Here is a 60,948-nt window from a genome sequence, read left to right as displayed (position 1 = left end):
TTCGTTTCATACTAAGATGTTCAAAGGCACCCATTCATTGGTTTAAGGGTCACATTGCAGAGAAAGTGGGGCTAACGAATCTTAAACACCCTCTTCTGTGTAGTGTATCATTATCAGCACCTTTACTGCCCTCATTTCAACAAGACAGGGTGTAAATGAGCCTGTGTGCTCCTTCACTTGTAAAAGTCTTCTTTATTTATAGTTGGCCCCTAATCCACGCGCCAGTGACGATAGTTTTGATTAAAAATTAAAAAAAAGACCCTTTTTTTTAGGTTAGAAGTACAAGTGCATTTGCCCGATGTATCCATTTACCATAGTGCATAAAACTACCATATCGATGTGAGAAATAGGCCTATACGTTTTGGTAACTGATGAGTTCCTGTTGATATTAATCTGGTGCATGATCCCTCACAACGTGCCTGCTCCCTCAGCAGTTTAAAGCTCCGGCAGCACCATGCCTATGGCTTTCAGTTCGCTTCCTGGGGTCGGCTGCAAGAGATCGGATGTAGAGCACGGTTGATATTGCTGCAGGCGGCTTGTTGAATATTTCTGCAGCAACATTTGGCTCCCCCCCCCCTCCCCTTCAGAAGACCACGCCCCTCCCTGTAGATTCACAGGGGCCCCGATCCCTCCCCCTAACCGAGCCGGCAGCCTATAACCTCCCCGGGTTTCCGCCCATTCCTCCACAGTTGATTCTTTAGGACTGTATTGTCATGCAAATAGAGGACGCGTAAAATATTCCCGCAGAGCGCAGCGCAGGACAGAGACTCACACGGATCGCGCGGAGGACGCAGACCGGGGCCACACGGTGGATTTGTATCGTTTTCGTCGCTACGGACCCGTCCATCTGTCACAGGTAAGTCTCAGATCTGTAGCGGACCATATTTCAATTGGCAAAAATCAAGCTGTGTATCCGTGCGTAAACGTTTACGCACGGAAGTCTCCTCTCTTGACTGCTGGATGTGGAGGAATGTGGGGTTCTCCTCGCAGCCTGTTGGTGAGGTATCGGGATTTATGCGGACATTTCTTGTCTTTTTGTCTCTCCAGACCACATGAGCAGAGGTATATAGCCGGGACGTGTAGCCAGGAAACAGGTCGGACCGTTCAAGGAAAAGCTGCGGAGGCTGTTCTGTGGAGATAGTGGTCATACTTCCAATCACCTGAGAGAATTCGGAGGTGTCTCTCTTCTCCATCCCCTGCTACAGGTTACCTGCTGCTGCTTCAGAAGGGGAACTACATCAGACCTCTGGATTGCTTTCCAGATCCCTTTTATTTTTTAGGGGGATTTAAGGATCTCGCAAATATTAACTTTTTTTGCACACCAAGTGTGTTATTTCATCTCTTGTCCTTTTTTGGATATATACAGTGCTCCCTTTTCCCGTTTAGAACTTTAAAGTGCCTTAATAACTGATTGTAATCCAGAGTAACTGTGGCATTGTCACCAGACCAGAGACGCAACAGGGAGAAGAAGATCATTATCAGCTTTAGATCCCGGGCAGGATTACTGGTCCCCCCTCTCCCCACATCCCTCCAGCGAGCTGCAACCATGAGCCAGGCGGACGTGTCGACTTGTTCCCAACCGCAGAGGGTTTTTCAGGAGGCGGTGAAGAAGGGAAACACCAAGGAGCTGCACTCTTTGCTGCAAAACATGACAAACTGCGAGTTCAACGTCAACTCTTTCGGGCCTGAAGGACAGACGGCCCTGCACCAGTCCGTCATTGACGGAAACCTGGAGCTGGTAAAACTGCTGGTGAAGTTTGGCGCAGATATCCGACTGGCCAACAGGGAAGGGTGGAGCGCTTTACACATCGCCGCCTTCGGGGGCCACCAAGACATTGTGCTATACCTCATCACCAAGGCCAAGTACTCCTCTGGCGCCCGGTGATTTGTCTCATGCTGTCAGGTAAAAATCAGAAAACAAGTGGGAAGTAGAACTGCAACATACGGAAAGCCAGGCTCTTGTGAAAGCAAAACAAACCGCAATTGTCTAAATAGTTGTGCCAAATTACTTAAAAAAAAAAAAAAATCAAAATAGGCCTGCACAGCATTCTTCCCTCAATGTAAACCAAACAGGGCTCTCTGTGCGCTCCGGAGACAAGCACCACATACTTCATACAAAGCGCTGCAACATGATTCTTTCACAAAAAAAAAAAAAAGCAACGCCATTTCGGTGAGTTTGTTGGTACTAAAGCTTTCCTCTTGAATGTGTCTCTTAGATCCACTCTAAAAGAAGCCAGTGTCTCTGTATCACATGTGTGTGTGTTTTGACTCCAGAGTGCAGATGGCCAAGTTTTTTTTTTTGTTTTTTTTTAAATTCTCCCATCCCCAGAATACAGTTGAATGGTGTCTTTGTGGGGGGCTCGCGGATTTGACCTGTTGCTCCTCATTGTTCACTTGTAAAACTCCTTTTAAGTTATTTTATATGGAAAATTACGGCACTTGATGCTTGTGTGGCTGCATGCTGGAATATCTGAAAGGGAAGACACATGGATTAGAGCAGAATGGTTGCCCTCTGTTGGCTACTAGAGGTCTGATTTCTTTAATACATTTTATTATAATTTTTTACTCAAAGAGCGGCATAATGGCTATCCAACACGCTTTCAGATGTGTAATCGTTATGTAACAACAATTCTGACTCCCATTATTGTTGTGAAGTACTGTACACAATAGCTTTACTTTGTTTCTGTTTTGTTTTTAAAAAGGGACAGTAGCTGATGCGCTCTGTATCGATCTTGCCATGCTGGCGTCCATTTTTTTTTCAGACCAGTGCGATCACTCTTGTGAGGTGGTCAATGTGTTATATTAAAAGAAAACCGCTGCTTCCGCTTTGTATCAAACAATTTTGGAATTCACTTTATAATCTCCTTTCAGTATTTTATGAACATCCTAGTCATCACTGTGAAAGCGGGCTGGGTTTTTTTTTTATTTATGAAGGTACATTGAGAAGATGCGTTTTTTTTTTTTTTTTTTTATATGTCGTGGTTCTTCTTAAAACACACACAAAAAAGAAAACTTTAAGTGTAAGAGGGTGACTCAAGCTGCTTCAGACTCGTAGTATAAACTGTCCCGTGCGGAGGTATCTGCCACCTCCCCCAGAATCCCCCTCTGTTACAGCCTTTTGACCCCTCAAGAGGACTCCCCCCCCCCCTCCCCTCTCCCTCCTCTTCCCATTTAAAGGACTCTGTTAGGTTGCCTATTGACAGCTACCTCGACTATAAAGTATTCTTAAGATGTTCAGCTCTCTCACCACTCTGCCACGTTGTTTTGAGTTTAAAGACACTCATTTGTTTGTGATCAATCACATGTGTTTTTTAAGGGGGGACGGACATAAAATACAGAAGATGCAATGAACCCACTCGTGCATCCTCAGTCGGGACAGTTTATTCTACTCTACAACCAAACCAATCCTGACAAGCAAAGCATCGTTTTTTTCTGCAAGGGACTATTTTTTCTGTGACTCTTTTACTCCTTTTCTTTCCCCCCCCCCTTTCTCTCTGCCATTGATGCATATTTTCCCTATAAACCTAATCCTTTATTCCTCTTTCTCTTTCCTCATCACCTTTTTTTTTCTGTTTTCTATCATTTTTCAGTCATACAAAAAAAATGGAATTGTATCGCATGACTTAAAAACGCAGGGAGTTTTATTGCACAAAAAAATGCGGAGCCTTGTGTGCCCCCAGTGTTTGAGCGGGGTAACTGCAGGAGCCAGGGCTTTGGAATAGTTACTACTACTGAGCAGGATCCTATACTGTTGGACGATGAAGACTTAAAAGAAAAACAACAACACATGACTGTTGCAGGATGTCACATAAGGGGAAAATTTTGGTTTCTGCTGCATTTATAAAGTCATGGCACCCTAACATTTTGTATCAATGCTGCTTGTTTTTTTTTTCCTTTTGTAATGTAAATGTCAGTGATTTTTCTTTTTTTGTTTTATTTTATTTCTCAAAATACAAATCCTACTGCTCAAATGACCAATAGTTGTGTAGAAAAGCTTCACAGCAGCACTGGTTGACCTCATGAGAAGCTGATGAGTGTTTTTTTTTTTCAGTGAGTGTAAGTGTGTGTGTGTGTGTGTGGTGCTTCTCTTGAGTCCCCCCCCCCCCCCAGTGTGTTGTTGTGTTCACCATTCATTCAACCAGACAAGACAAACATTATAAACCTGGAAAATCACAAACATCTGAAGCGATAGATCCACCACATCAAGGCATAGATTGGTATCAGGCAACACATGAAATATGCATCGCTTGTCTTAAACTTGATGTGTGTTTTTTTTTTTTTTTCCTTTTTTTTTGTTCGAATATTGCACTGATGACTGTTGTTGAAAAGTTGGCTTTTATGTGTCAACATTTTTTATTTTTTTCTGAATGAAAAAAAAAAAACAAACACAACAAAATACTATTGTATAAATATATGCTCCAGGTGATGATGTCCTAATGTGTGTGTTACTTTGTGGAAAAACATTGTGTTTTTTTTAACAAAGATGCGTGTATCTCTGTGATTGGGTGTATGTATATATACATATGGATATATATATCAACGCTGATGATGATGATGATATCTTGGGGCACTTTCTTTTCTGAAGTGCTGTCTTCCTGTTTTATTTTAAAGGGGAATAATACATTTGATGGTAAGATCATTGTAACATGATTAAAAAATTGCACGGTTGTGCGGTTGTTTGGCTTACCAGGGTCATAACATTTATGACGTGAGAAGCCAGCCGCCGGATTGGTGTACACGAGTGAGATGATTTTTTTGAAATAAGAAAAAAAGTGCTGACTATTTTGGACCAAGTTGTGTTTCTGGTCTTGCTTCATTTCAAGCAAGGAGGAAACAGCTGATTTTTAATGAGTGATGCAGGTGTTCCATCATGGTTTGTTTTTATTTGTTTGTATCCTTTTATTTTGAACATTTGTAACACTGTGATAATGACGTCATGTCATGTGGAGATGAGTGCTGTATTATTTTTGTACGTTTGTGTACAAGCCAGTAAAGAAATCATTAAACTTAAATCCTCTGTGTATGCATACATTTTTTCCCCCTCATCTCCTGAGCAGAAAGCTGCCCCTTCTCCTGCGTTTTTTTTAAATAGAAAACTTTGGGAAACACACCCCTCCATGCCCTCCCCTCGCTCCCGCTCTCTCTCTCTCTCTCTCTCTCTCTCTCTCTCTCTCTCTCTCTCTCTCTCTCTCTCTTTTCCCTCCCCTGTCTTCCAAGCCGGGCCCAACCCAGATCCCCATTCTGTCCTTTTGTCATTCATCTGGCCTCATCCTTTCACTGCCGGGATAAAGGAGCCCGGTGCATTGTGGGTAGGCTCAGTTTAAAGAAGGGTCCCCTCCCCTGTGTGTGTTCTGTGAGGGCCGGTTTTATGTTACCCCCCACACATACTCAAAAAACACACGTCTCTCCCTTTTGCTCTCTTTCTAATGAGTAGAGAGTGAGCTTTGAGCTCCCTGCTAACAACCTGCTTTTGCCCTTCACTTCAATATATCAATCACTTATTATCAATCATCTTTTTTTCTGCAGATATCATTTTACTAACTCCTTCAATAAGATGTGTAGCCCTGCTTGTAGGAAGAAAAAAAAAACAAGTGAGCTGATTCTTTGGAAAGGACTTCGAGATGTTTTTTATTGTGAAATATCCTGCAGTAATGATGCATGAAATTGTCTGGAAAAAAAGTTTGCTTTAACAGTTAACTGCTTACACATAATTTGGATCAGTTGGAAATGAAAAACTGAAACACATGGGTTCATTAGTAGCCAAAACTGTTGAGAAAGACTGTGAGGTTGTGCTTTTTCTTTCCTGCGTTCAGTTTAGCCTTTTTTTCTTCTCTGTTTGAACTTGTAGCCTTGTTAAAACAAGCACAAGACACTGTGGGCCACATTTTCTCCAGGTTGCATTGTGACCCTGACTCTCTGCACCTGATTGTTTTGGAAAAAAAAAAGAAGAAGAAGAAAAAGAAGCCTTTCGTTAAATCATGTCCTCCTGTATCGTGGAAATTCTAACTTGCGGATGATATTGCATTGCTGTGGGAGGGTCGTGGGAAAAGCGCCACAACAATACATCTTTCTACATGTCTGACCCGTTGGTGTCGTAACATTCACAGGGTTGCAGCTTGCTGGAAATGTTTGAGCAAGAAGAGGGTTACAAATGTGATTGGAGTGTGGTTTGAGTGCGGTTTGTGTGATCCTGAATTTAGCGCAACATAAGGAGTAGAATCTAAAATTTGACCATGACATTTCTCAGAATAGCTGTTAAACTCATCTTCCAGGCTGCAACTTCATCTGAACTTTGACCGCAGCTTAAATGCAAGTTCATAGATCTGATGCATTTCTGCATCAAAATCAACACCCAGAAAGTTAGCTCCTTTTAAACACCATCCCCTCTGTGTTTTGATACCGAACAGGCTATCTGGCTTGCTACTCGCCCGTCCTTTCCTCTCTCCCTCCCAGTCTCTCACTTCTGCAGGATGTTTTTGTTGAGCTGGGTTCCCTATTGTTCACACACTGAGTTGGCTGGCCTCCCAGGGTTGCTGCTGGCTGCAAGGCCCCCTAATAGGTTCTTCATGTGCCTTGGCTTCCCTTAGTTCGTCTTGGTCTGGCCCGAGCAGCTTATAGTGAGCCAGACAACACAAGGCATTTTGGAAAGATTTTATTTTTGATTTGCAGAAAAAAAAATCTGAAGAATTATTTTGGGAATTGCATCAAGTGCAGAATACTTGAAGCAGCAAAGCATCAAAATCAATCTAGGCGAAAGTAGACAGATCACACTGGATACAGTAACGGGTAACAGCCTTGTGTTTGTGTATTTTAATGTGTTTGACGGATAAATCGAGTAAGATATTGTTGATTGCTTAATGTTACAGTACGACAATTGTCTGTGACTACCTTCCATCTCCATTCAAAAGGCCATTGTTCAGCAGCTCATAAAATATTCATATCCATGCAAACACCCCTCATTTGAAGGCTTACACTCAATCTGTAAGACACAAGATTAACTGAACATTTTGTGATGTGTCTTAAAATGTTCTTTAATTGGGTTTTGCAATACTTAATTCCTCATTTTATAACGCTCCTGTTATACTGGTCTACAGAGATGGGCGCTCCGATGGTGACATCTTGCATATGACTTCCTCAAAGGGCCTTTTGTATTTTCTGTGTGCAGGAGTAATGATGTAACACCAACGGCTTGTTTGAATCACTTATTTTAGGTATGAGAACACATTATGATTGACTTTTAGGGTTGTTGCAAGAAACCTGATGATTGATAGCAGCCGCAGAAAGAGGAACTTCGAGAAACATTTAACCGTTTTTATTTGTCAACACCTAGTTTGCCCGTGAGGTACACATGAATCTTATTAGCTGTTCAGCAATGTGACTTAGTTCCCATCAGAGCTCCACCCAGGTTCCGCGTGACTTTAGGTACAATCAACGTGAGGAATTGAAAAAATCTCCGCTGTGGGTGTGCATTGCTTTAAATATGTTTACAGTAATTGCGGAGCTATGGCACAGCAGCCATGAGCAAATGTAATTCCCACAACATACAAACCTGTCGGTCTGTCGTCTCATGCATAGATATGATCTTCGACTATTCATGTGAAAGCATATTTTTAGCTTCTATTCTGTTTTTACACAATTTTGCTTTGAGTTCCGCCCTGTGTGCCAAAAGAGAGTGAAGTTATTTTACAGATTTTACAGACCTGTGATTGGATTATTAAAAGAAACACGAACTATATGGTTGAACAACATTCAAACCTCTTTAAAATGTATGATTGTGTGCATTAGATAGTTTCAACAAGTTCTAAAGACATGACCTTAGAGACTTAACAGGACATTTCCCAGCCCCAGCTTACTTGGAGGAAATTGAGCATTCATGTGGAGATTTCTTCATTGATAAATAGATTTCCTTGGGAATTTCAAACCAAAGTTTGTACTCTGTTTTGATGTCAGCCAAAAAGAAAAATTGTACTTGAACCTGAAGCTAATACATGCTCAACTTTTCATGCTAGCTAGTTGGTAAAATGTTGGTAAAAAAGACAGAAAGTAAAAAGGACTCTAGGTTAGTCAGTGTAATGTCTACAAAAATATCCAAGATGGCAGACACAGTCCAATGCTCTGCTGACAGTATTTTGCCTTCAAATCATTGTTACATGCAATTGAATGTTATCGGCATATAAATGAAAGAGAAGGGAAGAACTTCTGGCAAAATAGTAAAAAAAAAAAGTTTCATGACGTGTGTGAAGATCAAGCTGCATGTGCATAGGTCGCATGAAATAAACATCATCACCCGTACACTCGGTCATGGAAAACGTTCCTGAATATTTCTTTCTGTAACAAGTCAACTTTTAGGGAGTACTTACTGAAGGGCTGGCTGGGAGAACTCAGGATGAAGTTGGGATGAAACATTCTGACGTTTGTTTTCATTCACGCAGGTCATTCTGAACATTTTTAAGGAGTTTTGTGCATGTGTTGAAAGTGTTTGTGTCAGGGTATTTGCCCTGTACATGAGTGCTGTTTTTTTTTCAAAAGAGCAAAGTTTGAACAATGAAAAAATGCTCTGTGGAGTTTAGGGTAACTTAGTTCTTTACTTAAATCCAGTCTTGTCTACAGGTGACCTCTGATCACCTCTGATTAACTCAGTGTTTCTTCTTTCTGTCTAATGTGTTCAATTTAACTGACGTATGTTTGCAGGTATGTTCGATCCTGTTCAGTTGTTATCTGAGACAAAACTCCTCTTCCTGGTGTCGAAAGTGACATCACTCTGCACTCCATCTTTTTACTGATCAGCATTTTTTTGTTCATACATCCTAGGTAAAATCTTTTCTTTCAGCCTAGCAATGTGTAATCTCCTTTTTGAATACATTCTTTTCCCCCCAGAACAGAGAATCATTTTAAGCAACATCATAGCTCGAAAGCAGCAAAATCAGAGCAGAGTCATTGATGCTGGTGGATGACAGTGAGCTTTTAATCCTGCTGATACAACATTTTCTCCCCGGAAAACAAAAACATGTCTGTCGCTAAGCACGACCAAGTGAACACCCCCTCCCCAGAGTCTGTCTGTGAGTAAGAAGGGGAGTAAAAGAACTAAAGTGAGGGAGAGAGAGAGAGAGAGAGAGAGAGAGAGAGACAGGTGGTCGGGCCGGTCTTTTCCTTGCCCTCCGCTCCTTTTTGAACTTTTCTTTCATTCTTCCAGTTCATTCTGTGCTTCTCTCCATAGCGCCGGTGACAAGGCGCTCCATTCACTGCCTCATTCTTCCACCCCTCCCCTCCTCTCTTCAACCCGACCCCATCCCCTCCCTCCTCGGCTCCTTTGTCTAGCTTGCGGGGGCCTGCTTTAGCTGCTATTCACCAGCCAGACGGACCGCCATTGACTGGACCCCCCTCCATCCAACCCCCCTGACATCCCTCCCCTCCGACAAACACCCTCACACACACATATGCACACAGCAACCTGGCCAGTCCCCACCCTACGCCCTGTATCAGGCAGCTGCTATGCTAATAGGGAGGAAGGGATGGATGGAGGGAGGTAGGGAGGGGTGAGGAGGAGAGACAGAGCAGCCAGCCTATAGTGAAGGGGCAGAAAGGGAGGGAGAGTGACCCCGCTCCTCCATCTCCATAGCCATGCCAGAGCAGCGGCAGACCTCCTGTTACACAAAGGGAGTCCCCCAGCATCCCCCCTCCCCCTTCTCCCCCCCCCCCCTCTGCCTGCTCCTTCCACCCCTCTTTTCCCCTCTTTCTCATTCAAATCCATTTTATACCCCAGTGGTAAAGGGAGCTGTAAGTGCAGTATGTAAAGTAACCTTACTCCTGCCTTGCGGGCGTAACCATTCAGTACACAGAGAACAGCCTGTGTGTGTGTGTGTGTGTGTGTGTGTGTGTGTGTGTGTGTGTGCATGTGTGTGCGTGTGTCTGTGTGTCCATTCCCCTGCTTTGTTTAGGACTGCAGCCCATACCTCCACTCACACGTTCAACTGACACCTGTCCTTGAGTCGGGTTGCATCTTCTCCTGCCCTCAGTCAAATGGTGACCGACACGTTAGAAATCAAAATTCTTCAGACACAATAAAACATATCACATCCCAATTACTGTTTGATGTTCAGTACTTTATATTGGAAACATTTCAGTTGGCCATTGATACGTTGCACTAAGCTTAGAGGAATGCAGTCAAAGATAACCAATGACTGGTTCTTGCATTTCACTAAGGTGAGTTTATAATATTTTGCCTACCACCTTAAGGACATTTTTTAATTTCACACAAAGCTCATGAAACAGAACCTACGTCAAACTTTTCAGTTAAATTTGAAGATATCAGCACTTCTGTGTGTATAAGTAAGTGATATATATATCCAGGCCCCTTTTGCGTTTAGCAGAGATTATACGATACAAATTCTTTGCAAATTACTTTTTTTAAGCTTTTTTTTTCTTCTACAGATATCTGAACAGGGATATAGACCAAACCTGAGGATTTGTATTGCACTGCACAGATGCGTGTTTATCTTGGTCTGTCGAGCACATTAATATTATAAGTGATACATTTTACGTTTAAGGACCAAATCAATCCAGTGACTGACAAAATGTGGCCTAACCTTGCAATGGCAGTCCCTATATGGATTTTTTTAGATAAGAGAACAAAATTAATAGAAAAGAATAATAACAATTAACTTAGATGACTGTAAAGGCACAATAAAAGTCTATGAGGCCTTCAAAATGACCACTATCTGTAGCCCGATCATGCATGGATTCTGAATGAATGGTTGTTTCTACAGAAAAAAATAGGCTTGAATTTCTGGGAATTCATTTTGTTTACATAAGTGATATTCAATTTCTCACAAGGTTTTAGTGTAACAGGTTATCTTCACATCATTGTTTATTCAAAGGGACTCAATTTGATCCAAAAGCAGGTTTAATATGCCACTTCGGAAGTACTGATATGTTTGGGTCGGCATCTTTTTTCTGGTAGAGTGTACATCTCTGATCGTGTGTTTTGGGGGAGAGGAAAGGAGGGGAGGGGTTTGTTGGCAGGAAATTATTTCTCTCTCTCTCTCTCTCTCTCTCTCTCTGTCCCTCCTGTTCTGTTATTTACCCCTGTGCAGTGTGACCCTGTGCCCTATCAGGGAGGCATGTCCCATTTGACATCTGCCTGTTTGCAGGGGGGAAGGAGGGAAGGGGGTTACAAAGGGTGGGGTGCCCATATGGAGCTTCAACACCCCCACCGCCACACCACCCAACCCAGCCGTCCCCCATCCCTTACACACACACACACACGCACACACACACACACACACACACACACACACACACACACACACACACACACACACACACACTAAGGAACAAAGGATGCAGGCAGAAGGAGATGTGGAGTCAGAATTGTGTTTGCGTGTGTGTGTGTGTGTGTGTGTGTGTGTGTGTGTGTGTGTGTGTGTGTGTGTGTGTGTGTGTGTGCGTGCTCGCTTACATGCATAGGTGCGTGTGTGTAAGAGAGAGATGGCTTACCATTCCAGCACACTGAGCTGTAGCTAGGAGGTGAGATGGGTGGATGACTTGATGGCTGTACATGAGATAGATAGATAGATAGATAGATAGTACAGGCACAAAAAGGTTAAACTATTGTATTTTAACAATGAACATAAACTTGTGTACCTGCTGGTTGAAGTACATCTGTGCAAAAACTGCACCATTATACCATCACACACCATTATGTGAGCTGCTGTAACCGGAAAAGAGCGTCAAGCAGCACAAAACCATCATGAACAATACAGTGTGACCATCTGTGTATCATCTGAACTACTTATCTGTGCATTATGTACATACACAAAGACCATAAATCTGTACAGTATAAAACAGATGTTTTTTTTTCTTTTATGCTAACTTAAATTTTTGTTTTATTTAAGTTTAGTTACGAAAGCCATTTTGAATTATAGTAAGACAGACAGAGCGATAGATAGACTTCAAAACATTGCCAACTTGCTAGCTAGAGTGCTGTCAAACTAGTCATTTCTAATGTTAATAAGTCTGGTAGTAATGCCTAAAATATCTTTAAACACAAAGAGTCAAACACGGTTGATCTATAGCTAGCTCGCACAATAGCCTACTAGGCTGGCTAGCATTGATAGATAGATGGACTGACGGAATTCAACAGCTAGCTCACTCTAGTTAGTCATATTCCAAGTTAACACACTAGATATTTGTCAATAGAATAACTTTATACATAGACACAAAGGTAAAACAAGGTAATACAAGGTACACTGATAGCTAGCCTTAACGACATAGCTTGCATATGGTGCTTTCGCACTTGCACTAAACTCCTAAAAAACCTCCAGAAGTTTTCAGGGTGATCTTCAGATGTCAACACAAACAGTTGAACTTTCACCCAGACTTATCCCCGCCAATCCTCGTGTTAAATTACCGAAAAATGTTGGGGTGAGCTATTACATCAGCTGATGTGCGGAAATATTCAGGAAAATTCCAAATTCAGCAGTGACTAACGTTGCATCTCCATCTACGCAATGAAACTGCTTCATTATTTTTTATGTCCACCGGTATGTTCTGCTCAACCATCTCAGGAAGATTTGAGTGGCAGTCCATCTTATATTTTGTGCATAATGTGGAAAAGGCTATTTTGTAGATAGATAAAGAGATAGACAAATAGAGTTGACACCACTCCATACCTCAATCATCCTGTCCCTATATGCAGCATGATAGGGTGTAACAATTACCCAGTATGGATTATCCTCCTACACAATGATTCAGTGTGCAGGACACACAATGAGCAGGCTGGCCGCAGGGCTGGATCTAGGCTAACGAGCTCGGTGAAGTTTAAATGGCCTTGTGTAATGCTGACAAAATTTGTGGCTGATACTGCACTCTGTATCAGACAGCACTTTCTCTGTCAAGACCCGCCGCCTTTGTGTGACAGGCTGTGTACGATAATACCTCTTGTTGAAGGGCTTACAATGAATTAGGTTGTTAGTACATATTGTGACACAGCTGTTGCAGCTATTTTTTCTATTACAGAAATGAGAATAGGGTTCAGTTGGATTAGGAAATTAAGCTCCATATGTATTAGTGAATTGTTTCTCTCTTGCTTTGAAAGAATGCAGGAGGGTTAATGAGTGCGCATCCCATCCTGTATTTAGGTCATGTGCAGGTGAGCAGCAACAAATTGACACTGGAAATATCTGAAAATGTCAAATGTAAACATTGCGATGAACACCAAATAGAACCTCTCAAATATAGTTAACGCAACTATGGTTATTGCTGTTTCAGAATTCCAAGTTAAAAAAACATCAACGTAAAAAGCATTATATAGCACAATTGTGCTTTGTAAACGATGGCTTCAATCCAGCCACAATGTGAAATAAAATCATAAGCTGCAGATACTAAATATAGCCTTTAAGTATTCTGAGCAAAAACAAATTATAGCAAATGTCAGTTCTGTAATTAAAGACATACGTTCAACTTCTTGAATGACATAAAGGACAATGTGATGACTGAAGAGTCAGGAAAAAACATTTTCAAAATTCTCACAAATGTCACTGAATAGAGGTTACTCTGAACTTGGGTTTTTGTGTCTTTTGATCGTAAATTTATCAGCATTTTCAGCATTCCATGTCAGTATATGGACTGACAGGCCCATTTTGTGCCATCATCAGTTTGTTTTCAACAGTAGAGGAAATATTCTTCACAAAACTTATTTTAACCGATATCTACACAGCTCTAAACTTAAAATAATGATATACTTTCAGGTTCATTGGTAGTTATAAAAATGTTGAATAGTATCACCTGCACATTTGAACTGACCCCTGACAAATTATACGACTTTCAAGAGTCATTCTGACTTTGTTATTTTTGTGATAAGAGCATTCGGACTATTCATATATTTTAATAAATATTAGTACATTTGAATGTATATCAATATGTGTGTGTGCATGTGTATATACATGTGTGTCAGGGAGTAATTATGGAGAATAAAGGCCTGGTTGTACAGAGTGAAACTGTGGGTTTTGAAGTGAGATGGAAGATGCTTTTCTGTTTGGCTGAGCAGACTCAATGGTCCCATTCAACCAGCCCCCTTACTGCCCATTGTCCTCCCACCACCAGCCCTCCACAATCACACACACACACACACACACACATGCACACACACACACACGGCTGTAGGAACTCAGTTGTAGGCGACTGAAGTGAAGGTCTGCAGGAGAAAAAGATGTAGAGCTGAATCTTTTTTGTTGAGGTGAGGAAGAGAGGGAAAGTAAACAACGAGAGAAAACAAAGTTGTGAGTTAGGCATACCTTCAATTTAATGTTAGGATCTAAGTTGTGTTAGGCTATCTGATGTCTTTTAGGAGTGTTGTCATTGCAAACCCCCTAATTCCCACATTGTTGTATACGCTTCAGTGGGAAAAAAAGGTTTTCAAAGTCCTGTTCTTAAATAGACAGTATACAAAAACCTTACTCACCTGTCCTGCTGCAGAACCTAGAGCTGCTTTCTGTACCTATGATTGATCAAGCCACGTTCCTCTGTGTTGGTAGATCAATAAATGACGCTGTGTTGCAAACACTGTGATGCACATTAGGTGGAGAAATCAGCCATGATCTAATGGTGTGAGGCCATTTTTTTAAGCCATTGAGTTTCCTATTCTCATAATTCAAAACTAAACATCAGAATCCTGTCTTCAGAAAGAATGTCAAAAAGTCTGAAAATGTAGTGATAATCCTGCCTTTTAAGGAAGAGCTCATTCAGCATCGACAACTTTTTCAGTCCAGTTTTCTCACATTTTTCTCAGGGCAAGACAACACATGCCATCATTTAATGCCCTAAGTTAGAGCCCTCGTCCAGCAGTTAACCAGCTCCACACCACATTAGAACCCCTTGCACAATAGTCTGTACAAGAACACACGGTGGTCACACAATAGTCTGGCCAGGGCTATGAGGAACTCACACTCGCCAGGGGCTAATGATCGTCGGCCATTGGTTTGGAGCACATTAGGGCAATGATCCGGGTACGTCTTTAATGCCACCTGGGGAAAGGAATGTGCTTTCTCCTATTGTGTCTGTCTGTCTGCCAGTGTCACTGAATGGTCATATAATCTGAGTGTGTGTGTGTGTGTGTGTGTCAAAGAAAGGCCAATCGATGGAGAATGGTTCCAGAGAGTCACACACTGTGCAGAGACAGAAGAGGGTTAAATATTCCTGAGGTCAGTTGGTCAAGGGTCATTTGGTCTGGATTAAAATGCACAAAAATGCAGAGACACAGAAAACGTACATTAAAACAGTGGCTGAAAAAAAAAAAAACCCACCAGGGAAGAAGATAAATGATAATGCCGAGCTCAGCACCTTGAGAGGCTACGTGATCTGCATACATACACACCACACACAAAGAGAAGAAAGGGGCTTCATTCATAGCTGCTTCTATTACTTGGCTGAATTTATTGCCTCCTCTTATAAAACATCCTTCATTAAAAACAATGGAACTTCTCCATGGGTGGAAAACACCTAATTACAAGCGCTGTCGTTAATTTAATTGAGCACCTCTTTCATGCACTTCTGTTATTTTATAAAAGGGGTAGTGCATTGACATTTACAAGAGTGAAGTTTGAATTTAACAGATAATCACTTACGAGAACGACAAACTTTGTAATGGATGTAAAAGTTCTCAATAACAAGGAAAATAAATTTGCCTCGTTATTAGGTACCTCAGTCAGAAAATACGGTATTTAATGTGGACCTATTTAAGGTTTTAGCAGGCTGCTTACCTTCATCATTTTACACAGATAAATAATAGGCCTTTTATGTTTTTGTTTTTTTAACTTTCAACAGGCTTTAAACCACAAACTTGTCTAAAAATATTAAACTGCTGTAAGCTAGCATTAACTTGCCAGCACTGAAGATTTGAACAAACTGTTAAATATGTAGCTTAGCAAGCTTACTAGCTTTAGTCGTGGAACAAAGAGAGGAAGATTCTGATATTTTCCACATTTTGATTTAATGGAGAAATTGTTTTAGGGAAAGGTAGCATGGCCTAAGTATCCCCCCTCCCCTCCTCTTTACCTCTGCTGATTAGTGTTGTTTGTCATTTGTAAACTAGTTAGCTTAGTTATAAATGCAGTTAGCTGTGCAAGCCCAGGAGCTTTTTAATGCCACAAGGTTGGTTATCAAGCCCAGACAAGTCTTGAAATTGTTTTTGTTTCTGAATCGTGTCATCATGTCTTTTCTAATAGATACATTTTGACTATTGTTGCTTATACATTTAGAATAATTTTTTTTAGCTAAATCAAAACAGTGCTTGTACCAATTGCATGAGCTTCCAAGGGTTATGACACAATGTATTTATATCCAGTTTATATGAATCGTGAATGTCTTTTTAATATTTTTTTATTAGACAGCTGAACATCACTACTGTGGATACAAATGAAAATGGTTACTATAAGCAAATGTCTTTACTTTTACCTGACACGTTATCAGGACAGCTTGAGCAATAGTTCAATAAGGTTTTTTTTTTTTCCTCATGAACTTAATGCACTTTTATTTTTTGGAGGAAACATCTGTTGAATCACAGACTCAAAAAAAAAAAAAACCTGAGATGACACAGCTGGGGGTTAGGGGAGGGGGTTCACAGGGTCTGTAAACGTTGGGGGCGGCCAGTTGTCGGCCATGAAATCAGAGTTGAACTTGAAGAAGGAAAGAAAGTGTGGTGTGTGTGTGTGTGTGTGTGTGTGTGTGGGTGGGGGTTGTCCTCTGTTGGCAGGACAATAGACAGTGGCAGAAGCAGCAGCTGACCAGAGATCCCTTCTTCTCTTGCTTCTTTTGTCATCCTGCATAATGACGTCTCCAACACGTACACACTCACACATACTCTGTCATCACCCTCCTTTCACCATCACTACTCATCCCTCCTCCTCCTCTGCCTAATTTGGCTTTAAGGGACTTGTGCATTTTTTGTTGCGTGCAAGTGTCCTTGTAAGTGTTTGTGCAAGTATGTGGATTTGTGTGAAAAGTTTTCCAGCCTTTGTGTGTAAATAATATAGCATCTTTGATATTCTCTGATCTTATTAAATATCTCTACATATGATATGATAAGATAAGATAAGATAAGATAAGATAAGATAATCCTTTATTTATCCCACAACGGGGAAATTTACTGACGACTGTGATAAAGATCAACTCTTAGGAATGTCTCACATTTTTGCATTTTTTTTTGCATGATAAGCATGTCATCAATGAGTATTTGAAATAAAACCAAGGATTGGAAGGAAGAAATGTCCCTGGGCTTATAATTTTGATGTCTCAAACTCTTTAAGGTCAAGTATCCTAGCTGGATGGTGGACCACCTTGAGGCCAAACGTATTTCTGACAGTGGGGGAAGGGGACAATTTTTCCTCAATGATCAAGCAGTTGATGGCAGTGTCACTCAAAAGATTTCCTAAAAACAATCAAAGATATTTGATTTTTTTTCTGCATGACCCCTTGATGTTATTGCACCCCCCTCTCTCGCTTCAGGTGAACTTACTCACAATATTGCCTCTCTCTTACTCACTCCTCTTTGGGAGAGCAAACCAAAGTGTGAAACAGTATAGCGGGATCTTCTGGTATTTTTTTGTGTGAGTGTGTTTTGAGCTTGTTTGGTAGCTCTCCTCCTGCCTCCACCAGGTGATTTGGCCTGATACGGAAGGTCACCTCTGTGATGTCACTTCCCTTTCCTCTCCGGATATTCCCAGCATTCTACTGCCAGCAGCCGGGAACTCTGGGAACTAAGAGCAGGAAGCCTGGCTCCTTCACAGCAGAGAGAGAGAGAGAGAGAGAGGGGTGGTGGTGGTTATGAGTGAATGTAGTGATTTATATGAGTGACTAATTTGTGAAAATAACAGACATAAGCAGTGGGCTCAGAGTTAGACATAAAGTAGAAGAGCCAAGGTTGAAAATGTATCTGAGGTGAGGATGTATCTGAAATTGTGTAAAGTAAGTATCAATCATTAATAAATTGATCCATATCACCCCCTTCTGGCTATGACCTGTCATTGAAACTGTGGGTGTGTAGGCGATGAAGCCTCATTTAATTCCTGTGTTTTGATGAAGGTGGCTCGGTTTGTATCCTGCGAATGTGAGCAATGATAATACATTTTTACAAAATCATTAGATCTTTGACTATTTATTCTTCTAGCCATAAAAAGCCAGTCTTTTTCAATGCATTGTCTTGTCACCTTTCCCTCAATCATTTCATAAGGGCGGTAAGAATACAGAATGACCTTAAGCATGACACCAATTAAAATGAGGTCATATTTAATGGCTACGATGCGAGGGAAAACAAACAACAATAACCTCAGAAACAGCATATCAAACTAGTTTGCTAATTTATTTGGGCCCATTGTTACCAGAAAGAGATCAAATACCACACTGCCTGACCACTGTGAACACGTGTATCCCAGAGCACCTCTGAATGTGACGTGAGTGATTGGATCTAAATTTATCTTCAATCTGCCCGGGGTAAATTTTGACCTTAAGTTAAGACAACCACATGTGATCAGATCACATTAGCAACATGTCTCATAAAAATATTTCTTAGTTTTTTTCCCCTTGTCTCACTGTTTCTTATACACCCATCCCCTTCAGCTCTCACACAGCATTCTCCTGGTAATGTGGTATGATGCATGCTCAACTGACCACAGCCAAGTTAAACAAAAATGAGTAAAAAGATCAAAGTTCTGCTTCAACCTTAGATTAAGGCGGTAGACACTGGACTGTAGAGTTCAGCAACATCAACAAATACATGTGTTCATACTGTTAAACAGTAATCAAGCACGTTCTATTATTTCCTGCCCTATTATGTCTTCTGTAGATGTAAGTTTATTATTCAACCAACCACTTCTGTATTCCTTAACATTTTTGTTATAATGAAATATAGTCATTTATTGGCTGCGGCTTAGTTTTCCTACAAAACAAATACTCAAATACTGTCTGAAGTCCAGGCACAAAAAACAAACAGAACTGGATAAAAAAAAGGTAGACTAAGGTAAATAACCTGAATGTGCTGAGATGAGGATTTTAAAAGACAGCGAGGGAAGGCGGTGACTATATTCCCATTATTTCTTCTTCAGAGAGCTGCACAGATCGACTGATAGGATGACAAAAGCAGTGGTTCTGTTTTCGGTGCTGCTCCTGGGTTGGACCTGGAGCCTCCAGGGGGTCCATACGCAGGAGGATGATAGCATGGAACAGGTGAGTTTCTGAACTAAAGGATCTTCTCTCCGTCTTTATTTGCCTTTTTGGTTCTTTATATAACAAATATTGCTACCCTCCCAGGCTGTATCAAATTTCAAATTTGAATGAAATATATTAGGAAAATTTTGATCTTCGTTATACTCAATGCTACAGATAAAACAAAGTTTCTATTTTTGATCTACCTGTTGTGCTAGAATAAAAACATTACAGAATGTGTTATGTTGACAATGTAATTGGCAAAGTGTGAATTTCAAATGAATTTGACAAAACCATTTGAAATATGAGTTTTTAAGTGTCATTGTCGAATGACTGAGTCTCTGGCCCTGACGCAGCAGGTGAATGCTGTTGATGCTCCTGCAGTTACAACTGCCTTTAACAAAACGGGTAAGTGATAAATATACATCATGTGATTAACTTCATGCCATAGTAAGTTTATATTAGGTTGTGGAGTGATGTTAAACACTGAGGCATCACGTTGTCATCTGCTCTCTCTGTGGTATTTCTTCTCTTTCCTGTAGAGGTTTGAGCACAGACTTCAGGAGCAGCATGTATAAGATATTTAGAGTATTCTACATATCCACCTCAAAGACCTTGAATTGTTTACCATAAGACTTGAACCATTACACATTTAATGGTTATGTTCTCTCTCTCTCTCTCTCTCTCTCTCTCTCTCTCTCTCTCTCTCTCTCGTGCTGTAGAGGTTTGTGTGCTAGCTCCAGAAACAGGTTTATGCAGGGCGTTTGTAGAACGTTACTTCTACAACTCCACCTCAATGAACTGTAAAATCTTCATCTATGGAGGTTGTCAGGGCAACCAGAACAACTTTGTGACTGAGAGAGACTGCCTGCAGAGTTGTCACACTGAAGGTGAGGCGTACAAAGAAAACCAAAATGTTTCACACATCTTTTCACTGTATAGTTGTAATGTTTTGACTATACTTTTATTACACTACTGTTGTAAAGTATCTGTTGTGTGACTTTAAACAAAACCCTTTTTACTCATTGACAGAAGAAGAAGATTAAGAAGAAGAAAGGACCCCGACACCATTGTGTTTAACAGAGTGTGATGAAGAAACAGTGCTGAATATCTGAACTTTAAGGAATGCTATTTGTATCTAATGAATTTCCCCCTTCTCCTTACTAATACTACTTGACATCAGGACCACTAAAAAGTAATGTTGTGATTTTTGTGCCAGCACTTGCAAATTATACATAAATTTATAAAAACAGATCACAAATTAAACAACTCATGAACATCTTTATTTTATTCTCATATATTATTAGAAGATTTATGTGGTGTCCTGGGCCCTGTAGCTCAAAAGTAATCTGACCAAAAAAAAAAACGTGATTGGGTTGTTCAAAGTTTTTGAGGTAGTTGGGTGAAACTTTGATCCAAAAATCTGGATGAACCTGTTCTCAGCAGACAGGAGTATTTACGCTGGATAACAGGAACCAAAATGAAATAAATTTTGTCATTTATTTCAAATTTTTTTTTTTTTATAATGGTTTTGATAAGTTAGACGTTATTTTAATTGCAATAGACGAGCTACACTTCATGGGACTTTTGTCCCCATATGACACCTTTAAGCAAATACAATAACTGTTAGCATAAAAAATAAAAAAAGTAACTAAAAGCAACTGTCAGCATCTGTCTTTTTGGGTTGATTTTAGCGCCCCCTGTGGACGAAGCATGTAGTTTGTAATCCCACTTAGAGCACTGGTTTTATAGATCTAATAATAGTAATGATAATTCTTTATTTGTAGAGCACTTTGACAGGGACACATAGTGCTTTACAGAAGCAATTAAAAAAAGACGATCACAATTACAGATACATAAACAGCAAAAATCCAGTCATACATTTAAACCAAAAGACAAATGATAGTAAAAACAATCCAATGTAACTCTGATAAAATGATCTGTCAGCTAAAAAAGGCAAGTCTGAAAAAATGTGTTTTAATGCTGGCTTTAAAAGTGGAAAAAAGTCTGTATCTGGATCACTTTGAAAAACTGTGACAAATGTTAAGACAGAACTTTTCCTACGTTTATAAGTAATTTTAGCCTATCTAGAAAAAAACAATCTGATGAAGGGCAGAGGTCAAAGTTAAGTCTTAACATACATGTACACATTAACATACATGCTGTGTATAAAGGAGTTCAGTAAATTATTATGTGATCTATTCTGTATTATTGAGAAGTCAAATCTTTTGTATGTACCTGTAGTGGTCCATAGTCCCTCAAGAAACAGTCAATATTAACAGTGGGTTGTTACCATAAAAAACCCTTTCTTGTATAGCTCATAAAACTAGAATTTGTCCTCAATACATTTTTGATGTTCTGAGAGTTTTGAAATCGAAATGATTTCCTCAAATTTAAAGTGTAACAGAGAGTCGTACACTTCTGGACCTGTTTCTGGAGCTTCTTAACAGACACCAACAATGATAAATATCGGAAGTAGAAAATAAAATGTATTATGACTTGGCTCCTGCACATGTCACATGTAGTGTTTTGGGTAAACTTATTGTTTGATCGACATAAGAATCATAATTTCTTATCGTTCATTCTGAACACAGTTTTAAAGTTTCAAAAATGAAAACCTGTTTCACCAACTAACACCCTCGGGGACAAATCACTTTTTTCTGATTTCAGGTCAAAGCACAATGTTCCACTTTGCTTTGGTCTTTCTCAGTAAAAATGAGAAATTATGATCATCCATAGCGTATCACCTCTGGGTAACCCCAGGGCTCAATTCTTGGACCCCTTTTCTTTTCACTCTTGATGCTTCCACTTTCATTTGTTGCAGCATTTAATAAATACATTTAATAATAATATGTACACCTGTTATTGTCTGAAGAATATAAATGCCTTAAAAAATAGAATATAGTAAAAACACACAAAAAAATGATTTACTAGTAGGCGTTATTATGTACATGTTGATGATCTATTATGTCTAATATAACCTTGTCCGGAGTACGTAGGTGGGCAGCAAAGGTTAAATGAACATTCGGTGAGAGTGAATGACCTATGACTCAGTGTATGTGTTGTGGTGCCCCCTCACATATTTACTACAGCCAAGTAAATCAGAAAAAGAGCAAAGTGCTACATTTTGATGAAGCAGGTAAACATGGAACTTGAGAGATATGCAACACAACAAAAAGTAGATATAATATGATGGTGCGAAAGAATAAAGGAGGTCATTCTGTTGTCTTGTACTTACTATGTCTTGGACATTTGTATTTTAATTATTGGAAAATACACAACACAGAAAGTCTTCACCGTTAACCGCTGCTACTCATCCATTCTGCAAATATATGAGATGCATGTTAGATGTTTGCTGGCTTTTGCTCATTCTTACGACAAAACAAATACTCAGATTTTTTTCATTTCTAAAGTCCAATGTTCCTTAAATGGTCAGACACAATCAGAACAAGGTTACATTTTCTAACTTGTTTCTTTTTTTTGGCTGTGGTGGTTAGAACATACTATGTGGGCAGCTCGGTAAACACAAGACAAAGGTAGATAACCTGACTGAGCTGAGATGAGGAGTAGCCTATATAAGAAATGATGAGGTACTGAGTGATAACCATATTCCTATTATTTCTTCTTCAGAGAGCTGCACAGATCGACTGATAGGATGACAAAAGCAGTGGTTCTGATTTCGGTGCTGCTCCTGGGTTGTACCTGGAGCCTCCAGGGGGTCCATACGCAGGAGGATGATGGCATGGACCAGGTGAGTTTCTAAACTAAAGGATCTTCTCTCCATCTTTATTTGCCTTTTTAGTTCTTTATATAACCAATGTTAGTGCCTTTCCAGGCTGTATCAAATTTCAAATTTGTGTGAAAAGTAATAGGAATATAATGATCTTCCTTATATATATATATATATATATATATATATATATATATATAGGTCATATTTAATTCTACAGCTACAATCAATTTTCTATTCTTACTTTTTGGAATTTGATCTACCTGTTATGCTGGAATAATAACATTAAAGAATTTGTAATGTTGACAATGAAATAGGCAAAGTGTTAACATTTATAACAATTTCAAATGAATTTGACAAAACCATTTGAAATACGAGTTTTTAAGTGTCATTGTACGTCTGACTGAGTCTGTCTCTGGCCCTGACACAGAAGGTGAATGGTGCTGATGCTCCTGTTGTTGATGCTCCTGTTGTTGATGCTCCTGTTGTTGATGCTCCTGCTGTTGATGCTCCTGTTGTTGAAGTTCTTGCTGTTGAAGCTCCTGCTGTTAATGCAACTGACTTTAACAAAACGGGTAAGTGATAAATATTCACCATGTGATTAACTTCATGCCATAGTAAGTTTATACTAAGTTGTGCAGTGATGTTAAACACTGAGGCATCACGTTGTCATCTTCTCTCTCTGTGGTATTTCTTCTCTTTCCTGTAGAGGTTTGAGCACAGACTTCAGGAGCAGCAAGTACAAGATATTTAGAGTATTCTACATATCCACCTCAAAGACCTTGAATTGTTTACCATAAGACTTGAACCATTACACATTTAATGGTTATGTTCTCTCTCTCTCTCTCTCTCTCTCTCTCTCTCTCTCTCTCTCTCTCCCTTCGTGCTGTAGAGGTTTGTGTGCTAGCTCCAGAAACAGGTTTATGCAGGGCGTTTGTACAACGTTACTTCTACAACTCCACCTCAATGAACTGTAAAATCTTCATCTATGGAGGTTGTCAGGGCAACCAGAACAACTTTGTGACTGAGAGAGACTGCCTGCAGAGTTGTCACACTGAAGGTGAGGCGTACAAAGAAAACCAAAATGTTTCACACATCTTTTCACTGTATAGTTGTAATGTTTTGACTATACTTTTATTACACTACTGTTGTAAAGTATCTGTTGTGTGACTTTAAACAAAACCCCTTTTACTCATTGACAGAAGAAGAAGAGGTAGAAGAAGAAGGGACCCCGACACCATTGTGTTTAACAGAGTGTGATGAAGAAACAGTGCTGAATATCTGAACTTTAAGGAATGCTATTTGTATCTAATGAATTTCCACCTTCTCCTTACTAATACTACTTGACACCAGGACCACCAAAAAGTAATGTTGTGATTTTTGTGCCAGCACTTGCAAATTATACATAAATTTATAAAAACAGATCACAAATTAAACAACTCATGAACATCTTTGTTTTCTTCTCATATATTATTAGAAGATTTATGTGGTGTCCTGGGCCCTGTAGCTCAAAAGTAATCTGACCAAAAAAAAAAACGTGATTGGGTTGTTCAAAGTTTTTGAGGTAGTTGGGTGAAACTTTGATCCAAAAATCTGGATGAACCTGTTCTCAGCAGACAGGAGTATTTACGCTGGATAACAGGAACCAAAATGAAATAAATTTTGTCATTTATTTCAAAAATTATTTTTTTATAATGGTTTTGATAAGTTAGACATTATTTTAATTGCAATAGACGAGCTACACTTCATGGGACTTTTGTCCCCATATGACACCTTTAAGCAAATACAATAACTGTTAGTATAAAAAATAAAAAAAGTAACTAAAAGCAACTGTCAGCATCTGTCTTTTTGGGTTGATTTTAGCACCCCCTGTGGACGAAGCATGTAGTTTGTAATCCCACTTAGAGCACTGGTTTTATAGATCTAATAATAGTAATGATAATTCTTTATTTGTAGAGCACTTTGACAGGGACACATAGTGCTTTACAGAAGAAATTAAAAAGAGACGATCACAATTACAGATACATAAACAGCAAAAATCCAGTCATACATTTAAACCAAAAGACAAATGAAAGTAAAAACAATCCAATGTAACTCTGATAAAATGATCTGTCAGCTAAAAAAGGCAAGTCTGAAAAAATGTGTTTTAATGCTGGCTTTAAAAGTGGAAAAAAGTCTGTATCTGGATCACTTTAATACTATGCACCTGCTCTTTGAAAATCTGTGACAAATGTTAAGACAGAGCTTTCCCTACGTTTATAAGTAATTTTAGCCTATCTAGAAAAAAACAATCTGATGAAGGGCAGAGGTCAAAGACAGAGTTAAGTCTTAACATACATGTACACATTAACATACATGCTGTGTATAAAGGAGTTCAGTAAATTATTATGTGATCTATTCTGTATTATTGAGAAGTCAAATCTTTTGTATGTACCTGTAGTGGTCCATAGTCACTCAAGAAACAGTCAATATTAACAGTGGGTTGTTACCATAAAAAACCCTTTCTTGTATAGCTCATAAAACTAGAATTTGTCCTCAATACATTTTTGATGTTCTGAGAGGTTTGAAATCGAAATGATTTCCTCAAATTTAAAGTGTAACAGAGAGTCGTACACTTCTGGACCTGTTTCTGGAGCTTCTTAACAGACACCAACAATGATAAATATCGGAAGTAGAAAATAAAATGTATTATGACTTGGCTCCTGCACATGTCACATGTAGTGTTTTGGGTAAACTTATTGTTTGATCGACATAAGAATCATAATTTCTTATCGTTCATTCTGAACACAGTTTTAAAGTTTCAAAAATGAAAACCTGTTTCACCAACTGACACCCTTGGGGACAAATCACTTTTTTCTGATTTCAGGTCAAAGCACAATGTTCCACTTTGCTTTGGTCTTTCTCAGTAAAAATTAGAAATTATGATCATCCATAGCGTATCACCTCTGGGTAACCCCAGGGCTCAATTCTTGGACCCCTTTTCTTTTCACTCTTGATGCTTCCACTTTCATTTGTTGCAGCATTTAATAAATACATTTAATAATAATATGTACACCTGTTATTGTCTGAAGAATATAAATACCTTAAAAAATAGAATATAGTACAAACACACAAAAAAATGATTTACTAGTAGGCGTTATTATGTACATGTTGATGATCTATTATGTCTAATATAACCTTGTCCGGAGTACGTAGGTGGGCAGCAAAGGTTAAATGAACATTCGGTGAGAGTGAATGACCTATGACTCAGTGTATGTGTTGTGGTGCCCCCTCACATATTTACTACAGCCAAGTAAATCAGAAAAAGAGCAAAGTGCTAAATTTTGATGAAGCAGGTAAACATGGAACTTGAGAGATAAGCAACACAACAAAAAATAAAAATAAATATGTACACCTGTTATTGTCTGAAGAATATAAATACCTTAAAAAATAGAATATAGTAAAAACACACAAAAAAATGATTTACTAGTAGGCGTTATTATGTACATGTTGATGATCTCTTATGTCTAATATAACCTTGTCCGGAGTACGTAGGTGGGCAGCAAAGGTTAAATGAACATTCGGTGAGAGTGAATGACCTATGACTCAGTGTATGTGTTGTGGTGCCCCCTCACATATTTACTACAGCCAAGTAAATCAGAAAAAGAGCAAAGTGCTAAATTTTGATGAAGCAGGTAAACATGGAACTTGAGAGATATGCAACACAACAAAAAGTAGATATAATATGATGGTGCGAAAGAATAAAGGAGGTCATTCTGTTGTCTTGTACTTACTATGTCTTGGACATTTGTATTTTAATTATTGGAAAATACACAACACAGAAAGTCTTCACCATTAACCGCTGCTACTCATCCATTCTGCAAATATATGAGATGCATGTTAGATGTTTGCTGGCTTTTGCTCATTCTTACGACAAAACAAATACTCAGATTTTTTTCATTTCTAAAGTCCAATGTTCCTTAAATGGTCAGACACAATCAGAACAAGGTTACATTTTCTAACTTGTTTCTTTGTTTTGGCTGTGGTGGTTAGAACATACTATGTGGGCAGCTCGGTAAACACAAGACAAAGGTAGATAACCTGACTGAGCTGAGATGAGGAGTAGCCTATATAAGAAACGATGAGGTACTGAGTGATAACCATATTCCTATTATTTCTTCTTCAGAGAGCTGCACAAATCGACTGATAGGATGACAAAAGCAGTGGTTCTGATTTCGGTGCTGCTCCTGGGTTGTACCTGGAGCCTCCAGGGGGTCCATACGCAGGAGGATGATGGCATGGACCAGGTGAGTTTCTAAACTAAAGGATCTTCTCTCCATCTTTATTTGCCTTTTTAGTTCTTTATATAACCAATGTTAGTGCCTTTCCAGGCTGTATCAAATTTCAAATTTGTGTGAAAAGTAATAGGAATATAATGATCTTCCTTATATATATATATATATATATATATAGGCCATATTTAATTCTACAGATACAATCAATTTTCTATTCTTACTTTTTGGAATTTGATCTACCTGTTATGCTGGAATAATAACATTAAAGAATTTGTAATGTGGACAATGAAATAGGCAAAGTGTTAACATTTATAACAATTTCAAATGAATTTCACAAAACCATTTGAAATACGAGTTTTTAAGTGTCATTGTACGTCTGACTGAGTCTGTCTCTGGCCCTGACACAGAAGGTGAATGGTGCTGATGCTCCTGCTGTTGATGCTCCTGCTGTTGATGCTCCTGCTGCTGATGCTCCTGCTGTTGATGCTCCTGTTGTTGAAGTTCTTGTTGTTGATGCTCCTGCTGTTGATGCTCCTGCTGTTGATGCTCCTGCTGTTGATGCTCCTGCTGTCGAAGCTCCTGCTGTTAATGCAACTGCCTTTAACAAAACGGGTAAGTGATAAATATTCACCATGTGATTAACTTCATGCCATAGTAAGTTTATACTAAGTTGTGCAGTGATGTTAAACACTGAGGCATTATGTTGTCATCTGCTCTCTCTGTGGTATTTCTTCTCTTTCCTGTAGAGGTTTGAGCACAGACTTCAGGAGCAGCATGTACAAGATATTTAGAGTATTCTACATATCCACCTCAAAGACCTTGAATTGTTTACCATAAGACTTGAACCATTACACATTTAATGGTTATGTTCTCTCTCTCTCTCTCTCTCGTGCTGTAGAGGTTTGTGTGCTTGCTCCAGAAACAGGTTCATGCAAGATGAATGAAGAGCATTACTTCTACAACTCCACCTCAATGAACTGTGAAATGTTCATCTATGGAGGCTGTGACGGCAACCAGAACAACTTTGAAAATGTGGCAGAGTGTATGCAGAGATGTCACACTGAAGGTGAGGAGTGAAATCCCAGCCACAACTTAATTACTCCTCAGTTCACATAAACAAGTTTTCACTGTCCTAATCCTTTTTATACAACCCTTTGACAGAAGAAGAGACAACAACAACATCAAAACCAACAACGTGTGAGAATTGTTGAGGTCCTGTTTGGAAGCACACCAACACGATAGCTTCTTCAAGAAGGAGAACCTGAGTGAGATGAGGAGCGACACTGCTGATAATCTACACCTTTAAAGAAATACATTTACAGGCATTACAAATGGAAAACAATAAATACATTATTGATTTTTGTTTAAGCACTTAAAGAACATGATATGACAAAGATGACCAATAAATCAACTCTTTACTTGACTTTGAATATTGTTGTTCATTGTTGGATGATCAGAAAGAGATGTGGGGACTTAACATTTATTAAACCTTGACCAAAAACAGTGGCGTACTTAATCCATATAAAAAGATAACATTTCTTCACTTAGTTGTATTCGTTTAGAGGGATTGATGGGGTAACATATGAATCTAAATGCAGTCTACAAAAAACAATGATTTCTGATCATTTGTTTCAGCGGTGTTACGGGTGGACTGATTCACCAGTGAACTTCAGTCAATGAATCAATCCATTTTTATCAACATAGCACCAAATCATAACAAATGTGATCTTAGGGACACTTAACCGAAGGAGCTTCCCAACACAAGTCCACCTTGAGCAAGCAACAAACAACTACAACATGTGTCTCAGTTTGTAGAGGCGGGGTTTGATCCCCAGCTCCTGCAGCCACATTCAGTCTGATGTGTTCTTGGGCAAGACACTTAACCCCAAGTTGCTCCCGCTGCTTCGTCAGAAGCGTATGAATGTATATTAATGGGATTATGTACTTCTGATGGACACTTTACATAGCAGCCTCTGCCATCAGTGAGTGAATGGGTGAGAATGGGTAGGTGTGACCTGCGGTGTAAAAGCTCTTTGAGTAGTCAGACTGCCTACTGTTTGTATTTGAAAAGTGCCATGAAGCTGCTACATCAGCAAAAGTCCATTAAATATATTTAAACATTTAAGAGCGACGCTAATCATATGAAAAGAAAACAGAGAAACAGAGAAATGTGGTGTTTTATTGATGATCGGTGGTCATACAAGTGCCTTGACAAAGGACTTTTATGTTGACATGAACAATTCACCAGATTTGGAGGCTCAAAATGTCTACGAGGAGGCCTCCATAGCGTCTCCACTTTTTGTGCAACCCTAATGTCTAAACCAAATCTCCATCTTGAGTTATGAAGTGATGTGACCGCATCTCAATCAGTTTGCCTGCAGGAGCTCTGCTTCTGCAAAGGAGGAAAGAAGAAAACATTAATGCCTTGATATGTGTGGGTTGGAATTTTTATTATTTTTATTTTTTAGATGTACCGATAAATACAATTGTCAAGGGAGTTGTTAAGAAAATTCTTTGAAAGGTGCCTGATGCAGTGGCTTTGCCATTGGCTGGGTCATGAATGCATGTTTGTGTAATTTGTTGACATCTCCTCTATAATCTCACCATCAGCAGCATTCACCACCCCGCAGTACTCCTCACACTCGGCCTTACTGTAGAACTTGTTGCCGTTGGCCTGACAAAAGTCCTGCTTGTAAGGAAGACACAGACCTATAGAGGAGTCAAAGACCCAGATTGGTGGCTGGCCTGTGCAGGCATGGGGCGCCAAGGGCAGACGGCACACAGCTGGGGAGAACACAGAGGACAACAGAGGACTTTGCATGTTAACTCAAAACTTTTCCTTATCTTTTCACAGCAAAGCCACAGCTTCATCTGTCTGTTAGAAAACCCCAAAACAAAGCACACCTGTCATAATTCTCTTCACAGAGCCTCATTTAATACAGCAGCTAGGGTACCAGTATGTACGAGTGAAGTCGCTGAGGGATCACATCCCTTTAGTTGCAGCAACTTTTACTGGCTCAACAATTAAGTTTCTAAAACTAGTGATGGGCAGATGAAGCCTCATGAAGCTTTGTGGCTTCAAACGCTGCAAACACAGTGACATCTGCTGGCTTGTTAGAGTAATAGCAGCCCTCTTAAAATTCTTTGAAGCTCTACTTCACATAGTGATGTTAAACACTGAGGCATCACGTTGTCATCTGCTCTCTCTGTGGTATTTCTTCTCTTTCCTGTAGAGGTTTGAGCACAGACTTCAGGAGCAGCATGTACAAGATATTTAGAGTATTCTACATATCCACCTCAAAGACCTTGAATTGTTTACCATAAGACTTGAACCATTACACATTTAATGGTTATGTTCTCTCTCTCTCTCTCTCTCTCTCTCTCTCTCTCTCTCTCTCTCGTGCTGTAGAGGTTTGTGTGCTAGCTCCAGCAACAGGTTTATGCAGGGCGTTTGTACAACGTTACTACTACAACTCCACCTCAATGAACTGTAAAATCTTCATCTATGGAGGTTGTCAGGGCAACCAGAACAACTTTGTGACTGAGAGAGACTGCCTGCAGAGTTGTCACACTGAAGGTGAGGCGTACAAAAAATCCAAAATGTTTCACACATCTTTTCACTGTATAGTTGTAATGTTTTGACTATACTTTTATTACACTACTGTTGTAAAGTATCTGTTGTGTGACTTTAAACAAAACCCCTTTTACTCATTGACAGAAGAAGAAGAGGTAGAAGAAGAAGGGACCCCGACACCATTGTGTTTAACAGAGTGTGATGAAGAAACAGTGCTGAATATCTGAACTTTAAGGAATGCTATTTGTATCTAATGAATTTCCACCTTCTCCTTACTAATACTACTTGACACCAGGACCACCAAAAAGTAATGTTGTGATTTTTGTGCCAGCACTTGCAAATTATACATAAATTTATAAAAACAGATCACAAATTAAACAACTCATGAACATCTTTATTTTCTTCTCATATATTATTAGAAGATTTATGTGGTGCCCTGGGCCCTGTAGCTCAAAAGTAATCTGACCAAAAAAAAAAAACGTGATTGGGTTGTTCAAAGTTTTTGAGGTAGTTGGGTGAAACTTTGATCCAAAAATCTGGATGAACCTGTTCTCAGCAGACAGGAGTATTTAAGCTGGATAACAGGAACCAAAATGAAATAAATTTTGTCATTTATTTCAAAAATTATTTTTTTATAATGGTTTTGATAAGTTAGACATTATTTTAATTGCAATAGATGAGCTACACTTCATGGGACTTTTGTCCCCATATGACACATTTAAGCAAATACAATAACTGTTAGCATAAAAAATAAAAAAAGTAACTAAAAGCAACTGTCAGCATCTGTCTTTTTGGGTTGATTTTAGCGCCCCCTGTGGACGAAGCATGTAGTTTGTAATCCCACTTAGAGCACTGGTTTTATAGATCTAATAATAGTAATGATAATTCTTTATTTGTAGAGCACTTTGACAGGGACACATAGTGCTTTACAGAAGCAATTAAAAAAAGACGATCACAATTACAGATACATAAACAGCAAAAATCCAGTCATACATTTAAACCAAAAGACAAATGAAAGTAAAAACAATCCAATGTAACTCTGATAAAATGATCTGTTAGCTAAAAAAGGCAAGTCTGAAAAAATGTGTTTTAATGCTGGCTTTAAAAGCGAAAACATAGTCAGTTGAGGGGAAGCCTGTTTCAGAGCAGAGGTGCCATAACTGAAAAAGCCTGATCACCTTTTGACCTCAACCTTGACTCAGGTACGGTGAGCAGGCCTCAAGGAAGCCGATCTCACAGGTCTGCTTGGGCAGTAGGGAATTAAAAGATCATTTGAATATTAGGGTTCAAGTCCATGTAGGGCTTTGTAAGCTGTCGGTAACATTTTAAAATAAATTCTAAAAGAGATTGGCAACCAGTGCAGTGAAGCTAAAACAGTTGTGATGTGAGAAGTGCGCTTTGTTGTTTATGATCTTTAAAAGTCTGTATCTGGATCACTTTAATACTATGCACCTGCTCTTTGAAAAACTGTGACAAATGTTAAGACAGAACTTTTCCTACGTTTATATGTAATTTTAGCCTATCTAGAAAAAAACAATCTGATGAAGGGCAGAGGTCAAAGACAGAGTTAAGTCTTAACATACATGTACACATTAACATACATGCTGTGTATAAAGGAGTTCAGTAAATTATTATGTGATCTATTCTGTATTATTGAGAAGTCAAATCTTTTGTATGTACCTGTAGTGGTCCATAGTCCCTCAAGAAACAGTCAATATTAACAGTAGGTTGTTACCATAAAAAACCCTTTCTTGTATAGCTCATAAAACTAGAATTTGTCCTCAATACATTTTTGATGTTCTGAGAGGTTTGAAATCAAAGTGATTTCCTCAAATTTAAAGTGTAACAGAGAGTCGTACACTTCTGGACCTGTTTCTGGAGCTTCTTAACAGACACCAACAATGATAAATATCGGAAGTAGAAAATAAAATGTATTATGACTTGGCTCCTGCACATGTCACATGTAGTGTTTTGGGTAAACTTATTGTTTGATCGACATAAGAATCATAATTTCTTATCGTTCATTCCGAACACAGTTTTAAAGTTTCAAAAATGAAAACCTGTTTCACCAACTAACACCCTCGGGGACAAATCACTTTTTTCTGATTTCAGGTCAAAGCACAATGTTCCACTTTGCTTTGGTCTTTCTCAGTAAAAATGAGAAATTATCATCATCCATAGCGTATCACCTCTGGGTAACCCCAGGGCTCAATTCTTGGACCCCTTTTCTTTTCACTCTTGATGCTTCCACTTTCATTTGTTGCAGCATTTAATAAATACATTTAATAATAATATGTACACCTGTTATTGTCTGAAGAATATAAATGCCTTAAAAAATAGAATATAGTAAAAACACACAAAAAAATGATTTACTAGTAGGCGTTATTATGTACATGTTGATGATCTATTATGTCTAATATAACCTTGTCCGGAGTACGTAGGTGGGCAGCAAAGGTTAAATGAACATTCGGTGAGAGTGAATGACCTATGACTCAGTGTATGTGTTGTGGTGCCCCCTCACATATTTACTACAGCCAAGTAAATCAGAAAAAGAGCAAAGTGCTAAATTTTGATGAAGCAGGTAAACATGGAACTTGAGAGATATGCAACACAACAAAAAGTAGATATAATATGATGGTGCGAAAGAATAAAGGAGGTCATTATGTTGTCTTGTACTTACTATGTCTTGGACATTTGTATTTTAATTATTTGGAAAATACACAACACAGAAAGTCTTCACCGTTAACCGCTGCTACTCATCCATTCTGCAAATATATGAGACGCATGTTAGATGTTTGCTGGCTTTTGCTCATTCTTACGACAAAACAAATACTCAGATTTTTTTCATTTCTAAAGTCCAATGTTCCTTAAATGGTCAGACACAATCAGAACAAGGTTACATTTTCTAACTTGTTCCGTTGTTTTGGCTGTGGTGGTTAGAACATACTATGTGGGCAGCTCGGTAAACACAAGACAAAGGTAGATAACCTGACTGAGCTGAGATGAGGAGTAGCCTATATAAGAAACGATGAGGTACTGAGTGATAACCATATTCCTATTATTTCTTCTTCAGAGAGCTGCACAAATCGACTGATAGGATGACAAAAGCAATGGTTCTGATTTCGGTGCTGCTCCTGGGTTGGACCTGGAGCCTCCAGGGGGTCCATACGCAGGAGGATGATAGCATGGACCAGGTGAGTTTCTAAACTAAAGGATCTTCTCTCCGTCTTTATTTGCCTTTTTAGTTCTTTATATAACCAATGTTAGTGCCTTTCCAGGCTGTATCAAATTTCAAATTTGTATGAAAAGTAATAGGAATATAATGATCTTCCTTATATATATATATATATATATATATATATATATATATATATAGGCCATATTTAATTCTACAGATACAATCAAGTTTCTATTCTTACTTTTTGGAATTTGATCTACCTGTTATGCTGGAATAATAACATTAAAGAATTTGTAATGTGGACAATGAAATAGGCAAAGTGTTAACATTTATAACAATTTCAAATGAATTTGACAAAACCATTTGAAATACGAGTTTCTAAGTGTCATTGTACGTCTGACTGAGTCTGTCTCTGGCCCTGACACAGAAGGTGAATGGTGCTGATGCTCCTGTTGTTGATGCTCCTGCTGTTGATGCTCCTGCTGCTGATGCTCCTGCTGTTGATGCTCCTGTTGTTGATGCTCCTGCTGTTGATGCTCCTGTTGTTGATGCTCCTGTTGTTGATGCTCCTGCTGTTGATGCTCCTGTTGTTGATGCTCCTGTTGTTGATGCTCCTGTTGTTGATGCTCCTGCTGTTGATGCTCCTGCTGTTGATGCAACTGACTTTAACAAAACGGGTAAGTGATAAATATTCACCATGTGATTAACTTCATGCCATAGTAAGTTTATACTAAGTTGTGCAGTGATGTTAAACACTGAGGCATTATGTTGTCATCTGCTCTCTCTGTGGTATTTCTTCTCTTTCCTATAGAGGTCTGTCAGCAGGTACCACAGAGTTCAGGACCAGCATGTCTGGGAAATTTCGAGCGTTATTTCTACAACTCCACCTCAATGAACTGTGAAATGTTCATCTATGGAGGCTGTGACGGCAACCAGAACAACTTTGAAAATGTGGCAGAGTGTATGCAGAGATGTCACACTGAAGGTGAGGAGTGAAATCCCAGCCACAACTTAATTACTCCTCAGTTCACATAAACAAGTTTTCACTGTCCTAATCATTTTTATTACAACCCTTTGACAGAAGAAGAGACAACAACAACATCAAAACCATCATTTGTGAGTATTGCTGATCTCCTGTCTGGAAGCACACCAACAGGTGAATCTGAGTGAGATGAGGAGCGACACTGCCAGAACAACCCCCACCACTACCCCCTCCCCACCGGATCGTGGGTTGGCGGCCTGCCAGAACAACCCCCCACACCCCCTCCCCTCCCCACCGGATTGCTGATGGACGGTCTACCTCCCCCCACCCCCTTGCTCTCTATCCTTCTTCCTGCATCTTATCCCATCTCTCCCCCTATCCCTTTCCAAGCCCGGCGCAGTCTAGGCCTGTGAAGACTGTTTCGTCATGAGCCGGGGATCCGGCCGAAGATTTCTGCCTTTTAATAAAGCAGTTTTTTCTTACCACTGTAACTTTTGCTGCTTTGCTAAAGTGCTCATGATGGATAGGCCGGATCTTTGTAATATAGCAATGAGTAAGGTCTTTTACCTGCTTTTTGTAACATAACAATGAGTAAGGTCTTTTTACCTGCTCTTTTGTAATGTTAACAGACAAAGAGTAAGGTATTTTACCTGCTTCTTGTAAAGTGTCTCGAGATAACACTTGTTATGAGTTGACGCTATACAAATAAAAGTTGATTGATTGATTGATTGATTGATTGATTGATAATCTACACCTTTAAAGAAATACATTTAGAGGCATTACAAATGGAAAACAATAAATACATTATTGATTTTTGTTTAAGCACTTAAAGAACATGATATGACAAAGATGACCAATAAATCAACTCTTTACTTGACTTTGAATATTGTTGTTCATTGTTGGATGATCAGAAAGAGATGTGGGGACTTAGCATTTATTAAACCTTGACCAAAAACAGTGGCGTACTTAATCCATATAAAAAGATAACATTTCTTCACTTAGTTGTATTCGTTTAGAGGGATTGATGTGGTAACATATGAATCGAATAATGAGTCTACAAAAAACAATGATTTCTGATCATTTGTTTCAGCGGTGTTACGGGTGGACTGATTCACCAGTGAACTTCAGTCAATGAATCAATCCATTTTTATCAACATAGCACCAAATCATAACAAATGTGATCTTAGGGACACTTAACCGAAGGAGCTTCCCAACACAAGTCCACCTTGAGCAAGCAACAAACAACTACAACATGTGTCTCAGTTTGTAGAGGCGGGGTTTGATCCCCAGCTCCTGCAGCCACATTCAGTCTGATGTGTTCTTGGGCAAGACACTTAACCCCAAGTTGCTCCCGCTGCTTCGTCAGAAGCGTATGAATGTATATTAATGGGATTATGTACTTCTGATGGACACTTTACATAGCAGCCTCTGCCATCAGTGAGTGAATGGGTGAGAATGGGTAGGTGTGACCTGCGGTGTAAAAGCTCTTTGAGTAGTCAGACTGCCTACTGTTTGTATTTGAAAAGTGCCATGAAGCTGCTACATCAGCAAAAGTCCATTAAATATATTTAAACATTTAAGAGCGACGCTAATCATATGAAAAGAAAACAGAGAAACAGAGAAATGTGGTGTTTTATTGATGATCGGTGGTCATACAAGTGCCTTGACAAAGGACTTTTATGTTGACATGAACAATTCACCAGATTTGGAGGCTCAAAATGTCTACGAGGAGGCCTCCATAGCGTCTCCACTTTTTGTGCAACCCTAATGTCTAAACCAAATCTCCATCTTGAGTTATGAAGTGATGTGACCGCATCTCAATCAGTTTACCTGCAGGAGCTCTGCTTCTGCAAAGGAGGAAAGAAGAAAACATTAATGCATTTATTTTTTAGATGTACCGATAAATACAATTGTCAAGGGAGTTGTTAAGAAAATTATTTGAAAGGTGCCTGATGCAGTGGCTTTGCCATTGGCTGGGTCATGAATGCATGTTTGTGTAATTTGTTGACATCTCCTCTATAATCTCACCATCAGCAGCATTCACCACCCCGCAGTACTCCTCACACTCGGCCTTACTGTAGAACTTGTTGCCGTTGGCCTGACAAAAGTCCTGCTTGTAAGGAAGACACAGACCTATAGAGGAGTCAAAGACCCAGATTGGTGGCTGGCCTGTGCAGGCATGGGGCGCCAAGGGCAGACGGCACACAGCTGGGGAGAACACAGAGGACAACAGAGGACTTTGCATGTTAACTCAAAACTTTTCCTTATCTTTTCACAGCAAAGCCACAGCTTCATCTGTCTGTTAGAAAACCCCAAAACAAAGCACACCTGTCATAATTCTCTTCACAGAGCCTCATTTAATACAGCAGCTAGGGTACCAGTATGTACGAGTGAAGTCGCTGAGGGATCACATCCCTTTAGTTGCAGCAACTTTTACTGGCTCAACAATTAAGTTTCTAAAACTAGTGATGGGCAGATGAAGCCTCATGAAGCTTTGTGGCTTCAAACGCTGCAAACACAGTGACATCTGCTGGCTTGTTAGAGTAATAGCAGCCCTCTTAAAATTCTTTGAAGCTCTACTTCACTTATATTCACAGTTTTTATTAATAATTGTGTGAAATAAAAATCCAAGAACCCTGTCTGTATCCTTTCGTTTGGATATACTCGTGAAAAATGTTCACTTTAGTGCGATTTGTTGCAATTGAAAAAACATTCTTGTGTTGATATTATTTCACACTTTTGAAGTAAAGCATTACAGTACACTCTCTGTGTAGTTGTATGAGAACATTTTTGGGGGTCATGACTTTGGCATGATGATTGATATTTGTTTGACAGTTCTTAGTCCAACGTGATGCAGTACAGTCTATGTTAATGACTTTTATTAAATAAGCTGAATCATTATAGTACATTCTTGCTATCAGGTGGAGATGTAATTAATGAGTCTTTCTTATGTTCATCGCCTTTCTTATCTAAAAAATACAACGATCACACAGTTCATTTGTAAAAAAAAATTCAAACAGTCAGGATGAATGAAGAGCTTTTCAAAGCATCGGTGACATTCATAACTTTAGCCAACTGTTCATGTGACGTTTCATCTTCGATACAAGCTCCGACACATTGTATTTTAAATTGGATGGTTTAAATACAGTACAAGTTCTGGAGCTTCCGCATCATCCGCCCAACTCCACTACATCTGACAGATTTGAGCAACATGCACAACATGATGATGCAGCAGACACATTTAAGTCATCTGATAAGTATGTGTGGTATTTTTTGGAATGTCACTCCTTACCCTCAGTGCGGCATCTCTGCAGGCAGTCTCTCTCAGTCACAAAGTTGTTCTGGTTGCCCAGACAGCCTCCATACTTGAAGAGTTCACAGCTCATCGAGGTGGAGTTGTAGTAGTAACGTTGGTGCAGCCCGAAACATGGCCCTGTTTCTGGTTTTGCATTACAGGCCTCTATGGGAGGAGACAGGGAAGAGATATAGAACCAGAGAGATTAGATACACAGTGGTTGCCACATTAGAATCAGGATCTTATATCCTTCATTAAAAATGTGAATCTGTTATACAAGTGCACCAGAGTATATCCTATTACCAGAGAGTGATCACTTACCAGTTGAGTTGAAGAGAGGCGAATCATCACCAGAACTCTCCAGCTCGTCAGTTTCCACAGTAAGCTCCATGTTTCTCTTCCTCCGCTGCATCACATCCAAAGACAGACTCAGTTAGAGATGCAAAGCCACATGACCATAAAACACCATAAAATATATTCTTCTGAAATACACAATTCTTGATCTAAATTCACCTTAGGACAATAACACAATTTAAACTACTACATGTTGTAACTAAATTCTTGCACTGTTACATTTTGTATCCTTATTTTGTTTTAATTATTCTGTTTATACATTCTTCAAGCTCATTTAAAATTGTTTCTGTGCCATTAAGAAGTTCAGTGGTGGTTCTAGACCAATTTTACTGAGGGGGCCAAACTGGGGCCAGTTGTTTTGTCAGAGGGGAACATTAACCCCAGGTGAAAAATAGACAAAGATGATCACTTTAAAAAAATAAAAATATTATGCCAAATAATAGTGCGCATCATTAAATAGCATGATTAATATTTGTTTCAGTAACAGTATTTAAGACTAGATTGTGATTCAGTTTTTTTAGTCTAATACTGTGTATGTGTTATGAGGGGGGCTCGTCCTTTTGGAGGGTTGGCCACAGGGGGGACCAAGCTCAGTGTTACAGGGACACTGGCCCCTGTGGGCCCCTGCTTAGAACCGCCCATGAAGAAGTTCATATTATGACATCACGAGGTGCTCATTTTTATTTCCTTCAATTTTGACAGTCTGCTAAATAGCATTATCATTATTTTACATTATATCAGGAGTTCCTATATAAATGTACAGCTAGCTGCTGCTGCTGCTAAATATTAGTCCTACTGTATAAAAGGATTTATATTTTCTTTTAGAAACAACACATTACATACAGAATACAACACTACACCTGCTGTAAGGGGTGCAAAGGTGATTTCTTAAAGCATACTAAAAAAATATTTTTTTTGTTCTTGTTTTGTTCACATGTATCAATGTATTTTATTTGCTAAAGTGTTTTTGAATACAAATATGAATACACAGGATCAGATAATTGAGGCGTGAGTGATACATGTATTGTGAGTACCTGAGTCTGAGTCTGAGTCTGAGCTGACAGCTCCTCCACCTCTCCGGGAACACAGTCACCTGCAAAGACATTAGATAAAACAATATGTTATAGACACCCTGTCCCTTTATAACTACATGATTTAAGATTTTCCTTGTCCAGTGTTTTTATTGGCTTTATGTTTTCTGTTTCTATGGTATATTTTTGGACAACAAAGATCGGAGCTGTTCATCTTTCTCCACCTTCATCTATCATTCAAAATACCTCAGAATGTATGCCTGATAGTGGGCTAAAGCAGCTATGTCTTATGTTTGGTATATTGTCCAAATATTTGATCATTTTGTAGGCTAGTTTTAAGGTTTATTTGAGGCATCTCCTAGTGCAGTGATACTCAACCCGAGGCTCTCGGGCCACATGTGGCTCATTTTGGGACTAGTTGTGGCTCTTTTAGGTCCTACTTGGAGAAATAAATCTAAAGTAATTATTTAAAAAAGGGAAATATTGTCAGCAGAAATTATTATTTGAAAGTCATGTCACTGTGTTTCCCACACATATTTTAGGAAAGAAATAGGTTTTTTGATTGTGGCTCTTGCAGAAATATTTTCTGGGAAATGTGGCTCTCAAGTCTAACAAGGCTGAGTACCACTGTCCCAGTGCATCATGGGGTTACATTTTTTTTCACATGTTGGATATTATTGGAATTGTGAAGGAGTAGACTAAAAGATGGCATTAATCATGAATATAATGTTCAATTGTGTCACATTTAAAGAAGACTTACACACAGTCAGAAAAAGATGTACAGACATCGTGCTGAGGACTGAAAGACCCTCCATGTGTGTGTGAACTAGCGGTGTCATGAATAAATGAACATATCTTAATCCCTGATGTGATTGGTGCTGTTCAGCCATTGAGTAAAAATCCTACAAATGTTAAACAAGTAAATGTGATAACACATAGGCTACTAACTAATTTGAACTGGAGTAAATAATGTGTGCATTTGTATATTATATGTTTAATTGTATTTCAAACCTGTATTGTTATGTGTTTTTATAACAATAAATGCTGTATATTCAACTACACTGAAGTGTGGAGGCCCAATCAGGGACGAGAGTTAAAAATGAGAAAAAAGCTTTATACTCTCATGTGCAACCCATTTGTTGATGTATTAGAACTTTATTCAAATGCATCATCCCTCCCAAATAAAATAAACTCTGCTTCAGACTGCGACTGTGTTGTACCTTTGTCCTGCCTAATGGTGATAGTGTCATCACTCATCCCCTGCTGTCTGACCAGTGCTTTGAAGTCTTCCAGCAAAGTGGCTCTCACAGACATGGTTCGACCTGAAGAGGAAAATGACTCTGATTTAAACAATTCTTTATTATCAATTCATGTCATATAACAATTTTCTATCTGCTATAATCCAATAGAAATAAAGACATCTAATACTTGATATGTAAAATAGGCCTAATGGATACAAAAAAATAAAGAGGTCACAAAGTGTTTCTTATTTAGAGTGTCCACTTACTGTAAAGTTTAAGTGAGGTGCTCTTATTCCCTGATGTTTTCTGTTTGCTCATGATCACTATGGCATACTCGTTGTAGTTGGTGTGAACCACGTAGGCATCCACGTCTGAAGCCCACTCTGTTGAAAGGACAGGAAGAAGGTCAAAACTGCAAAAAACGTCTAGGGTTACATGAACTGAACAGATGAAGAGAGAAGCTGTATCAGCTGTATGTAGAGAGCGAGACAGAGAGACGGACTTGTGATGTGGTAGAAGAATCGTCCTGGGGTGGAGGTCAGCTCGTAGTCCCCAGTCATCTCCTTGCAGGTTCCATGTCTGCATAAACACACACACAAAATTACTCAGTAGTGGAACAAAGCATGTGTGATGTGATGCCTGTGCATATTTAAATATATAATTTATAATTAGAAATATAATTGAACAGATTTTCGATTTGAGTTAGAATATTCCCTGTACTACCTACAGTAATCAGCAGTCTGCATGGTCTATGTTTGGAGAAGCTGAACAGAGAAGTAAGCTATGTCCCGTTGAGTAGGTATTAGACTTTATATACAGTATGTACCTTAAACCATCCCACTTCAAAAACTATTCCTTTAAGGCAGCAGGCATCTGAATACATCTGACAGTCACCTAGTTGTTCAATATACATCTATTGATGTACTTAAACACATCATCAGTGATGGAACCTGGGGTCACTGGGTGTTTCGGGTCGTTCAACATCATACACCCTTACTCAGGCGACCCAGCCGGGATTGATCAAGTCCCGGCTTGTGTCTAAGTAGCATGTACCCACGGATCACCTCTCTTGATCCACAGCCATCTAGAGGCCTTCTCAGCTGCCTCTGTGGTGCTTTTGATGGCCTTTCTCTGGCGTGCACCTGTGATGCCAAGCAGGCTGTATGCTTTGCAGAGAGACCGCGCACACCGCGCACACACCGGGCACCCCCCCCCCCCTATTTTAAACTGCTGGGTAGCCTAATCTATACATTTGAACCATTCTGTGTATTTTGTGGGTTGTTGCATTAACTCAATCACAGTCAAGATTTGCTAATTTGCCTGCACCATGAATATATAATATGATAATAAATGTGTACTGTTTTTTTTCTTGAATGCCATAAATATGTTTAAATCGGTTTATTTATTTTACGTATTTTAAGTGTCTCCAACGTGACAGGATAAGCAATGGTTCTTGTCAGGGATGAACATTTTATATAACTGTGTTTGTACACACTTATTTGTTTTGGCCTAAAATGGCATTATCTTATATGGAGCATTCATTTGTAAATAATTAAGTGTTTGGACATGTATTGGACAAGTATTTGGCAGCTGTGGCTCAGTTGGTAGAGTCATCGCCTTTCAACCGAAAGGTCAAGGGCTCGATCCCCAGCTGAGCAACATGTCTGATGTGTCCTTGGGCAAGACACTTAACACCGCATTTCTCCCGCTGTGGTGGCGGAGTACTTACTCTCTGATGGATAGCTTTGGATTAAAGTGTCTGCTAAGTGAATTGTAACAACATTAAAATCATGTATTTCGCTATGTTTTTCGTAATATGTGTAGTTGTTTGTCAATGTGCGTTGCTTCCTCTTCTTACAAACCTGAGTACAGTTCGAGTTGTCTTGATTTTGCCTTCAGTGGTGCCTGCCTCCAGTACCAGTTTACCAATGGCTGCATCTCCTCGATGATGTCGCATATAGGGACATGAGCTTGCCGAAGCAACGTCATGCCATGTTCCTAAAAACTGTTAGAAAAACACAACATGATATATTTACATTCAACATAAACATATCTGTAACCAAAGTAGCATTGGTTGGTTTGGTTTTGACATAATGTTCATCTTGTGTTTTAGCACTATAGTTTTTTTTAAACCCTCATGTGTTTTTTAACAAAAATCTCATCCTGCTTTCTTTAAACAGTTAAATGTACCACTCTTCGATGTTCTGCACCTATACTCCAAGGCAGCAGTTTTACACATTAGAAAAAACAATATGGAAATAATTCATTTTCAGGCTGATGGTCTGTTGCTTTTGTAGCTCAAAAAGATGCATTAATATTAGTTACAGTATGTTTCATAACCAGCTAAAAACTCCTCACAGAAGCTTTAAATATTGGACATCAAACCCTCTAAAGAGGGTTTGGGCTTTTATGGCTTTATCAGATAGGACAGCAGATAGCGAGCAGGAAACAACATGTTGGAAAGCCACAGGTTGGACTTGAATCGGGTTAACTTAGGACAACAGCCTATGTACAAGGGACGCACAAAGAAACTGATAAGCCTGGCATCCCACAAGATATCACTTTATGCAGATGATGTTATACTCATGTAGGCTATGTGTACTCTGCAATTAAACTTGAATTTTTCTGGGGCGGTGATAGCCTAGTGGTTACATTGCATGCCCCATGTACGGGGGCTATAGTCCTCATAGCAGCATCCATGGGTTCGAATCTGACCTTGGCCCCTTTGCTGCCTGTCCTCCCAACATTTCCTGTCTCTCTTCAGCTGTCCTATCCAATTAAGGCAAAAAGGCCCCAAAAATAATTTGATTTTTTTTCTGATGCATATTGTACACAAGATGTATATTTCCAGTTTGTGCTGCCTTTTGGATGATTATTTTATCCACAAAACACAAGGTAAAAATGGGTGGAAAAAGAAAAAACTTTGGAAGTACGGGAGTACATTTACAACAAATGAGAAACAGAATTATAGTACATAAAGAGGGAAAATAACATGCAAGACTTCATAAATAAGTCACTCACCTGGGTCAGATCAAAGTTCTCCTGAGTGGTGAAAAGAGGTTCTGGGAGTACAGGGAGTCCTTGAAGGGTCCATGTCCACCCCAAGACCAGGAGGGGAACCAAAATCACCGCTTGCTGCATCCTGTCTGTCCAATCGTCTGTGAGAGAATTCAAGTCTGAGACACTGAAAACAAGAAGCGCTTCACCTTCTTTGCTAATTTTTCTTACTCCCCTACTGGACGGGACATTGACCTATGTTTTGTGTGCAGTAGCCCCCGCACTCACTCACACAGCCAAGCAAAAAACAAATAAGTTAAAGAGCAAAGTTCTTCTCTCTCTCCATTTGAGCTCTGACTAGCCTCGGCAGCTGACCAATTAAACATTGGACTTTTTGCAACATCATCAAATCAATAAGAGCCATCACCTGTCAAGACTTCATGTGTTTTTTTTGTGTAGGGCTCCTAGGTGAGGACAGTAGTAGTGTTTGGAGAAGTGGCTCTTTAAGGGTAGTATTAGGTTGGTGCAAACCTAGCTCTACCAAAAATGGACCAAAAGATTTTGAACAATGTCACTTAAATTCTGCTGCTTGACTGGGAAATGAATACAAATTAAACATCAGCCATAGAAAAGGTCCAGATTTTGCAATCATTACTGGTCCACAGACGTCTGGTGACTATTAGTATTTTTGATTAAACTACGCATTATCCCTTAAATCGCACATACAGTACTGTCCACACATTGTCCACTTGTAAGTAGTCTGTGAGTCATCTATGATTCAGTAGTTTCTGTTGTAACTAGTTTTATTAGTTACAAATAATAGTTATGTGACCAACATAAGATTAACACTATTTTGTGAAAGGACAGTCCTGGGCAACCTACCCTGGAAGTGTAATGTATTTTTTTTCTTAGTACTCTAATGAAAATCTATAATCAAACTATACTTAAAGGCATGGTCATTTAAAAAAAACAAGCATGATTTTGATAGCATTCCTTCAGTGTTCTGTCTACACCAACCCTCTCCCCTCTGTGCTCCCTCAAAAGCCACGTCCCTCACGTACAGGCCTCAACTCATCGCTTGCATTGTGTAGAAACTACGTCTCTCTCAAAAAACGGGACTATTTTACTACTCACAGGACTATTTTACGACAAACTCACAGTATAAACTCCGCCATTTGAGTGTGGGCTAGTGCACGCAATGGGTAGAGAACGAGCTGAGAGACAGGGACGCATGATTGGTTCATCAGATTGGTGCCTCGTGGCAGACATTGACAAGTTTTTACAGGCTTACAACTGCTACAGATGACGTATTTTCTTTGTTTCTTTTTTCAGAGCACATGAATTACTAATTTCTGTCAGGACCTAAAGAAAATTTCAACCAAAATCTTAAAAAAGTGTTTCTGGAGAAAATGAGCAACCCTGCCTTTAAGCTTTGACTTTCAATCAAGAGTTTAATTACAATAATCTTTACATGAGGCAACAGGATTACCGCTTGAACCCCAAACTCTCTGTTGCTGTGTTAAGTAAACTCATAATAACACTCTCTGGATCATCCTCCATCATTGGTTTAGCATATTGGCAAGTTGCCCACTTGACTTGCCCCCATCTGTCACTCATATAGTCCTACAATTGATTCAATTTGACCATGAACAAAAAAACTAATGTTTTCAGGCGATGCACTGATGCAGTCTTACTTGGCTAATACCTGCACTTTAATTAGCCTATACTGTTACATTTTCTGTTTTTAGGAAGTGTTACTCTTAATGCTACTCATTTCTGTGGAAGGATAATGATATTACAGTTAAGTTACTGCCCCAGACTGTCCTAGAATCACAGACTCTCGTTTAGTGAGCTAATCCATTAACACAATTACACAGACACTGAGCCCAGAACACCAGACAGCTCCTCTTATCACTAATCTCTTGTTGTTGGCCTTGTGTTATGTAGAGAGCAAATCTTTTGGTTGAACAAACTGATCCGAATCACGCTTCAGAAATGATCAATTCTTCACAGTTCAGTGTAACTCTCAGTTGCAAAGTAATACACAGGGACTCAGTCATTGTGTCACAGGTGGAACAGCGATGTGGCTGGCTGAACCTGAGACTGACTCAGTTTTGTTTATTGTAAGGGAGTCGTTCATGTTCAGAGATTCGTTCACTTCACGCACAACAGTGAGCGTGAGCCCTGACAGAGAAATCCTCTCACTATTGAAAAAACCTTTTCTAAAACTTAATGCCAAAAAAAATACGTTTACTCTCTACATTTAAAAACAATGTTGCTGTTTAAAGAAGCCTTCCTGGCAAGAACAACGTATAGCCTTTATTTTTAATTTATTTAAAGACAAAATCTCCTTCCCGATTTAAAGTGTAGAAATATTTACATATTTCAATGTTTGGTTTAGAAACAAGTTTTCAACGACATTAACTCAAAGAAACAAAAACATAATCTAGGAAAACATAAAACAAATGCACAATCGTTATTTCTAAGAGACAGTTTTGCAGATAAATCATAGCCTGTGTTTAATGAAGACAGACAGTTTTTTTTTTTTGTTTTTTTTTACATTGGCCCGATTTTACTATCATGTAAAAAGCACAACAACATTTTCTTTTCGCTAATAGTTTTGAAAATTAGTCCTATCTTTAGAAATCTTAAGTGCCCACTATCTCACCTGCTTCTTAATGTCCGTCTCTTCTCGGTTCTCACTGGAAATGAACTGAACGTTAAGCTGTGTGTAAATTTACGCTAAATGAGACTAAGCAGGTGAAACTCCGGTCACGGACTGAACGACTCCCTGAACAAATCTTTTGAACTAATCTATTTATTTGACTACGAATCCCAATTATTCAACTCTTAGGCCCTACTTGAAAAAACAACAACCTTACCGTTGTAGCCACAAGTCACTGATGTTTATTCATTAAAAAGCATCTTCAATTCTGCATTTCAAGTAGAACCTACCCACATCATTTGAGGTTAAGATAATAATCGTCAAAAGATAACAAAGACATTTCCTTAAAACTATTTAAATTAGGTGAAATATGAGGGAAGCTAAATTGATTTTTCATTAAAGCGATACAGCACTAATTGGTAAATGCTGTAGGTCATTGTGAATCGTGTTTAGCTCTACTTTTTTTATTTCTATCTTTTTTTCATCTTCAGTTTATTTTATGTTGACAAATAAAAGGTTCTGTATGGACAACCTCCTCCGGCTGGACAAAGATACATCTCGAGGCGAATCGCTAAACCAAGAAAACATTCAGATTAATAACACAAAGTGCTTTTGGAATGAGATAAATAAGCTGGGGCCCAAACATCATGAGAAAATATGGAAATATGGCAAGGACAGGAATTATCCTCAGACAGGTGAAAGGTGCTTTTGAGTGGGAAAAGGGATTCTCTAGTATTTTCTCAGGAAATTATGCAAGTTTTGATGAAAATGTTATTAGATGTGATGTGCACATGAGAGATTTACAGAATCAGCACTATAGTAATGAATTATAAAGGGAATTGAGTAGGGAGCAAGCAAATGACATGGCCATAAGATTGAAAGCTTATGGTAATGAAGAAGTATATAACGAGGTGCTGAAATCCCCTAAATTATTTGATGTTTTCTATGTGTTATTTAAACATTGTTTTGACCAGTGTTTTACTTTCCATCTGGATTAAAGGAGCAATATGTAATTCTGACACCTAGCATTCAAAACGGGTACTGCAGTCCAACTTCAAAACATTGGAGAGAGCCATCTCCGGCCCCCGCCCCCTCCTCCCTAGTGGATGCAGGTTGCCAATTCCCGGACACTGAAGCTTCAGTGTTTAGCCAGCTCTCGGTCTTGAAACCTTTCTGCATTATGACCTCTCTCCATTTTTCAAGAGCATCTCCAATATGTATCCTAGTTTGACCTCGTTTCTGTTAGTGGAGCTTATTAAAAAGATAGTTTCTGTATGTTCCCTTAAAGCTCCAACACAAACATAAACACAGAATCAATTTAATAGAGAGTGAAGAACCTGAATACCAATTATTTTGACGAAAAAAGTCAAGTCAAGCATGAACAAATACCTAAATGAAACAGTGACTTACAGGCCTATGTATACAGAATTGCCATGCAAAGTCAATGTTGACAACACAGTGTTGCATTAATTAACCCACAAGAAGATGTTTCTCACAATGCATTTATAGAATGATGACACAATGTGTTTTGGGTGTGATGTTCCTCCTCTTCAGTATTCAACTGGATCTCTCCCCCTGAAATATGAAATAAACATTTATTCATGTGTTCAAATGAAATACAGCACATGTTGTATGTTTTCTTTTGACGTTTGCATTCACAGAATAGCATGATTTTATGCCTGTCTAAGCAAATGAAAAAAACGACAAAGATTCCCTGATGGAGGCACGGACCAGGACCTACAGTGTCACAGGCCTTGACTGACTATTGCATTCTTTAACCTGATTTAACCTTTCACTGGGTACTGAAAAACTCTGAATGAATTATAAAAAATATGAATTAAATATATGAATATGAATCTCTGAACAAATCAGAGCTGGGGTTTCAATGCAAACGTTGATTCAGCACGTCACAGTGTGAGGCAAATACCTGAGATTGAGCTGGGATGGGTTTGGTCACCTGTTCACCTGGAACACACTCACCTGGGAAGACAGTAAGATGAAATGACAAAGACATTTGTGTCCCTGTGTTTAGGAAGCCAAAGGATGTCATTCAAGTATCATACAGTTTTCATACTTTAATAAATGCAGGCTCACACAATAATGGATTGATTGTGTTGAACCTTTGCTTTTCCTCAATATGTTTGTGTCTGTGCTTGCACCTTCGCTCTGATTTATGATGATATTGTCGTCACTCATTCCATGATGTCTGACCAGCGTTTTGAAGTTTTCCATCACAGCGGAACCCATGTTCATAGTTCGACCTGAAGACAAAATACCAATGAAAACCAAAAACACGTAAACAAATAAACTGATGAACTCAGGAATTTGTCACTCACTGTAAAGCTTAGCTTTGGTGGTTTGAATCCCCGATGGTTTCTCTGTGCTAAGCTGAAGCATCATTGCAAAACCATCATAGTTTGTATGAACCACAAAAGAATCCACATCTGCCCCAAATCCTGCAGGTAAAGAAGAGTTTAAATGAATTTGAAATGATCCAGCTCTATTTTTTTTTTCATTCATAAAAATGTGTTGATGTCATATTAAAGATTAAAAAACATACGTGCAAAATGATGGAAGAATCTTCCAGGAGTGTCGGTCACACTATAATGTGTAGTTGTCTGCTTACATGAACCATTCCTACACACACATGCAAACACAACACAAGTTACACTCTATCATTTTTGACCTGCAAGTCTACAAGAATGCAAGCAAGTCTGACCGCAAATGAGTGGATGTCATGGTGAAGTTGCCTACTGTGGCAATTTGTTGCAGCTCCATTGCAACTATGGCAGGGTTTCCCCTCTTGTGCTGCATATAGTGAGGACAGGTAGAAACAACTGCTACCTCATACCACCTCCCCATGAACTGCAAGGACAACGACATGTTAACTGTTGAGTATTTTCATGTTGATCTCAGAAACTGTAATACAATCTAAAATTCATTTAGAGTATGTCAGAACAATATACTGACTGATAAAAGGCCAATTAAGAAATAAAAGTGGATAATTTAGTGGCAAAATAATAGTTATATAGGAAGAATAAATGAAGTTGTCACATGAATAATAAAGGTAGCCTGGGGGGAAAGGAAAAACAAACCAGTTGTCATAAAAAGCTGTTTTTGATAGACTCACCCTGCCAACATCGAAGCGCTCCTGTGTGGTGACAAGAGGTTCTGAGTGCACAGGGATGGCTTTCAGGGTCCAGGCCGACCCCAGGACCAGCAGAGACACCAGACTCACCACACTCTGCATCCTGTCAGCCACTGAGGCCAAACTCGCATAGACTACATCCACCCTCCCACAACACCACACAAACATACCACTAAAAGAGCAAAGGTCTACATTTGTCTTTGTCAGTTTTTCTGTGTCACTTGGTGTGTGTGTGTGTGTGTGTGTGTGTGTGTGTGTGTGTGTGTGTGTGTGTGTGTGTGTTTGTGTGTGTGTGTGTGTGTGTGTGTGTGGCTGCACTAAATGTGTCCATGTGATTGTGTGTTGTTTTGCAATGAATCACTGGACTTTAGAATCTGAGGTTAAAACAAACAACCAATCGATACATGTAAGAATTTAACAGCTGATAAATAGTAGGGAAAGGGCTGAATGGCTGTCTGCATTAGTCAACATGATTGATGTGATTTTACTCATTTACTTTTTACTCTTACTTAACCGCATTTCTAACAGAATCTAGATCATCACATGCTCTTTACACAAGTCAGCTTTAGCATTAGCAAGCTGAACGGGCTATGAGGTCTAGTCTGGTTCACAGCAGAAACATAGGTGTGTAGAATCTGCTCCCTGGTGGTCATAGATATGTACTACAACACTAACATTGTACATTACATGGCACAAAATTAAGATCATGAAAACAAACGTGAATATGCATTCTGTATTGACCCCGTGTGGAGGTACGTTTGGATTATTCCCAAAGTAACAACCTATAACATTTGAGGAGTTTAATACAAATACTGTATATCGTTTTTAATAGAAGTTATTTATCAGATACCACAGTAAAACAATCTTTATTGTTTTGGTCATTCAGGAAGAAAAGCAATGTAATAATGTAAAAGCCAACAGAAAAGAGGATTATGAATGCATTGTACATAGGAAATATTCTCTGATGGTGATCTTTTTTAGCCACATTTGTTGTTTGAGAGTTTCTTTGTAGAATTTCATTGTAAACGCTGGAAAAAGTGGACAGGAAAATACAGAGCAGGAACCACCTCATCTCAGGTACACAGGAGGACCTACAAGGTGTAGCAAAAACAAGTTTTCATAAAGATTTGTGTGTGTTGGTGGTGAGTAGGGGGTTTAAAAATCCTCAAATAATGTATTTTTCCCCATCATTTTAAAATGAAGAAACAACAAAGACTCACAGTTCATCCAGAGCCTGAAAGTGGACAATTTTCTGTAAGAAAAAAAAAATGTCTTAGTATCTTTACACGTGTGTATATGGCAGTGGCAGGAACACATATCTAAACATATGACGTGTACTGTAGATGTATTTGCAGATATATTCATGTGTTGCTGCCTCCTTACCTGCAGGAGGCGGAGTCAGAATAGATGCTGGAGGGAAACCCCGGGACAAGGCGAAGGCTTTAAACCTTTGAATGATATTATGTCTGACAGTACTAGAGCGACCTGCGGACACACAGACAGACAGAACAGAGATTGAAAGCAGTCACTCGTCAGCTAAGTCGTAACATGAAACTTCATTTTGAAGTGTGTGTGGTTCTTACCGTAGAGCGCAACCTGTGTGTACTCTCTGTTAAAGACTTTGTGTTTGAGGACCAGAGCGTAGTCGGTGTAGTTTGTGTCCACTACTGTGATGTCCTTCACCATGTTGTGGCCTGACAGACAACAAACGTACAGCTATTCACTTACTTAACCAGAGACAGGGAGAATGAGTGAATAGAAATGCATGTGAGTGACAGTGATTCTGTATAATTCAATGTGTTAATTTACAGATCGTACAAGGTGGATGCCTTCACTTAACACAGCAAAATGTGTAAGGCAAAAATGAAGACAATTTTAAACATGAGGGACTTCATGTAGAAGATGAAATTTGATGTGGTATTACAGTGTCAGCTATTATAACAGCCAAACATGAACTGACCGAAAAAATACATCCCAATAAAATATCTCCCCTGTTTAGTTTATTCTCTGATTTATTTATACATATATTTATCATTTCTCCTGCTGTAGTTTTGCTTATGTGTCATTTCTTTTTTATCTCCTTGTTTTTGAGCTCATTACTCAAATGTTTGAATATAAACCTCTGTTAATATGAACTGTACATTTGGTACATGGAAATCATCTTAAAAAGAATAGAGTATAATAAAGAAAACCAAATCAGATCCAGTACTATGTATAGGACTTGTAAATAAAATCCTAACATGAGGCAAAGAGTTGTTAACTTTTTCTCTTATAAATTAAATTTTTTATTGAAAAAGTGCTTACAGCTTTTTCATTTTACTTAATGAATGAATTTAATATTGAAAATGCCCCCCTATCCAATGAGGCTATCATTGGTTCAGGTTTAGTCCCATGTCCCACACACCCTCCAATCACATAATCACATAATCATATCAGTCATGGCTCATTAGATGTTAGCGAGACTCACGTGTGCTGAAGTATGAGAACTGTCCAGGTGTGTTGGTCTTCTCATACTGGTACACCTGCCTCAGACATCCCACAGGCCTGAAGCACACAGAGGAAACACAGTCCGTCTCTACCTCTCTTTGGCTCTCACTTCACACTCTGCATGATAACTAATGTAGTACTCACGTGGCGTCCCACATTGTCAGGTTGACGTTGCCGTTGGGCAGAGGTGTGATCAGGCCCATGGAGGCCTTCACTTTATCTCTGAGGGGAATAAATTTGGGAGAGTCATAGGCCAGGCCAACCCGGTACCACCTCCCTGCAAACTGTACAATCACAAGAAATTAGGTTTATGGACCTCTTTTGACGACTAAACACACTTTATGCAGGTCACTGATGAAATAAAACGTTTCACAAGTTGGGGACACATTGGTCACATTTTTAAGGAGAAAGCTGGCAATATTGTATATTTGTTCTCATAGTCAACACATCCCAGGAAATATCTAAACCAGCTATATCTTTTTCTCATTCCAATGCCTAATGGTTCCTACTGAAAACATAAAGCTTCATATGAGTTTACCTTACAGAGAAGAGGCTTATTTATGTCCTAAAACAGATGGAAGTGTACGTTTTAGCTAAGTTAACTTAAACAGGAATAAATAACATTTGGAGACTATTTTCAGCTGCAGATTGTGTGCTGGTGTGCATTTCAGGAAACACTGAGGGTTTTGTTGGATTGACTTGAAATATACAGTGCCCATGTTGATTTTAATGAAGAAACATGTGACCCTGTGTTGAAGTGTAGCTCATTTATGTGTGTTTATTTATTTTACACTTGGACCAAAATAGAGCTGTAAGACAAAAAGGAACAGGGTCATATACTCACTTTTTAAAACTTTTCAAGAGATTTGTCATCAAATCACTTTTTAAAAATATTTGTTATCTCTTAGTGTAACATGTGCTCATATGGCTGTTTTTATGTGAATACAAGTATTTTCGTAGTCTATACTTTTTTTAGTGTCTTATTTTTAGTCCATATTGTAACACTGTTTCTAACCACAGCACTTCCTCATATATTTACAAAGATCCTTTAAGACACTGACATCATGGAGGGGGAAGGAAAGGTTATATTCTGTTGGAACATGCTGACCTCATAATAATAGTGTACATATATTTTGTCTTAAAAAAGCTATTAGTGTTTTGTATTCTGCTGCTTTATATTGTAATCTGTGGATAAAGATAGAGAGAAAACAGAGGAAATCATAGACTTCGTTTTGTTGTTGTCTATTTTTCCACATAAAGCTGTGCCAGATGAGCAACAAATTGATTTATGATAAACCTGAAACAATCCTGATCTGATCAATTTGATTGGCCCTCAAATCTGCAACAACAAAGGAATGAGGAGCTTCCTTTTGAGAGAGTTCTGACATGTCGTATTTACCCTGGGACGTGTCACAGTGACCCATGTCCGGGAGAACAAGGATCCACTTATTTATTAATCATAACAGTTTGTATTAAGGCGAGACATTCAATGCGCATTTTTTTTGCTTTGGGTCATGTACGCAGCAGACACTGTTCTCAAACGTTGGCTAAACACACAAAAATATAGAACCACGCACACAGTCTTACTCATATAGTGACACACTCACATGGAAATACACCGACATCTACAAACACACACACACACACACACACACACACACACACACACACACACACACACACACACACACACACACACACACACACACACACACACACACACACACACACACACACACACACACACACACACACACACACACACACACACACACACAACACAGAGTTCCCTAAAAAATTGAGTCACTTAATAGCCAATATTGATTTAACTGCCGAAAGTCACTATGATTTAAATTCATTCATGCGTAAACACAAACATAAAACTCAAAGTGTGTGTGTGTCTGTCTGTTACCCGCTGCAGGCTGAAATCTCTCTGTGGCTTCACATCAGCGTGCACCATCACCCCGCACATCACCATGACAACAGCAACCACAGAGGTCCTCATGTCTGCGTGCAGAAAAAGGAAAAGCTGGTTGGACCTGAAAAGGTGTAGCGAGGGTATCTGACACAAGCCTGAAGTGAACCAAAGGCAGCTCACACACACAGGTACAGAGTGGCAAAGCCTGTGGCAATGTTTGCTCTGCGAGCTGATCCACCCACCTGGTCGTCAGCCAATCATCTTCAGGGAGCAAGGAACAGTGGGCAAGTGTTTGAAGATGTGTTTCCAAAACAAGCCCCGACTGGACTTAAACTTCCCATATGCGGGAATAAATGGTGCCTGTGGTTTCTGAGCATCAGCTGAAGCTCATGTGGAGAACACACAAGCATGGTTTCACAAGACTTCGTCACACATTTAAAGAAACACCAAGGCAACGCTTAAAGGGGTTACGCCTAATCCTGTTGTTCATGTTCTCCATACTATATCTATGTACAAATACAATTAAAAGGTTCTACATGAAGAAGTTATCTCAAAAGTTCAAAAGCAACAAAATGCACTTGAAGTTCGACATTAAACGTTTGCATTAATGTTTTCAAAAGTCCTTTGAGGAGTTTTTAACATGGTTATGAGACAGACTTAAATGACTGCTGAAGCCTCTGAATGGCTGACAACATCAAACCAGAGCATATATAGATGGAACATTTCTCTCTCTGTCCACTTTCATGTCTGAACCCTCTGCTGCTGCAGGATAGGTGTCAGGTTGTCTCTGCAGCATGCAGTTTATCACTAATTCAAATTGAACTGAAGTATTTCAAATCTGTGCTGCTGTACAGTACTTTTCCACCACTGTTTACGGCATCATGTTTGGCTTAAATTCAGGTTTGAGAAGGCAAGTTTGCACAACTACAGAATGAAATGCAAACTCTTGTTATCGCTCATGTTATGACAAGAAGAACCAGTAATTCCTTTCTTTAAAAGTTAAGTCGTCATCAAAGTTTCATTAGGCAAAGTCTTTTTAAGCTCAAGTTTCCCTTGATAGCCTCACTGCTCGTCTTTTAATCAGATGAGTAAATGTTAAGTTATCGCAAACATTCACAAACAAGATCATGGTTTAAAGTAAAATAAAACAACATGTGTAGGTATTCATGAAGCTGAGTAGGTTGACATGACTGAAACGAATGCCGTAGCTAAAAACAAGAAGAATAATCTGATAAACAGACAGATGGATGTTGAACGTGTGTTTGGAGGGAGATGTGTTTTGCTGAAAGAAAGAACTCATGGTTGAGTCCCCTGGAAGTGTTGAAGGTCTAATGTGATTGCTGACAGGCCCACATCACACTGCAAGTAAGATTGTTTTCTTGAACATAAAACTGCAGCTGCATTGACAATGCTAGATGTGCAAGTCTTCCTTCTACCCCCGGATTTCTAGTAAATCATTAACATGTATTTGAAAACTAAAGGGACAAGTTAAAACAAGTTCAAATCCGACTGCACGTGAGTTAAATACTACTTCTGTTGTTCAACGGCCCCTCGTACTTTCATCTAATGTTAGTCTTAAGAAGATTTTTGGATTTTTAGAATTGATCATAAAAGAAGTAATGCCCTGAGGCATGAGTTTCGTTACAGGAAACATCCCAGTGTGACCCGAAGAGAACTGCTTGACCTAATCTGCTTTCACTGATAAAAAAAGCAACAACAAGAGTTTATAGGAGGGGGGTGGGCAAATTGTTGGTAAAAAAAAAGAAAGTTTTTGCAATATTCCCAACACATGTAATGATTTTAATGGCATAGAAAAGTAATTATCTGTGCACAGCTACAATGTGGTATGGTCATGTCGCATTAGAAACACACGTCCAATCAATCCCAGAGGAACCTAAAAGGTGCTCTCAGTGTGACCATGAAGAGCTGGAAAATGAAATGCACCTTTCTTTTGATTGTCAAGTCTTGTCAGCTCTGATAGTACTCAGCTTTTCTACAAAGTGTCTGAAGATTGTCCACATTTGTCTTTAGTATGTTTAGCAGCCTACTCCTAAGTGTTTCAGGTAGCTTAGTTTGTGTTAAACATCTTCCAACAGCACAGGAGGACGCTTAATGTTTGATTTATTGAAGTTATAAACAAGTGCTGATGTTGTAATATCTCAGGAGCATGACTGTGCAAATATTTGGTTTACCATTGTTTGTCATGTACCACAATCAGTGGCGATTCTGGAGTATGGGGGGAGGTAGGGGGGGAGGCCTCCAACCAGCGTTCATCACCATTTCTTTCTAGTTTTCCCTCCTATAGACAGATTATTCCTCTACATTTTTCTTTTTGTTCACTTTCATTGACACACTTTGGTTATCACACCGATAATGCATGCACAGTTAGCAGAGCAACAAAAGTGAGTGCTGTAAGGTGGGGCCCCCTTAGGGACTTCTGTCATTGCAAAATTTGAACAATTTGAGCCTCTGCTTTGGTTTAAGTTGCTGAGCCCTCAGGTGACCCTTACTAGTCTGGGGCCCCAAGCAGTTGCCTGTTGACAAACAGCGCCTCTGACCACAATGTATGATTTTATTTTCATTCAAAATGTACTTGCCCATGTCGATGTTGTCTTATAACACCACCTGTGCAGGGAACCCTTTCTGTGAAGGACACGTTGAAAAAAGGAACTACAACATCTTCCAGTATTACTAGTATGTATCTGGTTGATCTAAAACACAGCAGTCAGGCGTTAATCTGCTCCATCACAGAGAAGCGGCGCAACAATCAGAGCCTGAGTGAGCAATTTAAATAGTTTTTATTAATAATGATTCTTTGCAGCACTGCATTTATCTCATTCTTTTGAAATGCACGACGTATACAGCGAGCCTTCAGTGGACAAGAGGGCATCAGTGTGTGCACACCTCACAGACCTCCCCTAAACACTCTGCAAGAGCTGAAAGCTGCCGCCTGTGCAACGAGACCATTAAATTAAATAGAAATAATAATAATAATAAAAAAAAACAACAACAACCTTTCACTCACATAGGCAGACGTGTACAAACTTGTTTCCTTCTCTAGCACTGCTGGATGTTCCTGAGGAGCACGGCAGGGAAAAAAACCGACAAACACAAATTGCACACAAAAAAAAAAGCAGAACTGTTGATCAGAGGCATGAAGGACAGTCAGAGACAGAAATGTGAGCAAGCATAATTGTTTAGCCAGGGCGTCTGATATGTGCCTGGTGTGCAATGACAGCTGTATAATCTGAACTAGACATTTAAGGTGACATTCTTGTTTTTGTCTTTTTCCTGCAGAGATAGCTGTGAAACATATGATAGAAAATTTAATTTTCAACAATAAATTCCAATCCACAGTTCTTTCAATTCTACCCATTAGGTCCAGAGACGGCTTGATAAATGATGGTATATGTGTATATATGTGGCATTCTGACTTTCTGAAGAACTGTTGCTGAGGTCACAGCGCCCCCCTTTGGTCAAACAAATGTCTCAAAATATCAACACAGTCCTGAAGAAACTGACATGTTTTTCATGGCATCCGCTGCGTTTAGTTTTGCCATCTATTTTTGGTAACATGTAAACCACCTCCACCATTTACAACAGCGTGATCCAGAAAATGTTGCTCTCTGGCTGGTTCCTAGTGCCTTCTTTTTTTTTTTTTTTTTTAAAGAACCCCCCCCCCCCCCAAAAAAAAACACATTGCCATTCGATTGTCTTACACTCATGCATGTATCCCCTTTTAAAACCAAAAATCACAAAGCTATGAATCCAGACAAAAAACAAAAAAAACAAAGCAAACATATTCAGCAGTGAAACACACAAAGCATAATTAACAGTTCTTTCAAAAATAATAATTTAAACCCAATTTTAAAAAAAAAGAGTAAAATGGAAACATCTTTTTCAGAGTGCTCTGCTGTGCGGCTGTTCAGACAGGGGTCAGCGAGTGAAACCCTCAGGCTCAAAGCATCATACCAGCCAGACTGTTCCCTTAGATACACATGTAACGTTACAACATCATCATCATCATCATCATTGGTCACTCATTTTGTTTCTTCAGACATTCATGAGGAACATTTCACACTCATCATTAAAGAATGAATACAAAGTGAGAGAGACTTTTTGAACTAAAACCATAGAGGAAGCAGCCACGAATTTCCTTTTCTATCAAACGTCAATTTTTTCGACCGCAGAGTACGAATCATGCATTTTGACCCTGCTGAGAATCATTCTGCAGGAAACAAAGCAGCCTAAGCATCGCCACAAGGGGGAAAGAAATAAACATGTAAATGAATGCGTCCTCTCAATACAGCCAGTCTTCATATAACCCGTTACACAATGTAAGCAACAGTCAGACCGGCTGTGTTGAGGCGACTGAGAAAGAGGTCGAAGGAGAGAAGTCACAGGGGGGAATGGCAGACTATACAAGACACATATCAGTAAAAGGGTTCAGAGAACATGTTTACAGAGTGTTTCGTTGGAGATTTTGTGTCACCTGGTGGATGAAAGAAACCTCCATCAGCCCACAAATCAAACTCCAATTGGGAAAAGAATGGATCTACAGTTTGTACCATTATCAGAATGAAGCAGACAGGGCGAGTTTGAGCAGAGACAGTGAGGATGAAACTAAGGTCTTGAAGGGAGGGCGATCTGTAGACAAAGAAGAGGTTAGACATGATGAATCAGAACGACACGAGTGCTTGGCAGAGTGAAAAAAGGCTTCACATAAAAGGTGCTGAGCGAATAGGAACTTTACTGACGACAACCAAAGAGACAACACGTGACTGAAAAGACGGTTAAAGACAAATCATGGTTAGAGTAAGGAAGAGGGGAAGACAGACTGATTTAAAAAAAAAAAAAAAAAAAAAAACATCTAGCCTCTTCTTGCACCTGGCCGGACAGCCATAGATTCTTAAAAGAGGATTTTCAGAATTCGACGGACTTTGCGAACACTTCTTTGACAGGGAACTTGTAAGCGACAGAGCAGATTACAGTAGGTTGAAATAAAGGAAATGAGTGAAGTTGAGTCAGACATAAGGGACCCTTTGAGAGACTATTTTGGTGGCCAGGGCCTGTGAGTCTGGGAGCTGAACTCACAGTAAGGCACAGTGCTCTGCTTGTGGTTGGTGATGCTCATTCATGCTGCTATACAACCTCAGACGACGACGACAGAAAAAAAAAAAAAAAACATAGATGACAAAGCACATTTTCTCTTCTACTTTTTTTCACACACGTCTCCACTCCCGCCTTTGTATCTTTGGATCTTTCGGCTCACTTGAAAACCCTCTTTAGCACCAGAAGATTGATGGAAACACAGGGTTTTGTCTATCAGGAGGATTTGGTGCGTCTCTGTCTTCGTTCCAGGTTCTCTTCTTCTTCTTCTTCTTTTTGTGTTTCAGGGAGAAAAAAATGCACACATCCTAAGACAGGTGTCTTTTTAGGAACAAAACCTGCAGATTGCCTGTCAGCTCAGTGTGTGAAAATGTCCTGTGTCTGTGTGAAAAAAACAAACAAAAAAAAAAAAACCCCAGATGTATTTAGCCCAGGGTTGAACCAATCAGATCACTTGACTTTGTGTTCCAGCAGCTGATATAAAATGTGCACTGCAGCTTCTTTTAAGAAGTGCTTCTGGTGGATGCATCTGGATAAACATAAAGCAAAAATAACTCGATAGTCAGAAGAGAAAGCTTTCACAACATCATAAATCACTAAGAGTTTCATATTTCCTTAAATATGTAAACAGACACTACTACAACTTAAATATATTTGGTGTGATGCAGACATATTTAAATGAGAAGCTTTTGTTTTATATCAGCGCTCATGTGGTGCTGCTGATTATTGCACTGCCTTACGCTGGAGCACTATTGCACTTCTGTGAATCTTTCAGCTTCAACCACTGGTCTAATTGAAATCCCTCACAACCTTTACCTTGTTCCCTTTTGGGAAAAAAAGAAAAAAGAAAAACACTTAAAAAGCAATGTTAACCTCAGACACAGACAGGAGAGTGTCACTGCTGGCTAACAGTGCAGGTGGAGTCCACGGCGGAGGCTGCAGTCTTTCACACAACAATCTTCCTGATAAATCAAAGAACCGAGAGAAGCTTCGGCCCCTCTGTTGTCCCAAACACTTTTTTTTGTGCTGAATCCATGCTCGTCCTCAGCACACTGCGAGTCTGTGGTTATCTGTCTTTTTTTTTTTTTTGCATTCTTTACGCCAGGCAGCCCCGTACACCACCTGGGTGGTTGTTCGAGGCCGGTGTGTGCGCGGAGGGGGGGGGGGGGGGGATTGTGTGGCTATGAAGTGTTGGAGTTCAAGTTACCAAACAGACCAGGTGTGTGACTCTCTCTGTGTTTGCTGAGGTAGCGAGAGGAGTTGCCAAGGGGGGGACATCAGGCGGGACGGATGGAGTGGTGCTGTGTGTGTGTGTGTGTGTGTGTGTGTGTGTGTGTGTGTGTGTGTGTGTGTGTGTGTGTGTGTGTGTGTGTGTGTGTGTGTGTGTGTGTGGCGTGCATAAGTCTGATTTGAGAGATTTTAAAGAGCGACGTGGTTGTATGACTATAATGTGTAGGTGTGATTGTAGGTTTATAAATGTTTGTTAATGTGTTGGCATTTGGAGTGTATGTATGGCTATTACTTTGTATGCATTCATGTTTATCGGGACATGGTCCTTCATTCCTGGTCATCCAGTATTTTCTTCTTTTCTGTATCTGTTTGAATAAGTGTGTGTGTGTCTGGGTGTTTTTTTTTTTCTTTTTTTTTTTTTTTTTTACATGTAGTGTTCAGCCTGGTCATCACAATTTATGTTTCCCTGTCAGTATGGAGCGGTAAAGCTCCTCGTCCAGCTGAGCATAGCGCCCTCTGCTGGAATCCAGGAAGTACA

General features: G+C 39.3%; 8 protein-coding genes across 13 annotated transcripts in view; 3 read left to right on the top strand and 5 right to left on the bottom strand.

Moving 5' to 3' along the window:
- Nucleotides 1-675: 675 nt before the first annotated feature.
- nrarpa (NOTCH regulated ankyrin repeat protein a) lies at nucleotides 676-5,012 on the top strand. The gene is made up of 2 exons (XM_061061042.1): nucleotides 676-856; nucleotides 1,048-5,012. The coding sequence occupies exon 2, from the start codon at nucleotides 1,547-1,549 to the stop codon at nucleotides 1,883-1,885; it is 339 nt and encodes a 112-aa protein (XP_060917025.1). The 5' UTR covers nucleotides 676-856; nucleotides 1,048-1,546; the 3' UTR covers nucleotides 1,886-5,012.
- Nucleotides 5,013-19,030: 14,018 nt separating this feature from the next.
- LOC132992648 (protein AMBP-like) lies at nucleotides 19,031-28,296 on the top strand. Of its 5 annotated transcripts, none has more exons than XM_061062091.1 (4): nucleotides 19,031-19,218; nucleotides 23,358-23,502; nucleotides 23,820-23,987; nucleotides 24,130-24,378. In XM_061062091.1, the coding sequence occupies exons 1-4, from the start codon at nucleotides 19,123-19,125 to the stop codon at nucleotides 24,210-24,212; spliced, it is 492 nt and encodes a 163-aa protein (XP_060918074.1). In that variant the 5' UTR covers nucleotides 19,031-19,122; the 3' UTR covers nucleotides 24,213-24,378. The 5 variants fall into 5 exon arrangements, with proteins under 5 accessions (XP_060918074.1, XP_060918077.1, XP_060918076.1 ...); XM_061062094.1 differs by lacking the exons at nucleotides 23,358-23,502; nucleotides 23,820-23,987; nucleotides 24,130-24,378 and adding exons at nucleotides 19,557-19,605; nucleotides 19,920-20,087; nucleotides 20,230-20,480 and having other exon boundaries at nucleotides 19,038-19,218; XM_061062093.1 differs by lacking the exons at nucleotides 23,358-23,502; nucleotides 23,820-23,987; nucleotides 24,130-24,378 and adding exons at nucleotides 19,554-19,605; nucleotides 19,920-20,087; nucleotides 20,230-20,480 and having other exon boundaries at nucleotides 19,038-19,218.
- Nucleotides 28,297-29,433: 1,137 nt separating this feature from the next.
- Nucleotides 29,434-30,037, bottom strand: LOC132992650 (protein AMBP-like). The gene is made up of 2 exons (XM_061062096.1): nucleotides 29,806-30,037; nucleotides 29,434-29,593 (listed from the first exon to the last, which is right to left on the bottom strand). Exons 1-2 carry the CDS (start codon nucleotides 30,020-30,022, stop codon nucleotides 29,568-29,570), a joined length of 243 nt encoding a protein of 80 aa, XP_060918079.1. The 5' UTR covers nucleotides 30,023-30,037; the 3' UTR covers nucleotides 29,434-29,567.
- Nucleotides 30,038-33,801: 3,764 nt separating this feature from the next.
- LOC132992649 (outer membrane protein H.8-like) lies at nucleotides 33,802-34,653 on the top strand. The gene is made up of 2 exons (XM_061062095.1): nucleotides 33,802-33,969; nucleotides 34,381-34,653. Exons 1-2 carry the CDS (start codon nucleotides 33,874-33,876, stop codon nucleotides 34,636-34,638), a joined length of 354 nt encoding a protein of 117 aa, XP_060918078.1. The 5' UTR covers nucleotides 33,802-33,873; the 3' UTR covers nucleotides 34,639-34,653.
- A 1,896-nt stretch (nucleotides 34,654-36,549) lies between these two features.
- LOC132992177 (protein AMBP-like) lies at nucleotides 36,550-44,122 on the bottom strand. Its single transcript, XM_061061352.1, has 10 exons — nucleotides 43,878-44,122; nucleotides 42,719-42,861; nucleotides 41,359-41,435; nucleotides 41,123-41,239; nucleotides 40,836-40,937; nucleotides 39,604-39,677; nucleotides 38,552-38,636; nucleotides 38,228-38,395; nucleotides 36,964-37,143; nucleotides 36,550-36,782 (listed from the first exon to the last, which is right to left on the bottom strand). Exons 1-10 carry the CDS (start codon nucleotides 43,995-43,997, stop codon nucleotides 36,757-36,759), a joined length of 1,092 nt encoding a protein of 363 aa, XP_060917335.1. The 5' UTR covers nucleotides 43,998-44,122; the 3' UTR covers nucleotides 36,550-36,756.
- A 2,609-nt stretch (nucleotides 44,123-46,731) lies between these two features.
- Nucleotides 46,732-50,382, bottom strand: LOC132992175 (protein AMBP-like). 2 transcript variants are annotated; one of them, XM_061061349.1, is made up of 7 exons: nucleotides 49,649-50,382; nucleotides 49,238-49,383; nucleotides 49,079-49,155; nucleotides 48,855-48,974; nucleotides 48,678-48,779; nucleotides 48,446-48,498; nucleotides 46,732-48,093 (listed from the first exon to the last, which is right to left on the bottom strand). In XM_061061349.1, the coding sequence occupies exons 1-7, from the start codon at nucleotides 49,832-49,834 to the stop codon at nucleotides 48,076-48,078; spliced, it is 702 nt and encodes a 233-aa protein (XP_060917332.1). In that variant the 5' UTR covers nucleotides 49,835-50,382; the 3' UTR covers nucleotides 46,732-48,075. The 2 variants fall into 2 exon arrangements, with proteins under 2 accessions (XP_060917332.1, XP_060917331.1); XM_061061348.1 differs by lacking the exon at nucleotides 48,446-48,498.
- A 134-nt stretch (nucleotides 50,383-50,516) lies between these two features.
- Nucleotides 50,517-54,270, bottom strand: ptgdsa (prostaglandin D2 synthase a). The gene is made up of 7 exons (XM_061061351.1): nucleotides 54,066-54,270; nucleotides 52,298-52,437; nucleotides 52,134-52,210; nucleotides 51,250-51,360; nucleotides 51,050-51,151; nucleotides 50,887-50,918; nucleotides 50,517-50,757 (listed from the first exon to the last, which is right to left on the bottom strand). The coding sequence occupies exons 1-6, from the start codon at nucleotides 54,156-54,158 to the stop codon at nucleotides 50,890-50,892; spliced, it is 552 nt and encodes a 183-aa protein (XP_060917334.1). The 5' UTR covers nucleotides 54,159-54,270; the 3' UTR covers nucleotides 50,517-50,757; nucleotides 50,887-50,889.
- Nucleotides 54,271-56,850: 2,580 nt separating this feature from the next.
- slc27a4 (solute carrier family 27 member 4) overlaps nucleotides 56,851-60,948 on the bottom strand; it is a 16,222-nt gene continuing 12,124 nt past the window's right edge. Inside the window, exon 13 of the mRNA XM_061061347.1 lies at nucleotides 56,851-60,948. This exon is cut by the window's right edge and continues 69 nt beyond it. Coding sequence (XP_060917330.1) covers nucleotides 60,860-60,948 — 89 coding nt within the window. The 3' untranslated portion in view covers nucleotides 56,851-60,859.

This window comes from Labrus mixtus, chromosome 17 (assembly GCF_963584025.1).
Source record: "Labrus mixtus chromosome 17, fLabMix1.1, whole genome shotgun sequence".
NCBI classification, from domain to species: Eukaryota; Metazoa; Chordata; class Actinopteri; order Labriformes; family Labridae; genus Labrus; species Labrus mixtus.
Note: the sequence above shows the minus strand (reverse complement) of the source record. Positions and strands in the feature narration are given on the sequence as shown.

What these genes read in the sequence shown, in the direction of transcription:
- nrarpa (XM_061061042.1), top strand. Translation starts at nt 1,547, where the DNA reads ATGAGCCAGGCGGACGTGTCGACTTGTTCCCAACCGCAGAGGGTTTTT.
- LOC132992648 (XM_061062090.1), top strand. Translation starts at nt 22,853, where the DNA reads ATGACAAAAGCAGTGGTTCTGATTTCGGTGCTGCTCCTGGGTTGTACC. An exon ending in TTGATGCTCCTGTTGTTGAA is followed by an intron (nt 23,451 to 27,611) that starts GTTCTTGCTGTT and finishes CTGACACAGAAG; the next exon opens with GTGAATGGTGCTGATGCTCC. An exon ending in AACTGCCTTTAACAAAACGG is followed by an intron (nt 27,814 to 28,099) that starts GTAAGTGATAAA and finishes CTCGTGCTGTAG; the next exon opens with AGGTTTGTGTGCTTGCTCCA.
- LOC132992650 (XM_061062096.1), bottom strand. Translation starts at nt 30,022, where the DNA reads ATGCAAAGTCCTCTGTTGTCCTCTGTGTTCTCCCCAGCTGTGTGCCGT. An exon ending in GGTGGTGAATGCTGCTGATG is followed by an intron (nt 29,594 to 29,805) that starts GTGAGATTATAG and finishes CCTCCTTTGCAG; the next exon opens with AAGCAGAGCTCCTGCAGGCA.
- LOC132992649 (XM_061062095.1), top strand. Translation starts at nt 33,874, where the DNA reads ATGACAAAAGCAATGGTTCTGATTTCGGTGCTGCTCCTGGGTTGGACC. An exon ending in AGGATGATAGCATGGACCAG is followed by an intron (nt 33,970 to 34,380) that starts GTGAGTTTCTAA and finishes GCCCTGACACAG; the next exon opens with AAGGTGAATGGTGCTGATGC.
- LOC132992177 (XM_061061352.1), bottom strand. Translation starts at nt 43,997, where the DNA reads ATGCAGCAAGCGGTGATTTTGGTTCCCCTCCTGGTCTTGGGGTGGACA. An exon ending in ACAACTCGAACTGTACTCAG is followed by an intron (nt 41,436 to 42,718) that starts GTTTGTAAGAAG and finishes GTGTTTATGCAG; the next exon opens with ACATGGAACCTGCAAGGAGA. An exon ending in ATTCTTCTACCACATCACAA is followed by an intron (nt 41,240 to 41,358) that starts GTCCGTCTCTCT and finishes TCCTTTCAACAG; the next exon opens with AGTGGGCTTCAGACGTGGAT.
- LOC132992175 (XM_061061348.1), bottom strand. Translation starts at nt 49,834, where the DNA reads ATGTTTGTGTGGTGTTGTGGGAGGGTGGATGTAGTCTATGCGAGTTTG. An exon ending in ATTCTTCCATCATTTTGCAC is followed by an intron (nt 48,975 to 49,078) that starts GTATGTTTTTTA and finishes CTTTACCTGCAG; the next exon opens with GATTTGGGGCAGATGTGGAT. An exon ending in CATCATAAATCAGAGCGAAG is followed by an intron (nt 48,094 to 48,677) that starts GTGCAAGCACAG and finishes TTCATATTTCAG; the next exon opens with GGGGAGAGATCCAGTTGAAT.
- ptgdsa (XM_061061351.1), bottom strand. Translation starts at nt 54,158, where the DNA reads ATGAGGACCTCTGTGGTTGCTGTTGTCATGGTGATGTGCGGGGTGATG. An exon ending in GAGATTTCAGCCTGCAGCGG is followed by an intron (nt 52,438 to 54,065) that starts GTAACAGACAGA and finishes GTGATTGTACAG; the next exon opens with TTTGCAGGGAGGTGGTACCG. An exon ending in CACACAGGTTGCGCTCTACG is followed by an intron (nt 51,152 to 51,249) that starts GTAAGAACCACA and finishes GTGTGTCCGCAG; the next exon opens with GTCGCTCTAGTACTGTCAGA.